This window comes from Rhamphochromis longiceps, linkage group LG2 (genome assembly GCF_057381845.1).
Source record: "Rhamphochromis longiceps isolate RC_006_pf linkage group LG2, R_longiceps_female_GT1.1, whole genome shotgun sequence".
Classification (NCBI taxonomy): domain Eukaryota; kingdom Metazoa; phylum Chordata; class Actinopteri; order Cichliformes; family Cichlidae; genus Rhamphochromis; species Rhamphochromis longiceps.
The window spans coordinates 2,917,117-2,989,205 of record NC_140558.1 but is presented as its reverse complement, the minus strand read 5'-3'; the positions used below and the strand labels follow the sequence as shown (position 1 = coordinate 2,989,205).

General features: G+C 43.2%; 1 protein-coding gene across 3 annotated transcripts; it reads right to left on the bottom strand.

Annotated features, from left to right (window-relative positions):
- Positions 1-20,867: 20,867 nt before the first annotated feature.
- LOC146676745 (uncharacterized) lies at positions 20,868-46,510 on the bottom strand. 3 transcript variants are annotated; one of them, XM_085414650.1, is made up of 8 exons: positions 46,268-46,510; positions 45,605-45,780; positions 45,157-45,267; positions 41,478-41,545; positions 41,214-41,318; positions 38,517-38,621; positions 28,161-31,681; positions 20,868-27,701 (listed from the first exon to the last, which is right to left on the bottom strand). In XM_085414650.1, the coding sequence occupies exons 1-7, from the start codon at positions 46,385-46,387 to the stop codon at positions 31,611-31,613; spliced, it is 756 nt and encodes a 251-aa protein (XP_085270776.1). In that variant the 5' UTR covers positions 46,388-46,510; the 3' UTR covers positions 20,868-27,701; positions 28,161-31,610. The 3 variants fall into 3 exon arrangements, with proteins under 3 accessions (XP_085270776.1, XP_085270784.1, XP_085270792.1); XM_085414658.1 differs by lacking the exons at positions 20,868-27,701; positions 28,161-31,681 and adding an exon at positions 35,128-35,439; XM_085414666.1 differs by lacking the exons at positions 20,868-27,701; positions 28,161-31,681; positions 38,517-38,621 and adding an exon at positions 35,128-35,439.
- Between the last annotated feature and the right edge of the window lie 25,579 nt (positions 46,511-72,089).

The window sequence follows — 72,089 nt, the reverse complement described above, 5'->3', positions numbered from 1 at the left end:
TCGTTGATATTAGTTGGTATCAGATCGGAAAGGAAATCAGTGGTATCGCACATCACTACTGAGCAGGACTCTCACACCCAGACACATACTACCTCTCTCCCTGTCTGTTATCAGATTATTCTGTTATTATATGTTACCTTATATATGTAATCAAAGTAGTTGAATTAGAATACTGCTGTAGATCATATTATACCCTTTAATATAGAGTGTGTGATCTGTATATAGTTTAGTTCTCATTATACTTTTGAGTTAACAGAACATATTCACTTATTAGTTTATTAGATAAATGTGCATCACTCTGTATCCTTGATCTGCTGTGAATGTATTACACTGTTTTCTTGACATGCTTAATTGTTGAATCATAAAAAGAAGGTTGTAAGCAGGAGACTCTGTGTCTAAGATAGGGGAGATAGACCACATTCCATACCCCCACCTTACAGAGAGCAGAGAAACAACTGCCGAGGTCATAACTTAGGCGCCGTAAGAGAGAAAGAATGTTAATGTTTGGGCTTGCATTTTGAGATTGCTGTGACCCTCTTCAGGCATGTCTCCCCATCATGATGGTTCTAAATGCTCTTTGTGTTGAATTGTATGGAAATAAATGATTGTTGATTGAGCATATATACACCGAGTATTGTCCTTCCTTCAGCCCAAAGATTCAAAGAATTGGGAGATTTCAACACTGTCTCTCTCCCCATCCCCAACAACATAAATGTTCATGTTTATCTTTCTAAAATAAATGTTTTTCTAGTTCAAACTGAGCTTGTATTTTTATTTACGTTAGCAAGGTAATAAACATTTAGTGTGGAAAAAGTGAAAAACATCATATACCATTATAGGTTATGATTATTACATTTACTGTGCCCCTGCAAAAAAACATAATGATGAATCAAAATCAACCTTGGTGCCAATCTAAAGGCCTAATTATAATAGCAATGAAATCTTTCTTGAAATGTATTTTATGGAAAATTTTTTAGTTTTTGGGGTGTTTTCCAGTTAAAAAACAGTGCAGCTATGTAAACATACTGGCCTTCAAAGGGTTAAACCCCCCAAAATATAATTATACTTGATACGAATATCTTAGGCAGAAGTAGTTTTAAAAGACTGACTCATTTAAAGTGCAAAACAATATTAATATATAACAGTATTACTGCATTTTTTTGGGAAGCTGCCAGTTTTTGTCATTAGGAACAATTACTTTAGGATATTTAAGGATCTCCTTTGGGTTAAAGGGGACATGCAATGCTACACATAACTGACATAGACGTAACACCGTGTGTGGAGCTGGATTTAAGAAATAAGTGCTTAAAGTTTTAAAAACATGTTTACTGCCATTTTCTGTCAGTGGCGACCGTATCGATAACGTATTGATCCAATATCAGCACTTCATGTTGCAGGATCAATTCCCATATGAAAATATCAATATCTAATTTGATTACATTTGTTTTTAATCATAAATACGACGTACAGACAAAATTAAACTCAGTATGTTTTGTCTGTCCACATTCACTCCGACCCACATACTGAATACATAAAAGTTGTGAGCATACTGCATGCCTCGACTGTACATTTAGTTCAGTTAGCTGTAAGGCTCAGATGAGCACAGAGCTTTTAGATATAACATTCCTACTGCTTCAGTACTATATTCGGCCACAGCGTTCACCTGGGTAGCCTGCATGTCTGTTTTCTATAGTTCTATAATATGACAACCTGCCCAAGTATCTTTATCTCTAGTTTGCTGGCATATTTTTTTTATTCATTAAATCAGGAAAAAAAAGGTTTTCATTACATTACAACAGCATTCTCATCCTTCTGGCGGACAAGGCTAGGTGCACAGTTTTGCTAAACCAAAAAGACTATGATAAGAAAATTTTGTCACTGCTCAGTGACAAAATTATTTATGAGGCCCTGAAACAAGACCCAGGAAGTGGCTACAGGAAGAGGGTGATAGATGTCTGAAGCAGTTATAACAGGACAATGCTATTAACCAGACCTCATACCACAGGATATTCTCATTACTCTGGACGTCCTAAGTTCACACGGGAGTCCAGGCTTCCCGAGAACGCAGCACGATCGTTCTACAATTGCAATGGCAGTGTACTTGATGACATCACAGCTCTATCCCCTCTTAATTTAACTGTGATTACTATTTGCAATGAAAATTACACATGACATAAAAAGTACACATGATGTAGTAGATTTATTTAAGAAAAAAGTAGTTGTAAAAAGCATGACAATATACAAGTAATCCAAAGTATTCAGAAAACGTTACTCTCATTGAGTAACTAACGGAATACGTTATAAAATATACTTTTAAAATGTATTCCACTACAGATCACAGAATACATGGCCCAAAGTAACCTTCCCAACACTGTAGCGTTGTCCTGTTAAAAAAAATCCAGTCGTTACCACACAGATGAGGAGCCTCAGTCATAACAGATGCTCTCTGCAACATCTGGACACAGCCAGCAGCTGTTTGACGCCCCTGCAACTCCTTAAGCTCCATTGCTCCACTGAAGGAAAAAGCACCCCAGACCATTATGGCGCCCCCTCCACTGTGGAGCATAGAAAACATCTACTTGTCATGCCAGTAACGTTGGAAACCATCAGGACCATCAAGGTTACATTTTTTCTCATCAGAGAATAAAACTTTCTTTCTCTCTTGCAAAGTCCAAACGGTCAGTTCTGTGGAGTTCAAGGAGACGAGGCCTTTGAAGACGACAAGGCTTCAGTCGGCACCAGTAACGGCCTTAATTTGGGTGGAGGATCATCCAGTGTCTTGATAAACAGCCAACTGGATCCTCTGGCTCAGTGCTGGTGAAAATTTTTTTGGTCTTTCACTTGACTTGTTCCATAACCCCCAGGATCATTTAAGAAATGCCAAATGACTGTCTTACTGCGTCCCACCTCAGCAGTGATGGCGTGCTGCGAGACACCCCGCTTATGCATTTCAACAACCTGACCACAGTGTGACTACCTGACAGAAAATGACAGCGAATCCACACTTTTGCACAGATTTGGCCTTTTAAAGGCACGTGGTCCTAAACTTTTGCTCAGCTGTGAAACAGCCTGTCTCAGTTTAAGAGTTGTTCTCAATAAATGTTTTGTCTCACTCCCATTTCTTCTTGTTGCATGTTGTTAAGATCCATCCATGGAAAATATGATTTTTCTTTTTGCCATTTTTCAAGTGATCTTAAACTTTTGATCGGGACTGTAGTCAGTTCTGTCTGCCTAAGTTTTTCTGTCAGTATTTCATCTCTGTCTTCATGTGTGTTGTGAGTCTTCTTATGGTCGTGTTTGATATGTTCCTGTAGGCTGTTCCTTCATCGTTCTTTATGTTTCAGTGTTAATGTTTGTATCAGTCCTAAGTTTTACTTTCCATCCTTATTTCCTGATTGCTCTCTGCTGTTTACTCATCTGATTTCTATTAGCTCTTGATATTTTTTAAAACGAAAGGTTAAAAAAAAATGCCACCAGAAGCTGTTTTTGATACGGGCGACACGGCCGTTGCCCGGGGCGGCATCGTGGTGAGGGGCGGCATCACGGGCACCGGCCAAAAAAAAAAAAAAGCTCGTTCTCATGCTGGCCAGCGCATAGCGGGGATGTCACAGGCACCGATCGGTTTTCTATCGCCCATTTGCTGGGAGTAAGGGCGCCCTCCGTTTGCGAGGTGCGCCTGCTGCTTGCGGCTCAGGGAGGAGAGGGCGGGGCGGCGGTGGATTCTCTGAGTGGCTGGGGCAGCGTCTAATAACCAACTCGCAAAATAAAAGAAAATAAATACAAAACAACAAACACGAAAACACCAGACATCATGATACAGACTTATAATTTGCACCGATGTTTTTTTCGAAATTCTATACCCGAAAAGTGAGAAGCGAGCAACAGATGCAGGTAAGCAGATGTGTGATTGGATGATGGCAGGTCATCCTGAAACAATCAGAATCAGAATACTTTATTAATCCCTAAGGAAATAATGTGGGTTACAGTTGCTCCAAGAAGAAATGGTAAAAATAGCAACAGTAACAGACTAAACTCCAAACATTATGTTACAGATTTTAATATTAATTAGTCATTGTCAGTTGTTGATTTATCATGTTTGTCCCGTGTGTAGCAAGTGAAAATAAAATAAACAATAAAGACCAAGGTCAATCAAATGGACCAATACGGTAAGGCCGCGATGACCCATTTGGTAAAGTAAATCCGTTGGGCATCTTTGCCAGGTTGGGCACCTGCGCTCAGACGGTTCAGTGCAAAAAATATATATAATTTTTTACACTGGCTGAAAAGCTGCGATTTGATTTGCTGATTCTATGTTACACCTATATGCGAAGGACCCCGCGGGGACATGATAGATTACAGTCACTGAAGTAATTCAGCAGGAAAAGGACAGACACACAGACTAGATTGCATGACATCACTGATATCCCTCTCAGGCTCAAATTAAACTTTTCGTTGGTAATGCACAACCAAGTCCAGCAGTGGTACTTCTGAGTAAAAAAAACTAATAAAATATGTATGTGGGGTAATCAGGGTGTTCGTTTTTTAACTGTTGCAAATCGGCAACGCCTGCCTGGAGAGGGATATAAACGGTTATATCTACAGAAATTGTAAGTCAGGATATGTGACACTTCACAATCTATGCACTGTGATCCTGAACATGCATCGGCGTAACTTTGTGCTGAACATTGGGGGGGGGGGGGGGTTAAGATCTCTGTCTAAATAAATAAATCTGGGTAAATTCCCAGATGATTAAACATGCAACTATTTTGTTGGTAATAACTGAAATGAGTAAAGAAAATCAACAGCCTATTTATGTAAGATAAGATAATTTTATTGAAGAGGTTATATTGGTTGGGTCTGATTATTTGGAGGAAGACCTCTTACACTTAAGTCAAAGTCAAAGTGCTGTTTTGAACAAAGGATTTGAGCTGCATAATAGCTAATAGAAAACATTTAACATGCCAACAGTTGAGCATACAGATGCAGCCCCAAAAGTTCCCAACATAAGTTATTAATTTCCCAGCATAGGTAATGATGCAGATTATTTCAAATATCATCCTCCAAAAGTGCTTGTGTGAAGAAAAATTGCCCTGCTCCCTGCAAAGGTAGGGGTGGGTAGGGTGTGCTGCTTGGCAGCTCAGTTATGGTACTGTTGGGTGGAAATGAGCCAGGTACAGCGTGTGGTGGTGGTGCACATGCATAGATGTGCCCACCATGGTGTGGTGGCAGGTTGAAAGGTTGTGGTGGTGGATGCATGACTTGTCTTAGCAGTAAAAATCCATCTGCAACTGAACTTGTCTCTCAAGAGTGACTTATAATTTACTGTGATGTTCAGAAGCTCGCCTCTCAGATGTCTCCATCATATCCAGAATTCTTTTCTTCATCTGTATGTCCACCTCTGCAACATTACGCAAATGTGTTTCAGTTGAAAGTCTTCTTTCAAGTCTGTCCTGTCTGTGGCCCTTGAGTTTTGCCTTGACAAAAGGTAGAATAAAACAATGAAAAACTAATTAACCACAATAAATGTTAAAAATAAATCAGTGGTGGAATACCAAGATTAATATTTACTTAAGTGCTACACTTAAATATTTTAGGTTAAGTGTTCTCTTTTCCTATACTTTTAACTCTACAACATTCTTGAGGTAGGGATTCAACACCAACACAGTTACACTGCAGATTCAGATGAATATAAATCTGTCATTATGATGACTTCGTGTAGGTTAAGCTACACAGTAGTTAAAGAAATGAAGCCGAGCTGTATCATTACTAGGTCAAACCTAAAGGTGCTAAAGGCATCTATAATTGGGCTACTGAAATACAGTAGGGCATTCGTTTATACATGTATGGTAGGCTAACCTTATTTCCCCTGACAAGTCTCCCAGTCCACGTTTTCTTGTTTTGTTTTTTTTGCTGTTTCATATTCCAGTGTGATATTGAGGAATAATTCCACCTCACTGTCTGTCACATGTACGACTCAGTTCTGCTTCTATGCGATGTCTTATCGGATTTTGTGCTTTTTTACCAAAATGTGCTATTTGGCTATACTGACTCTAGTAGGAAAGACTCGAATGCTTTTAAGTTCTCAAGTAAGAAGCCAAACTTTTTATATTTGTTGTTATTGTTCTTAAGAAATAAAGTTGGAAGTAAAAAAAAGTTCCACCGTCTTTCTTTATGCTTTCCCGCCCTGGCTTCAAGACTTCCGATTGGCCAACATTTCTGCAAGGTTAGGATTATATCGCCACCTGTTGCTTTGGCGTGCTCATTACAGCGTTTGCCTTTGTTTTTGTTTTGTTGGAGGGGGGGTTACGCGTGGACTGAGATATTTTTCTCAAAACTTCACGTGTGGACGGGATTTTTTTAAAACGGAAACGGAAAATCTCTGTTTTCAAAAATACCCGTGTACGTGTGGACGTAGCCTAAACAGTAGAGATGTTTGTAGCTTTACATTAGCTGGACTGACCGGAAGCAGGGTCCATGCGTCACGACTAACCGGATAGAGTTTTGAATCGGTTTAGTCCTGCACGTGCTGGCAAAAGGGAAGGCAAGAGAAACGATCTCCTGGCCGCATAAGGAAATCTATTTAAATATCCGTGATATCCAGTCATCATGAACTCTGAGTACGAGGATAGCTCCGCGTTATCCCCCGTGGAATCTGGGGACGAGGAGGAAGAGGAGGAGGTATCGGAGGCAGAAACAGAGCAGCTGGGGTCCAGTTCCGACTCGGATGAAGATGAAAGCGAAGAGAAAATTGATGAAGCAGCAGCGGCCGGAGATGAAAACGAAGAGAAAATTGATGAAGCAGCATGGACGTCAAAAAATGGAAAAATATCTTGGTCTCCCACAAACGCTGAGACGTTCCGCTACATCCCAGCAGCCACTGGTCTGACCCCGGGACCTACACGCTATGCCACTCTCCGAATCGTTGACCCCATATCCAGCTTCGCGCTGTTTCTAACGGATGAGATCGTGAAGCATATTGTGTCCATGACAAACCTGCATGGGAATCGCAAAATTCCCGGCTGGCGAGATATAGACGCAGAGGAGTTTCGGGCTTATGTGGGGCTGCTCGTTTTGTCCGGTGTTTACAGGTCAAAACACGAATCAACGAAGAGCCTCTGGAGTGAAAAATGGGGACGGAGCATTTTCCGGGCTACGATGTCCGAGAACAGGTTTCACCACATCAGCAGAGCACTGCGGTTCGATGATAAGCTATCCCGCCCCCAACGCCATGTTGACAAGATGGCTCCCTTCCGCAAAGTCTGGAATATGTGGACGCACCGCCTGGAGATGCTGTTCAGCCCAGACAGAGATCTCTGTGTGGATGAACAACTCGTCGCGTTCAAAGGCAGGTGTAGCTTCAGGCAGTACATGCCAAAGAAGCCGGCCAAATATGGTATCAAGATTTGGGCAGCCTGTGATGTCAAAACATCCTACGCATGGAGACTGCAGGTGTACACGGGCAAAGCAGCTCCAGATCGTGTTGAAGTCAACCAGGGGATGAGGGTGGTCCTGGACATGACAGAGGGGCTCCAGGGACACGTCGTCACCTGTGATAATTTTTTCACTTCCTGTGCACTGGCAGATGAGCTACTCAAGAGGAAAATGGCCCTGGTTGGCACAATTCGCCAAAACAAGCCTGAGCTTCCACCTCATTTGCTCCAGGCAAAAAAGAGAGAGATCTTCTCCTCCATCTTCGCTTTTACAAACACCCACACACTTGTGTCTTACATCCCCCGACGGGGCAAGAATGTGCTGCTACTAAGCACAAAACACCGCCGCCCAGACGTGAGCAAAGAAGGGAAGAGAAAGCCTGTAATAATCGAAGATTACAACAAATGCAAAGGAGGTGTCGACAACCTTGATATGGTAGGTGTCATTACGAACCAGTTATGCATATATTTATTCATTCTTGCTCATATTCTTGTCTAATATATATGTATGTTTTATGCTTCTTTTTTTGTTAGGTTGTTGGCACCTACTCCTGCAGGAGGAGAACAAATTACTGGCCACTGGCCCTCTTCCACAACGTCCTTGATGTTTCACTTTACAATGCCTACGTCCTGTGGACATCAATCGAGTCATCCTGGCCGAAGCAGAAAGGACACAGACGGAGGCTCTTCATTGAAGAAGTGGGAGAAATGCTGGTGAACCCACACATAGCAAAGAGAGAGCGCCTTCCTCGCTCATCAGCCGCTGCAGCAGTAGTCACAAATCTGACTGCAGCGGCTTCATGGACCGCTCCCATCATTCAATGTAAGAGCAGGAGGCAGTGCGAACTTTGCAAAGACAAAAGAAGAGTTTTCAACACCTGCTGCAAATGTGAGAAGTATACATGCAAGGACCACAGTGTGTCCATTTGTAACAACTGCGCCATCTGAGCAGGACTCTCACACCCAGACACATACTACCTCTCTCCCTGTCTGTCTCTCTCCCCATCCCCAACAACATAAATGTTCATGTTTATCTTTCTAAAATAAATGTTTTTCTAGTTCAAACTGAGCTTGTAATTTTATTTACGTTAGCAAGGTAATAAACATTTAGTGTGGAAAAAGTGAAAAACATCATATACCATTATAGGTTATGATTATTACATTTACTGTGCCCCTGCAAAAAAAATAATGATGAATCAAAATCAACCTTGGTGCCAATCTAAAGGCCTAATTATAATAGCAGTGAAATCTTTCTCGAAATGTATTTTATGGAAAAAATTTTATTTTTTAAAAATAAAGGTTAAAAAATGCCAAACACGCTACGGAGAAGCAAGACAGTCATAAGAGTTAGTTGTCAATACCGGCCACCAGAAGCTGTTTTTGATACGGGCGGTTGCCCGGGGCGGCATCGTGGTGAGGGGCGGCATCACCGGCACCGGCAAAAAAAAATGCTCGCACTCATGCTGCCCCGACGTCATGCCAGCGCATAGCGGGGATGTCACAGGCACCGATCGGTTTTCTATCGCCCATTTGCTGGGAGTAAGGGCGCCCTCCGTTTGCGAGGTGCGCCTGCTGCTTGCGGCTCAGGGAGGAGAGGGCGGGGCGGCGGGGGATTCTCTGAGTGGCTGGGGCAGCGTCTAATAACCAACTCGCAAAATAAAATAAAATAAAAACAAAACAACAAACACGAAAACACCAGACATCATGATACAGACTTATAATTTGCACCGATGTTTTTTTCGAAATTCTATACGCGAAAAGTGAGAAGCGAGCAACAGATGGAGGTAAGCAGATGTGTGATTGGATGATGGCAGGTCATCCTGAAACAATCAGAATCAGAATACTTTATTAATCCCTAAGGAAATAATGTGGGTTACAGTTGCTCCAAGAAGAAATGGTAAAAATAGCAACAGTAACAGACTAAACTCCAAACATTATGTTACAGATGTTAATATTAATTAGTCATTGTCAGTTGTTGATTTATCATGTTTGTCCCGTGTGTAGCAAGTGAAAATAAAATAAACAATAAAGACCAAGGTCAATCAAATGGACCAATACGGTAAGGCCGCGATGACCCATTTGGTAAAGTAAATCCGTTGGGCATCTTTGCCAGGTTGGGCACCTGCGCTCAGACGGTTCAGTGCAAAAAATATATATAATTTTTTACACTGGCTGAAAAGCTGCGATTTGATTGGCTGATTCTATGTTACACCTATATGCGAAGGACCCCGCGGGGACATGATAGATTACAGTCACTGAAGTAATTCAGCAGGAAAAGGACAGACACACAGACTAGATTGCATGACATCACTGATATCCCTCTCAGGCTCAAATTAAACTTTTCGTTGGTAATGCACAACCAAGTCCAGCAGTGGTACTTCTGAGTAAAAAAAACTAATAAAATATGTATGTGGGGTAATCAGGGTGTTCGTTTTTTAACTGTTGCAAATCGGCAACGCCTGCCTGGAGAGGGATATAAACGGTTATATCTACAGAAATTGTAAGTCAGGATATGTGACACTTCACAGTCTATGCACTGTGATCCTGAACATGCATCGGCGTAACTTTGTGCTGAACATTGGGGGGGGGGTTAAGATCTCTGTCTAAATAAATAAATCTGGGTAAATTCCCAGATGATTAAACATGCAACTATTTTGTTGGTAATAACTGAAATGAGTAAAGAAAATCAACAGCCTATTTATGTAAGATAAGATAATTTTATTGAAGAGGTTATATTGGTTGGGTCTGATTATTTGGAGGAAGACCTCTTACACTTAAGTCAAAGTCAAAGTGCTGTTTTGAACAAAGGATTTGAGCTGCATAATAGCTAATAGAAAACATTTAACATGCCAACAGTTGAGCATACAGATGCAGCCCCAAAAGTTCCCAACATAAGTTATTAATTTCCCAGCATAGGTAACGATGCAGATTATTTCAAATATCATCCTCCAAAAGTGCTTGTGTGAAGAAAAATTGCCCTGCTCCCTGCAAAGGTAGGGGTGGGTAGGGTGTGCTGCTTGGCAGCTCAGTTATGGTACTGTTGGGTGGAAATGAGCCAGGTACAGCGTGTGGTGGTGGTGCACATGCATAGATGTGCCCACCATGGTGTGGTGGCAGGTTGAAAGGTTGTGGTGGTGGATGCATGACTTGTCTTAGCAGTAAAAATCCATCTGCAACTGAACTTGTCTCTCAAGAGTGACTTATAATTTACTGTGATGTTCAGAAGCTCGCCTCTCAGATGTCTCCATCATATCCAGAATTCTTTTCTTCATCTGTATGTCCACCTCTGCAACATTACGCAAATGTGTTTCAGTTGAAAGTCTTCTTTCAAGTCTGTCCTGTCTGTGGCCCTTGAGTTTTGCCTTGACAAAAGGTAGAATAAAACAATGAAAAACTAATTAACCACAATAAATGTTAAAAATAAATCAGTGGTGGAATACCAAGATTAATATTTACTTAAGTGCTACACTTAAATATTTTAGGTTAAGTGTTCTCTTTTCCTATACTTTTAACTCTACAACATTCTTGAGGTAGGGATTCAACACCAACACAGTTACACTGCAGATTCAGATGAATATAAATCTGTCATTATGATGACTTCGTGTAGGTTAAGCTACACAGTAGTTAAAGAAATGAAGCCGAGCTGTATCATTACTAGGTCAAACCTAAAGGTGCTAAAGGCATCTATAATTGGGCTACTGAAATACAGTAGGGCATTCGTTTATACATGTATGGTAGGCTAACCTTATTTCCCCTGACAAGTCTCCCAGTCCACGTTTTCTTGTTTTGTTTTTTTTGCTGTTTCATATTCCAGTGTGATATTGAGGAATAATTCCACCTCACTGTCTGTCACATGTACGACTCAGTTCTGCTTCTATGCGATGTCTTATCGGATTTTGTGCTTTTTTACCTAAATGTGCTATTTGGCTATACTGACTCTAGTAGGAAAGACTCGAATGCTTTTAAGTTCTCAAGTAAGAAGCCTAACTTTTTCACCTTCAGGAAAGAAGTTGAACTCTATGTGAATACAATCCTTTCTTCTCACACCAAAAAACCTTTAAAAACCATCTATTTGTAATATGTTTAATGTCTTTGTTTGATTATTCAATGTCTCGCACCCCTCTCTTTTCTTTGCAGTACCGCTGCACATTCTCTGTTTGATGTTTTATATTTGTTATTATTGTTCTGACTCACTACTAATTTTTATAAATTCTTCTGGAAGGACCTAAGAACTTTATTGTTTGATGCATTAAAGGAATGGATAGAGAAAAAAGATCTGATGCCAAGCATGAAACAAGGGTTGATAACCCTGATCCCTAAATCGGGTAAGGATAAAAGAATTTTAGACAATTTAAGACCCATCACCTTACTAAACACTGACTATAAGATCCTGTCTGGAGCTGTAGCTGAGAGGCTAAAGAAAGGCATCTCAAACATTATCAGTGAAACACAATCAGGTTTTTTGAAAGGAAGACTAATGCATAACAATATTAGGCTGGTTTTGGACCTCCTTGAGTACAGTGAAATAATCCAAGAGAGAGGATACATCTTGTTCTTGGATTTTTACAAAGCATTTGACTCAGTTGAACATACGTTCATATTTAAAACTCTGCAGTCTTTTGGTTTTGGAGAGGAATTTATCAATGTTATAGAGATGCTATATAATGACATTAACAGCTCTGTTTTGCTATAACATGGTACATGTTCAAGGTTTGAGGTTAATAGAGGGATAAGGCAGGGATGTAGCAGCTCACCACTTCTGTTCCTCATGGTTGCTGAGCTGTTGTCTATTTTGATTAAAAACAGTCACATTGACGGGTTAACTGTGATGGGTGAACAGATAATAATCAGTCAGCTGGCAGATGATACCACCCTGTTTTTAAAAAATGAGGACCAGATTCCTTTAGCCTTAGAGGTGATCAACCACTTCTCCAAAGCTTCTGGCCTACAGCTGAATATTAATAAATGCGAAATTCTAGCTCTGCACGAGTGTCCCCTGCAAGCAATAAATAATATACAGATCAAAAAAGAGGTGAAGTATCTGGGCATTGTAATTTGCAAGGATAAGACATCAACAGAAAATAAGAATATCTGTGCCAATATAGAAAAGTGTAAGTCAATTTTAAACAGGTGGCTGCAAAGGGACATAACTCTGTTTGGGAGAATCTTGCTAACCAAAATGGACAGTCTGTCCAGACTAATCTATCCAGCCTTTTCTCTGCCCATATCTCCAAAACTAATTAAATCTATATATAATCTTGGGTGGAATAGACTTTTTGTTACGTTGTGACTTTGCAGTTCGTTACATGTTAAACTCTCAGGTTTCCATCAGCAGGTCCTTCTCTACTGGAAATTAATCTATAAACATAACTTTATTCCTCACAATACCCCTATATGGAACAACAGGTATATCCGTTTGTGTAGGAAATCTGTGTACATGGATGAATGGAGATCTAAAGGGATTTGGGCTGTAGCTCATTTTATGGATGATAATGGGGTCTTATTAATACATGAGACGTTTTGTGAGAAATTTGATGTAAGATGTACTGCTAAGAGATATAAATCCCTAGTGAAAGCCATCCCAGTCCCTTTGAGATCAATGATAAAAGAAGATATTGTGCACTCTAAAATTTCTCCTGGACTGAGACAGCTCTGCATAGCTGGAGTTGAATTTGGTGACAGCAGGTTTACAAACAAAGTGATCAGGAATATTTTGATAAATGAAATTTGCCCTAATCCGGTTAAAAGAAATTATATCCTTAAAGAATTTGAGACCATGGAGGTTAAGGCGATAAGAAAAAAGTATATTTCACTTCCTCTTTCTCCTAAAGTAAAAGAGGTTCACTTTAAAATCATAAATGAGGTTTATCCAACCAATGAATTCTTAAGACGGAAATTTAACGTAGATGTGAACGCATGCATATTTTGTGAAAATGATATTGAAAGTCTGGATCACTTGTTTTTCTACTGTGAATCAGTGCACTCCTTCTGGACTGACATGTGGAGCTGGCTACAGTCCAGGAGAATTCAGTTACCGCATTTGACGGTGACAGTAATAAAATTTGGAATACTTGCTGAGAATGCAGATTTTGACCTGTTGATTAGGACGTTTTTGTTAATGGGAAAATTTTTTATTCACAAATGCAGATACTTAAAAGCTAAACCATGTATAAACAGATGGCTGAATGACTTTAAACTCTGGGCTAAATTGCTGAAACTTGTGAATAACATGAAAGCCCATAAACTTGTTGTCAAAAGAGCTTGCAAAGAAAAGCGTCTGGACTTCTTTAAGTTACTTGAAGACGTTTCAGCTCTCATCCGAGAAGCTTCTTCAGTTCTAAGATCAAATGGTGGAGAGTCCCAGATTGACCTTAGAACTGAAGAAGCTTCTCGGATGAGAGGTGAAACGTCTTCAAGTAACTTAAAGAAGTCCAGACGCTTTTCTTTGCAAGCTCCTTTGACTACGATGACCTGGATGACTGAGAACCTTCACAGACATAAACTTGTTGTTTTATTTAACGAGTTTAATCTATGTTAAAAAAAAAAGAAACCTCCCTATTTTGTAATCATGACTGCCCTTTTTTGCTCATGTTATTGTAACGTTCGCAAGAACCAGATGGTTGGATCTCAGTTTGTCCGTTTATTCGGTAACACAGGCCGTTAACTCTGGGGAGAGTGCCCTCGTACAACCCCTCACTTCAGCCCCGCACAGTCACACAACAACAAGGACCCCCTCCCCTTCCTGCACACATTAACTCCCTTTTTCCTGCAGCACAACCAAACATGTATCTTAAAGAAATAACAACAGTGTGCAGAGATAACCAACATGTCACTGTAAAATAACATTTAACCATCGTTACACTGCCCCCCCAGCAATAAGTTCCTCGTCCCCGAGGGAACAACACAGTCTCTGAGGCGGGGTAGTTGCCTACGTTCCCTCCTTGACCTCCTGAGCCCCTGGGGTGTACACGGAGCTTCGGGGCTTTGAGGTGAAGAGTCCGAGGGAGGGGAACGCAGCTCCGGCCGGGGGTCCCTCTGTGCAGGGTCATGGGAGCTCTGTACACGTCCCTCAGGGAAGGAGGGGAGGGACTGCCCTCTGTAGGGGGCCATCCGGTCTCTGTGCAGCGCCACTTTCCTCCCTCTAGGAGGCAACTGCACCCTGTAAACAACTTCCCCCACTCGCTCCAGGACGCTGCAGGGCCCCACCCAGCTGCTATCCAGTTTAGGACACCGTCCTTTCTTCTTTTTGCTGTAGACCCACACCAGCTCCCCAGCACGGAAGTGCCTCCCCTTAGTGGTGATGTCATAATTCCTCTTTTGGCGCAGGCCTGCCTTCGCCAGCTGCTCCCGGGCGTAGGAATGTGCAGAATCCAGCCGGTCCTGCAGATTCCTTGCGTAGTCCCGGCCTGGTGGTGCCTCTGGCGCATCCGGGGGCTTCCCAAAAGCCAACTCTGCAGGAGTTCTCAGCTCTCTCCCTAACATGAGCAGGGCAGGCGTACATTGGGTGGAGTCTTGCACTGCCGACCTGTAGGCCATGAGGATAAGGGGAAGATGGTAGTCCCAGTCCCGTTGGTGTTCTGAGGTAAGGATGGCTAGCTGCTGGGCCAGCGTCCTGTTAAACCTTTCCACCAGTCCATTGCTTTGGGGGTGAAGTGGGGTGGTGCGGGTTTTCTTAGTCCCAAGGCGTTCACACATGGCAGCAAATGCCTTGGACTCAAAGTTACGCCCCTGGTCACTGTGGAGGGTCTCTGCTGTTCCAAAGCGGCTGAACATCCCCTCCACTAATACATCAGCGACAGTCTCAGCCTCCTGATCTGGGATGGCATATGCTTCCGGCCACTTGGTAAAATAGTCCATGGCCACAAGGACATAGCGGTTTCCTCTGTCTGTGCGAGGAAATGGGCCCATGACGTCCACAGCTACTCGCTCCATTGGGGCTCCTGCTGGTTGCTGCTGAAGCTGCGCCCGGGACTGGTCCTGTGGCCCTTTGTGCGAGGAACATGCATCACAGCTGCGGCAAAAGTCCTCCACATCCCTCCACTGCTGACCCCAGTAGTAGCCCTGGCGGAGGCGGCGGAGGGTCTTGGAGACCCCAAAGTGGCCGGAGCCAGCGCTCCCATGGCAGGCTTCCAGCACAGCTGACCTCAGCGACCTTGGCACCACAACCTGCCACCTCTCCTCCCCTGTGGCAGGATCCTTCCAAGCACGCTCCTACACCCCCTCCTTCAGCCTGAGAGCTGCAAACTTGGCCCACAGCCCCCTGGTACAGATGGAAAACCCAGTGACCACTCCCAAAGGGGTTGCTCCTCCCTCTCCAGCCACTGCAGGACTGGCAGCAGGTCAGTGTCTTGTTCGTGCCGTGCCCTCCACTCCACTGCATCCACCACCAGAAGAGCCCTGCAGGCGAGCTGTGTTGCTCCGTCTATTGTTGTAAGTTCCCGCTCTATCTCATCTCGCTTCTCACAGTAACGGCAGCCAGCTGCAGCACATGGGCGGCGAGAGAGGGCGTCTGCGTTAGAATGGTGCGTCCCTGCTCTGTGTTCCACAGTGAAATTGAAGGCTTGGAGCTCCTCCAGCCAGCGAGCCACCTGTCCCTCTGGCTCCCTGAAAGACATCAGCCACTGGAGGGCAGCATGATCAGTTCTGATAACAAATGATGTGCCACACAGGTAGTACTTAAAGTGTCTCACCCCTGCCACCACGGCCAGCAGCTCTCGTCGTGTGAGACAGTAGCGCCGCTCACTCCTGTTCAGGACCCGGCTGAAGTACGCCACCACCTTCTCACCTTCCGGCCCAACCTGCGACAACACCGCTCCCAGCCCCACATTACTTGCGTCAGTGTCCAGGACAAAAGGCAGGGTGGGGTCAGGGGGGGCAAGGACTGGGGACTCTGTCAGCGATCTGCGGAGGGTGTTGAATGCCTGCTGACAGTCCAGATGAAGTTGTGGTCCTTCTGCAGCAGGCGGAAGAGGGGTGCAGCTATAGAGGAAAAGCCCTTCACAAACCTCCTGTAATAAGACGCCAGTCCTAGGAAGCTTTTGAGCTGTTTCTGGTCTGCTGGTGTGGGCCACTCAGTAATGGTGTGAATTTTTTCCTCCAAAGTGCTGATTGCCTCATGACCCAGCTTGTGGCCCAGAAACTCCACCTCCCTCCTCATGAAGTGGCACTTGTCGGGATGCAGCTTCAGGCCTGCAGCCGCTACCCTCCCCAACACTTGTCTCAGGGCATCCAGGGCAGCATCAAAGGAGCTCCCGTGTACTAGAAGATCATCCAGGTAAACCAGACACCGTTGCTGTGGGACGCCAGCCAGCACACTGTCCATAAGCCTCTCGAAGGTAGCAGGAGCGTTGCAAAGACCAAAGCTCAGGACTTTGAACTGCCATAGTCCCTTGTTAGTGCAGAAGGCTGTCTTCGGTCTGGATTCAGGGGCCAGTGGCATCTGCCAGTAGCCACTCCGCAGGTCCAGGGTGGAGAACCAGGAGGATCCAGCTACTAAATTGAGAGACTCATCAATCCTGGGAAGGGGGTAAGAGTCCTTTTTCGTCACTTTGTTGAGTGGTCTGTAGTCCACACAGAAACGCATCCTTGGGCTTTTTTTCTTAGGCACCATCACCACAGCGGAGGCCCACGGGCTATCAGATGGCTCTATGATGCCCGCCTTCATCATTTCACACAACTCTCTGTCAGCAGCCTCCTCATGAGCCAGGGGCAGGCGGCGGGGGCGCACTTTAATAGGCTGGGCATCCCCGGTCTCAATGACGTGCTCTACCAAGTGTGTCAAGCCAACATCACTTTCTTTCAGGGCAAAAATGTCACTAAACTCTCTTAGTACCTGCCATAGACTCTCTTGCTGCTGTGGAGTCAGCCCCTCACAGTTCTTTGACCAGATGCTCCTCACTGCTGAGAGCCTCTCCTCCTCCCTCGCTTGCTGTTCTGCTGGCGGGTCTGCGGGGGTCTCCGAGGTGGAGGTGGACGCCGCGGCAGATGCTGGGCAGACCGGGGGAGGAATAAGCTGCACCTTCTTCCCATCAGGGAGTATGAGGAAGCCTTTGCCTAAGTCCAGTACACCACCAATGGCTCGCAAAAAATCCAGCCCAATGGTAAATGGCCTGTATTTATATAGCGCTTTACTAGTCCCTAAGGACCCCAAAGCGCTTTACATATCCAGTCATCCACCCATTCACACACACATTCACACACTGGTGATGGCAAGCTACATTGTAGCCACAGCCACCCTGGGGCGCACTGACAGAGGCGAGGCTGCCGGACACTGGCGCCATCGGGCCCTCTGACCACCACCAGCCCAAGGATGCAGGCATCCTGCACGTCAGCCACCCAGGCAGCATAAGGCACACCGAAGTCCCCAACCTTAAACTGGAACACTCCCCTCCCTCTAATTGGGGCCAGATCACCGGTCACAGTCTTAAGTCGCACATTAGTTGGTTGCACAGCAGCTCTGGTTGGGACGACATCGGGTCGGACCAGCGTTGCATTGGACCCCGTGTCCAGAAGGGCCGTAGAGGACACCCCCGCAATCATCACTGGAACATGGCAAAAGTCGCCAACCTGGGTCCAGCCCACAGCGATGACCGCACCAGGTGGAAATGGCGGTGGTGTGGGGATGTCGATCTCCCTGGCCCGTGTACTCCCACCTACACGGGCCCTTGAGCGTTTCCCTGAACCGCTGCAAGCTTGGGGCACTGCCTGATGAGGTGTCCGACTTGTCCACATCCCCAGCAGCTCTGTGGTCGGCGGCGTGGTCCAGCCCGAGGGGAAGGCGAATGCCGAGAAGCCGTCTGAACCAAACTGCTCAGGCCCGCTGGCATCTCCATCTGCTCCACAGGTGCTGACATAGCCCTCACCACATGTGTCATCAGCGCCCCCAGAGGATCCTGCAAGCATCTCCCTCTCCAACGCTAGCTCCAGGGCTGCACTTAGTGTGGCCGGTCGAGCAAGCTGAGTTTGCATACGGAGCTCTTTAGGGCTCAGGGCCTGCAGGAACTGGTCCCGAGCTAACTCCGCCTGCACTGATGGTGGCATGCTGTCATACGCCCTCCGGCAAAGACACTCGACTTCATGGGCCAAAATGCGAAGGGGCTCTCCTGGCAATCTGCGTCTGTTGTGGAACTCTGACCTCAGCAGCACTGGTTGGTTATACTGCCCGAAACGTCTCTGAAGTGCCCCAACCAGAGCATCATAATCTCCCCTTTGTTCCTCGGTCAGCAGCAGCAGGCATGCAGCTGCATCCTCACACAGGCACAAAGCCAATTGGAAAGCTTTATGTTCCTCAGACCAGCCAGCTGCAACAGCTAACAGCTCAAACTGTGCAATAAACACTTCCCATGGCGTCTTGCCGCTGAACTTAGGCGTTTTTATATTCGCCGCAGCTTGCTGGGCGCCGCCATGCTTGTTTACATCACGTGACGGTGCGCCAAGCGAGGTCGACTCCCTCCCACCGGAATCGCGGCGACTGTGCGAAAAGTTCCCGAAAAAATCCAGGCTCAGCAGACAGCCGCATCGCTGTTTCCCTCACTCTATGGGCAGGCGAGCGCGGGCGAACCTCCCTCTCCTCCGTCTCCTTCTTAATCTTGTCCGGCAACATCCTCGTGTCTCATGACGGTCAGCGTCGCCAGCAACAGGGTGTCGGGCGTTTTCTGCGTTTTTTTTTTTTTCTTCACTTCTGACACCAGTGTAACGTTCGCAAGAACCAGACGGTTGGATCTCATTTTGTCCGTTTATTCGGTAACACAGGCAAACGGGCCGTTAACTCCGGGAAGAGTGCCCTCGTACAACCCCTCACTTCAGCCCCGCACAGTCACACAACAACAAGGACCCCCCTCCCCTTCCTGCACACATTAACTCCCTTTTTCCTGCAGCACAACCAAACATGTATCTTAAAGAAATAACAACAGTGTGCAGAGATAACCAACATGTCACTGTAAAATAACATTTAACCATTGTTACACTATTTTTTGCCTTTGGTTCAAATCCTTCAATGACTGTTCTTTCTTTTTGTACTAACTCTTTCAGTTCCACCGTCTTTGTTTATGCTTTCCCGCCCTGGCTTCAAGACTTCGGATTGGCCAACATTTCTGCAAGGTTAGGATTATATCGCCACCTGTTGCTTTGGCATGCTCCTTACAGCATTTGCCTTTGTTTTTGTTTGTTTGAAGGGGGGGTTACACGTGGACTGAGATATTTTTCTCAAAACTGCACGTGTGGACGGGATTTTTTTTTAAAAAAAACGAAAACGGAAAATCTCTGTTTTCAAAAATACCAGTCTAAGGCTACGTCCACATGTACCCGGGTAATTTTTAAAACGCAGATTTTTCTATTTTCTTTACACCCTCGCCCACACGTAAATGCCGTTTTTGGTCACTGAAAACTGAGATTTTTAAAAACTCTGGCCAGGGTGGATATTTTTGAAAGGTGTGCGCCTTTTTTGACGTCACACAGTGCGCCACGTTATTGTTTCGGTGAAATGAATTTCGACAATACTGTTACTGTTACTTGTACTCTCTGCAGTGTTTATATGCTTACATATAACCAAAATCAAATCAAATCAAATCACTTTTATTGTCACATCACATGTGCAGGTACATTGGTACAGCACATGTGAGTGAAATTCTTGTGTGCGAGCTTCACAAGCAACAGAGTTGTGCAAAATACAATAATGTAAACAAGCAAAATACAAGAATGGCTACATCTGAAACTAATAAATATATGTACAATATATGATAGTATATGCATTTCTGGATGTGTATACTAAATATTTTTCTGTGTGTGTGTGTGTGTGTGTGTGTGTGTGTGTGTGTGTGTGTGTGTGTGTGTGTGTGTGTGTGTGTGTGTATACACATATTTTACAAATTAAATAGAGTAAACAATAAATAAAATATATAAAATATACAGAGTTGAGACATGTGCAAAACAGTGGCATTACTGTACAGTATGGAGTGCATAATGTTAAAGTTCCAGTAGTGAAGCTGAGGTGTCTATAACGTGTTCAGCAGTCTGATGGCCTGGTGGAAGAAGCTGTCTCTCAGTCTGCTGGTACGGGACCGGATGCTGCAGAACCTCCTTCCTGATGGAAGCAGTCTGAACAGTTTATGGCTGGGGTGACTGGAGTCCTTGATGATCCTCCCTGCTTTCCACAGGCAGCGCTTCCTGTAGATGTCTTGGAGGGAGGGAAGCTCACCTCCAATTATCCGTTCAGAGCACCGCACTACTCGCTGGAGAGCTTTGCAGTTGTAGGCGGTGCTGTTGCCATACCAGGTGGTGATGCATCCAGTGAGGATGCTCTCAATGGCACAGTGATAGAAGGTCCTGAGGATGCGGGGGCTCATGCCGAATCTTTTCAGTCTCCTGAGAAAGAAGAGGCGCTGCTGCGCCTTCTTCACTGTTTTGTTTGTGTGTACTGACCACGTAAGATCCTCAGCCAGATGTACACCAAGGAACCGGAAGCTGCTCACTCTCTCCACAGCAGCGCCGTTGATGGTGATGGGGGTGTGTACTTCTCTGCACCTCCGGAAGTCCACTATCAACTCCTTTGTCTTTGCGACGTTGAGGGTGAGATGGTTGTCTTGACACCAGTGGGTCAGGGCGCTGACCTCCTCCCTGTAAGCTGTCTCATCACCGTTGGTGATAAGACCCACCACTGTAGTGTCGTCCGCAAACTTCACAATGATGTTGGAGCTGTTAGTGGCTGTGCAGTCATAGGTGTAGAGTGAGTATAGGAGAGGGCTCAGTACACACCCCTGTGGAGCACCAGTGTTCAGTGTGATGGGGGATGAGGTGATGCTGCCCAGTCTGACCACCTGGCGTCTGTCAGACAGGAAGCTAAGGATCCAGCTGCAGAGGGAGCTGCTCAGTCCTAGATCCTGCAGTTTCCTGTCCAGCTTCGAGGGAACGATGGTATTGAATGCTGAGCTGTAATCTACAAACAGCATTCTCACATACGTGTCTCTCTTCTCCAGGTGTGACAGGGCAGTGTGTAGTGTCAGGGCTATGGCATCATCAGTGGTCCTGTTGTGGCGGTATGCAAACTGTAGAGGGTCCAGTCAGTCGGGTAGTGCAGAGCAGATGAAGTCCCTGACCAGCTTCTCGAAGCATTTGCTTACGATGGGGGTCAGGGCTACAGGTCGCCAGTCGTTCAATGAGGAGATGGTGGAGGATTTGGGTACAGAGACGATGGTGGCCATTTTGAAGCAGGCTGGGACTACAGACAGAGAGAGGGAAAGGTTGAAGACACATATACACACACAGTTACTGTCCCTTAACACAGCGGTCTCCAACCTTTTTTGCGCCACAGACCGGTTTATGCCCGACAATATTTTCACGGACCGGCCTTTAAGGTGTCGCGGATAAACACAACAAAATAAAACTAGTACCGGTACCAAAAAAAAGAAGATTTATTCATAACACACGTGAAAAGACCCAGGAAAACAGAGTAAACGATAAGAATGATAACAAAATAACGCTGAAGACCAATTAAAAACCCTGAAAACTATACATTTCACACCTGAGCCTCGACTCTCGCGGCCCGGTACCAAACGACTCACGGACCGGTACCGGTCCGAGGCCCGGGGGTTGGGGACGCTGCCTTAACACATATGACTGGGTTCTGCTTCTATGCCCCAGCTTTGTTTACTTTTTCCCGCCGAGGCTTCTAGACTTCTGATTGGCCAACATTTCTACACGGTTAGGACTACATCGCCACCTGTTGGTTTGGCATGTTCCTAGCAGCGTTTTCCTTCATTTCTGCCTTTACGTGTGGACGGGATTATTTTTTAAAACGAAAACGGAAAATCTCTGTTTTCAAAAATACCCGTGTACGTGTGGACGTAGCCTAAACAGTAGAGATGTTTGTAGCTTTACGTTAGCTGGACTGACCGGAAGCAGGGTCCATGCGTGACGACTAACCGGATAGAGTTTTGAATCGGTTTAGTCCTGCACGTGCTGGCAAAAGGGAAGGCAAGAGAAACGATCTCCTGGCCGCATAAGCAAATCTATTTAAATATCCGTGATATCCAGTGAAGAGAAAATCTCCGTCCCGGTTTCCCTCCAAGGCGTGAGCACCGATAAGCAGAGTTTTGCCCTTTCCTTATAAGATTCCTAATTATTCAAAGTAACGCTCAAGTATGCCGTTCAGCTGGGTTAGTTACAGCGCCGGGAGTAGCTTGGGAGAACAAGGAAACACAGACTGCTTCAGGTTGCCTTCCCAAACCAACTCAAAGGTTTATTCAGTACAAAACAGCTTATATAGAGGAAAAAAAGGTTCGTGTGTCAGCAGGTTCTCAGTTCAAACCGGTACAGACCAAATAAGGAAACGTCTTCCTGCCTTGTGAGCAGAGAAGTATCCTTTGTGTAGTTCAGCTTCAGTTACAATTTATGGTCATCCCAGCAAAATACACTCCTAGACATAGAATACAGAGTTCTTTCATTAGTGAATTCTGAAACAAACCACCTGGCTTTTTAACAAGCTCTTTTCTAAAAGATAAGGAAGGGAGGATGGGAGTAAGGAAGTGGTCTCGTCTCTGTGGTATTTTCGACCTTGGGGTACCAGCCTGTGATTCTTACACATCAATTCTTGGGTCAGAGAGAAAGAGAAAAACAACTAGTAAATGGGCCTTATTGAGTAACAGTTTTCCTGTATAATATCACAATAAAACAATATCCTGTAAATGCTACCATGGTATCAAAATATCACAACAGTTCCCCCCTTTTATCATGAAATGATAACATAGTATAAAGACAGAATGTAATAACATAATATAAAGACAAATCATAAACATAAAACAAATCATAAATGTAACTGGTCCTTCGAGCAAGCTTAATATCAAAAATTCTGAGAGCGTATACATGGTATCACACAACAGACAATAATTATCGAAAACATGCGGCAACGGTTACAAAGGCTACAATTAGTTCCTTCCATTTTCCAAACGTGTCCTGTAGCAACTTATCTAGCCACTGACCGTGGCCTGTATTGGCAATTAGTTCTATCTGCAATGCTTCAAGTCTATTCATAGCTTGTGTGAATGAACCGTTAGGGGCGGTGTTATTGGGAATGAAAGTACAGCATACATCAACGGTTACTAGACCACAGGTACCGGTCCAATTAACAGGTAAAGCTAATCTAAGAGTATTATTGCACAACCAATAAGCATGTGGGATTGCTCTAGTTAGGCGCGTGACCATGTGTGATTTAACTAACTCCCCCCAGTCAGTATCATTTAATACACCCTCTGGGGGAACAATAATCGATTCTCCGCTCGAACTTGAACTGTGTGTGTGTTCCTCCAGATATGATACAACTTCAGCCACAGAGACAGCTAGCCATGTCTCATTACAGCGTGCACCTGGGGAGTCAGAGAAGAATGTATAGTTATCCTTTGTATAATCTATGTGTGTGTCTGGGCCAGTTAACTTTAGTCTGCGCAGACATATCATACTAGTATTAAAATGGAAAGGGATCTGTCCTAAGGGTAGTGAGGGTTTTAACCTATTCTTAGGGCGTTTCATTGGGGCGCAGGTCCCTGCCGTGTCATTAGATAACTTCAATAATTCGCCTAATGGAGTCTCAGGGTTAGTTGGTGTGTGTGTGTGTCTAAGTAAGCAGTCGAGAGGGCTCAGAGTCAACTGTAAAGTGTCTTTAAGGAGAGCATTATCTCCGCCGATTTTCTCTAGTCCCTCAGTGAGGGGGAAACCGGATATGGGGTATCCTACTATTACCTGTTCTGGGTTACCTTTTGAACAGACATAACAGTTACTGTTTCCTAAATCACGAGCGGCTGTTCTGGCATTTTCGTACCAGGCGTTAGCTCCTGCTCTAGGGGGTGCATAAAATGGTTTATTAGTGGCGTCTATGTTGTCATTTACTGATTTTAGGGAGCGTGAGGAGTGCATTAAGTAGGTGTCTTGCAAAATAGAGCATGAGGTATAGTCAGCAAAATATGACCTGCAGAAATGTGAACATGGTTGCAGTTTACAATACAAAATAGCAAAGAAAAATCCTAAAGTTAATGCGATAGATATGATAAATAACCTAAATATATAAGACAATATATAAGAAAAACAGTTCTTCAGTCGTCTCCTGGCCTGGTCCCAGGTTCGAGAGACATAGAATAAGCGTCGTATGATGACAATGGGCATTTCATTTCCTCCATGATCAGGATGAAATGAGTCTGGCTCTATCAGATTAGACATCATGTGGTACTCTCGGCTTTCTGTTCCTGCTGGATGTTGAGTACCTTGTTTTTGTTGAGGTGAAGCATCAAAGAGCTCTGAGCCTTGGCTCTTTCAGGTGTTGTGTGTTAATCAGTGATTGCGTGTGTGTAGGTGAATTGGATCCTGGCGCTGGCCCGCCGGAGATGTCATCTACCCGTTGTGTGTTTATTTGTTTTGGTTCCGGGCGTTGGCTCGCCGGAGACGTCGTCTGCTTGATCCGACGCCTGAGATGGTCTGGTTGGGCTGGTCTTAACCCTGCTGGCATGAATCCACTGAGGTTGTCCGTCTGTGAGGATGCTGGTTCTTCGTCACTGCCAGTACAGTCTGGGGGCTGGAAAACGCGCGGCCTCCCAGAGTGTCCTTGGTTTTAGCGGCTTCACCAACACCGCATCTCCTTGTCTCCACTTGTGGGTTGGATCTGTGGAGGGGAGAGGCTGGGAGAGACAAACTTTCTGATAGTTATTATTCAGTGTTTCTACCAGATTGTGAACATAGTCGGACAATGCAATATACATCACCTTCTACTAGCGGTGCCCCTCTGGAAGCTGACCATGGTGTTGGAAATAGTCTTATTTCAAATGGAGATAATTTGGTTACTGCAGATGGAGTCATTCTAATCTCACAGAGGACTTGAGGAAGTAATTTGACCCAGGTCATTAAAGTTTTAGCACACTTTTGAATTACTTCTGATGTGAATGAAGGTCCTCTATCACTGTTAATTTGGTGAGGTATTCCGAATCTGGGTATTATTTCATTGCTCAACTTTTGATAGACTACTTCTGCAGTTTCTTTTGAGGTTGGATAAGCTTCTACTCATTTACTAAATTGATCCTGGTAGTACTTGATGCTTCCTTGTACTGGCATGTGTGTAAAATCAATTTGTAATGTATGAAATGGAAAATCTGGTTGTGGTAAATGCTGATGTTTTGCTTTTAGTTTTCCTACATTAGTTCGTGCACATGTTAGACAGGTTGCTAATATGCTTTTTACTGCATGTGATGTTTTCTCAATTACAAATCTTGATTTTATTGCCTCTAATACCCCTCTTTGTCCGACATGACTCACCACGTGAAAATGTCGGACAACGACTGGCAGTAGGGAAGATGGGAGGGCAATCAAACCCTTAAAATTTTTGTATAGGCCATCCTTGTCATCTAAGGTACAGTCATTATACTCCCAATAGGTGTAATCAGATGCAGAGGCTTGCTCTTGTATGAATTTTAAATCAACATTTGTGTCTAAATAGTCTGGGAGTTTAACAAGTGGCAGCTGTAGGGGCACAGATAATACTTCCTGTGGAGGTGGGAGCTGTGACGCAGCTGCAGCCTTGGCTGTCACGTCTGCTAGGGCATTACCTGTTGCTTCGTCTGTGTCAGCTGTACTGTGTCCTTTCGTTTTCACAACTGCAATGGCCGATGGCAGCTGTATAGCCTGCAAAAGTCTTTGCACAAGATCAGAATTAGCAATCGGTTTTCCATCAGCAGATCTAAATCCTCTCTGTCTCCACAATGTGCCAAAGTCATGTACAACGCCAAACGCATAGCGGCTGTCTGTGTAAATTGTCACACGCTTATCCACATGTAGCTCACAGGCGCGTATTAAAGCCATGAGCTCTGCTTTTTGTGCTGAGTGAAATGGTAATGAGTGAGCCTCTAGTATGATGTCAGGCAATGTGACCACTGAATAGCCACAAAGAAATGAGTTGTCATTCGGCCTTGAACAGGACCCGTCCACATAAACCGTGGCTGAGTCTGAGATAGGTGTTTGCTCTAAATCTGGACGTGGTGCTGTGGATTCCTGTATACGTGTCATGCAGTCATGATCATCAAGCCTGTCTGAGCCATCCTGTCGGTCAGAAGAACACAGCATAGGATCAATAAATGTGCTGGCGAATCAGGTGTGCTGCTCGCTTTTATAGTGAGATTTGCATATGTTGTGTAGTTATGTTTGCTAGAATGGTCGTGACCTGGTGATTGGTGTGTAGAATAGTGTCATGTGAGAGTGTGAGCTTCTCGCAGTCCCCTATCATGATAGAGCAAGCTGCTACTGCCCTCAGGCAGGCCGGCATTCCTGAACAACCACGGACAGCACCTTGAATAGAAGGCTACTGGACGGTAGCCACTGCCATGCTCTTGGGCCAGTACACCTGTGCAGGTTCACAACAGTCACGCAGAATGTGGTCATGAAAAGAACAGTCTGGTATCCACTGTCTGCAATAGTTCACCATGCCTAAGAAGGACAACATTTCCTTCTGTGTAGTGGGCTGAGGGACGGCGGTCACAGCTTTGACCCTGTCTGTAGTCATGGAACGTTTTCCGTGAGACAGTGTGAATCCCAAATATTGAACAGAAGTCTGACAGTACTGCATTTTCTTTGCCGATGCTTTGTGGCCAGTCTGTTGGAGGTGCTGTAGAAGCATGTGTGTAGCAGTTTGACATAGTTCCTCACTCGGAGCACAGAGGAGGAGGTCATCCACATACTGGATCAGGGTGCAGCCCTGGAGGAGTGAAGCTGTCCAGGGTAGTACGGACCACCATTGAGAAAGCAGCAGAGCTGTCTATCATGCCTTGGGGCAAACGGGTCCAAGTGTACTGCTTATTTCTATGTGTGAATGCAAATAACGGCTGTGTGTCTTCATGCACAGGCACTACTCCTGTAGTCAATAAATCTCCTATGATGACATCTAGAGCTGCGGCTTTTTCGGTGGAAATGGGACATTGCTTGACATATACTGGCTTGTTGTTTTTCATGAGCTGTGCGTGATTAGGTATAAAGCCCATATAAGGTATAAGGTAGATCTATGTGTCGACATGGTTTAGTTATCGTAACCTATGTCTGAGTTATGTGACAAAATCACTGTTTGACCTTCACTTGTGTGAGCAGTTATCATGTTGTTGAACAGTGTGAGAGAAACAAAAGTGTGGCTTGTTGTATTTGTACACGTTTTTTTTTTTTTTTTTGGCACAGTGTGTGACGTGGAATACCAGAAAAAACGATGTTGAGTTCATTCTCTGCTGAGGCGTCCAGCTGACACAGAGTCTGTTCCTTCTCCATCATGTCGATGCAAAGGGCAGAGAAAACATAAGCTGTTATCAGTGTCAGCAAACATTTCACACTTTGTGTTAAATTAAATACACAAATTCATTTTTGCTCCGGGTGTCTGCGGCTGCTGGAAAACTGAGCTTGCCAGTTACCTTGACTGGAAGAGCTCCGCTGACGCCTAGTGGCCGGAACTTGTACTGCGTTCTGTGGTCGAGGCGCGCGTGCTTTGCCGGAGACTGCAAATCGATACTCACGAAACCAGTGTCCTATTTTTCCACAATAAAAACACACATCTCTACTCTTATCTTTCCTTCTGAAATCTCCCTGCTGCGCTGGAGCAGGTGATCCTGCATACATCATTTTTTCTCACTTTCCTCTGAGCCTTCAACATCAAAATTCAACATTATCTTAACACTTTTAGCTTTCGTGGTAGTATCTGCACTGGCCTTCGGTTTTACTGACCTGTTTTCTGGCGATAATCGTTCGGGATAGGGCTCCGGAAATAAATTAGAATGCATTGAACTTACAGTTCTTAAGTTGTAAACAAAGTCAGTCACGTAAGTACTTCCACATGTTCTGGTTACGTAATCATGGAAGTCTTCACCGATTCGCGGACACGTCACCGGAAGTGGGAGGCGTCCTTAGCCGTTATTTGAAACTTTATTTTTTTTTGGTTTTACAGTTAATTTCGATTTTTTTCTCGGACCTGTCTGTGGTCTTTGAATTATTCTGACCCATGTTCAGTGATTTCCAGAGGGGTTTACACGCTTTGAAGGATTTATGTTAGTATTTTGCTGTGGCACAGCTGAGGTTACTTTAAATTTATTTTGCTAGCAATTTTTGTTTGGGTGAGCAACTTCTCACTTAACGAGCAACTTCTCGCAATACAACAGGCAACTTCCTGTGTCTTTCTGCTTTTAATTTACCTTATTCGGGGACTAAAGAAGTCGTCAGTGTATATCTCTGGATCACTAAGTGAAACTTGCATCAGCATATCCCGTTTCTTTTATGGATCACTGAGAAAGGCATAACACAGTCTTATAAAATAAAAGACGAGTGCCTACCTTCGTCAGTATCCCACTTCTGACACCAAATTGAAGAGAAAATCTCCGTCCCGGTTTCCCTCCAAGGCGTGAGCACCGATAAGCAGAGTTTTGCCCTTTCCTTATAAGATTCCTAATTATTCAAAGTAACGCTCAAGTATGCCGTTCAGCTGGGTTAGTTACAGCGCCGGGAGTAGCTTGGGAGAACAAGGAAACACAGACTGCTTCAGGTTGCCTTCCCAAACCAACTCAAAGGTTTATTCAGTACAAAACAGCTTATATAGAGGAAAAAAAGGTTCGTGTGTCAGCAGGTTCTCAGTTCAAACCGGTACAGACCAAATAAGGAAACGTCATCCTGCCTTGTGAGCAGAGAAGTATCCTTTGTATAGTTCAGCTTCAGTTACAATTTATGGTCATCCCAGCAAAATACACTCCTAGACATAGAATACAGAGTTCTTTCATTAGTGAATTCTGAAACAAACCACCTGGCTTTTTAACAAGCTCTTTTCTAAAAGATAAGGAAGGGAGGATGGGAGTAAGGAAGTGGTCTCGTCTCTGTGGTATTTTCGACCTTGGGGTACCAGCCTGTGATTCTTACACATCAATTCTTGGGTCAGAGAGAAAGAGAAAAACAACTAGTAAATGGGCCTTATTGAGTAACAGTTTTCCTGGATAATATCACAATAAAACAATATCCTGTAAATGCTACCATGGTATCAAAATATCACAACAGTCAGTCATCATGAACTCTGAGTACGAGGATAGCTCCGCGGGGACGAGGAGGAAGAGGAGGAGGTATCGGAGGCAGAAACAGAGCAGCTGGGGTCCAGTTCCGACTCGGATGAAGATGAAAGCGAAGAGAAAATTGATGAAACAGCAGCGGCTGGAGATGAAAACGGAGAGAAAATTGATGAAACAGCAGCGGCCGGAGATGAAAACGGAGAGAAAATTGATGAAGCAGCATGGACGTCAAAAAATGGAAAAATATCTTGGTCTCCCACAAACGCTGAGACGTTCCGCTACATCCCAGCAGCCACTGGTCTGACCCCGGGACCTACACGCTATGCCACTCTCCGAATCGTTGACCCCATATCCAGCTTCGCGCTGTTTCTAACGGATGAGATCGTGAAGCATATTGTGTCCATGACAAACCTGCATGGGAATCGCAAAATTCCCGGCTGGCGAGATATAGACGCAGAGGAGTTTCGGGCTTATGTGGGGCTGCTCGTTTTGTCCGGTGTTTACAGGTCAAAACACGAATCCACGTTGAGCCTCTGGAGTGAAAAATGGGGACGGAGCATTTTCCGGGCTACGATGTCCGAGAAAAGGTTTAAGAACATCAGCAGAGCACTGCGGTTCGATGATAAGCTATCCCGCCCCCCACGCCGTGTTGACAAGATGGCTCCCTTCCGCAAAGTCTGGAATATGTGGACGCACCGCCTGGAGATGCTGTTCAGCCCAGACAGAGATCTCTGTGTGGATGAACAACTCGTCGCGTTCAAAGGCAGGTGTAGCTTCAGGCAGTACATGCCAAAGAAGCCGGCCAAATATGGTATCAAGATTTGGGCAGCCTGTGATGTCAAAACATCCTACGCATGGAGACTGCAGGTGTACACGGGCAAAGCAGCTCCAGATCGTGTTGAAGTCAACCAGGGGATGAGGGTGGTCCTGGACATGACAGAGGGGCTCCAGGGACACGTCGTCACCTGTGATAATTTTTTCACTTCCTGTGCACTGGCAGATGAGCTACTCAAGAGGAAAATGGCCCTGGTTGGCACAATTCGCCAAAACAAGCCTGAGCTTCCACCTCATTTGCTCCAGGCAAAAAAGAGAGAGATCTTCTCCTCCATCTTCGCTTTTACAAACACCCACACACTTGTGTCTTACATCCCCCGACGGGGCAAGAATGTGCTGCTACTAAGCACAAAACACCGCCGCCCAGACGTGAGCAAAGAAGGGAAGAGAAAGCCTGTAATAATCGAAGATTACAACAAATGCAAAGGAGGTGTCGACAACCTTGATAAGGTAGGTGTCATTACGAACCACAGGGCTTGCGATATCGCTAGCCCGACGTCCCGGGGCTAGCGATTTTTCCAGTCAGGGTACCAAAATCTATCTCTGCCCTGCCCGTCGGGCTGTCAGAGGAAGGAAAAATATATGTCAGTGCTTTTGCATTCTTTCGGAAATGTAGCTGGGTAATTATGTCATTGGGTGAGCCACTGTCAATATGTGACATATTGAAATCGCGTTTGAATTTGCGCTTGTTTTTTGCTTTCACTTTGCAATCGCGCGAACTGTGTATAGAGAGCGACAGCACTGATTGGTGAGTGACGATAATTTGCGCACCAATTCCTCTGACATCGTCTTATTAATCGTTAGCTTACTATGCAAACATGACAAGTGAAATCTCCCCCAGCTTAAAACCCTCAGAGGTCCTTAGGGACATTTATGGTATTTTGCATTTTTAATTTTAAACCATTTTCACTGTGTTGAGTGGAATATAGCCAAATTTGTCAAAGAATTTTCTTTTTAATTATATTTTATAATTGTGGTGTAAATTTAGTTTTAGTTTGAACTAGGGGCCTTAGAATTGTAATTTTCTTATTTGTCCACCGGGTGGCGCCCTTGCTTCACATTTGACCCCTGCTGGAAAACAGCGGGCTGCTTAGACAGACCTGCGGGAAAGGAAGCCTGATTCCCGGCGTGCAGCAGCGGCTTCGCCCGCTGATCGGGCGGGACCATTTTCGGTCCCTAGGGCCGTGAGACGGTGCATTTTTTTTTAATCAACAGGAAATGACGTATTTGTTGTCACGTGGTGTGTGCTGTAGAAAGGAGTCCCCAGTGATCGTGTCCTGGTGATCGTCGCGACTTACCCCGGGAAGATGCACTTCTTTCGGCCTAGAGCAGCAGCATTGGCCGCCTGGGGACCATTTTCTGGTCCTGAAAAAAAAAAAAAAAAAGGCGATCGAAATGAATGTTGGTGCCAATCTTTAGTCCATCTAAAGGCCTAATTATAATAACAATTGAATATTACCTCAAATGTTTTTTTTGGAAAATATTCAAGTTTTTTGTTTTTTGGGGCAAAAAAAGCAGTGCGCTCATGTGACGAAACCGGGATATAAAGGGTTAAAATCCGCGAAATGTAATTAAAACTTTATATGAATATTTCAGGGAGAAGTAGTTTTAAAAGACTGACCAATTTAAAGTGGAAAAAATATGAATATATAAAGTTTTTATAGCACTTTTTGGGGAATGGACATTTATGTCCATTAAAAGCAAAGGTGGATGTCTTTTTTAAGGATCTCCAAGGGTTAAACATGTAAGAGGTTGATGGCGCAGAGAATCGCTGACCGTTATGTGAGTCCGTGTGTAAATGCAGCAGGATATGTATTTCAGTTCTGCTGAGCCAAATAAGACAGGTCAGGGTGAAGAAGTGACAGCCAAAGAAAAGCTTACCACAAAACGGAAAAGTTATGACAAATCAGACTATAAGGCAAAAAGAAAGTGCAGCTTTATGGTTTCATGGACAAAAGAATTTCTGTGGCTGCGATATGATGAGCTAAATAACCAGGGCTGCACATAAGTGGTCCGCAGGTGCGCATTCACTGTCAAAATAAAAAACGCGCACAAGATAAGAAGTTGCAACGCGTGTTTGCGTACATAAGATTTTCTGGAGGAGGACAGACATTTGTTTAGAACTTTTCAAGATGTCGAAGAAGCTCCTTTAAGCAATTGCTTTGGCGTTCCTCCACCTCCAAAGAAATGTCAGAAGGAGTCCGAACCACAAAAGAAGCACGTATTCTCGGAAAAGTGGTTGCAGGAGGTGAGCTGGCTTCAAACAAATGATGAACGCACAGAGATGTGGTGCAGAATGTGCCGTGAAAATCCCACTCTAGCCGACAAAAACTGCTTTTTATATGGACACAAACGCGCGTTGCAACTTCTTATCTGGTGCGTCTTTTATTTTGACAGCGAATGCGGCACCTGCAGACCACTTATGTGCACCCGTGTAAATAACATAATGTTCTGCCGGCTGTGTTGTTGGTTTTCCCTGGATTTCTGAGTCAACAAGCGCCTTTGTTACTGGAACCAGTCATTTTAAGAAAGGCCCCCATTAGAACCCATGAGAAATGCAAGAAATGCATTATTGCTCAGTCTGCAATATCTTTCCCAGAACAAACACCAATTGCAAATAGAACAGCGTACTATGTTGCAAAGAGTGAACTACCACTGGCACAATTTAGCAGTCTTTGCAAGCTTCAAAAAGCAAATGGCCTCGATCTTGGTTCCACTTGTCTCTTACCCGTGACTTCAGTGGAAATTTCAAATTCTGATCTGACACAGACGGATTCATGTCCTACACAGTTCTTACAAGTTCATAGAAATTTCTGTTCAATTAGAACCAAGTATTTGAGTTGATGATTGTAATTTTTATACAATGTTGTAATTTGTGTTTCAACAATTTTTTGTTTAATGTTTTGTTTCCGTTACAATATTATACTTTAATGTATAATATTGTAAAGGAAACTAAACAGGAAACAAAACATCAATCAAAAAATTGCTCTCTTCTTTATTCGGGCTACTTAAATTTATTTTGGGCTACCAAAAACTGAAGAGTCCCTGCCCGAAGGGCAACCGGGGATTTTGAAATTTTGCTAGCCCTGAACCAGTTATGCATATATTTATTCATTCTTGCTCATATTCATGTCTAATATATATGTATGTTTTATGCTTCTTTTTTTGTTAGGTTGTTGGCACCTACTCCTGCAGGAGGAGAACAAATTACTGGCCACTGGCCCTCTTCCACAACGTCCTTGATGTTTCACTTTACAATGCCTACATCCTGTGGACATCAATCGAGTCATCCTGGCAGAAGCAGAAAGGACACAGACGGAGGGTCTTCATTGAAGAAGTGGGAGAAATGCTGGTGAACCCACACATAGCAAAGAGAGAGCGCCTTCCTCGCTCATCAGCCGCTGCAGCAGTAGTCACAAATCTGACTGCAGCGGCTTCATGGACCGCTCCCATCATTCAATGTAAGAGCAGGAGGCAGTGCGAACTTTGCAAAGACAAAAGGAGAAGAGTTTTCAACACCTGCTGCAAATGTGAGAAGTATAAATGCAAGGACCACAGTCTGTCCATTTGTAACGACTGCGCCGTCTGAGCAGGACTCTCACACCCAGACACATACTAGGGCAGGGATAGCTCAGTAGGTAGAGTGGTGGCCCCATGATTGGAAGGTCGAGGGTTCGACTCCACTGAACGGCTACCCTGAGGTACCCCTGAGCAAGGTACCGTCCCTACACACTGCTCCCCGGGCGCTGCACTGGTGGCTGCCCGCTGCTTCACTGGGTGAATGGGTTAAATGCAAAGGAACTATTTCCCTATGGGGACTAACACGCACAATTTACTTTACTACTTCTCTCCCTGTCTGTCTCTCTCCCCATCCCCAACAACATAAATGTTCATGTTTATCTTTCTAAAATAAATGTTTTTCTAGTTCAAACTGAGCTTGTATTTTTATTTACGTTAGCAAGGTAATAAACATTTAGTGTGGAAAAAGTGAAAAACATCATATACCATTATAGGTTATGATTATTACATTTACTGTGCCCCTGCAAAAAAACATAATGATGAATCAAAATCAACCTTGGTGCCAATCTAAAGGCCTAATTATAATAGCAATGAAATCTTTCTCGAAATGTATTTTATGGAAAATATTTTAGTTTATTGGGTTTTTTTCCAGTTAAAAAACAGTGCAGCTATGTAAACATACTGGCCTTCAAAGGGTTAAACCCCCAAAATATAATTATACTTGATACGAATATCTTAGGCAGAAGTAGTTTTAAAAGACTGACTCATTTAAAGTGCAAAACAATATTAATATATAACAATATTATTGCACTTTTTGGGAAGCTGCCAGTTTTTGTCATTAGGAACAATTCGGGATATTTAAGGATCTCCTTTGGGTTAAAGGGGACATGCAATGCTACACATAACTGACATAGACGTAACACCGTGTGTGGAGCTGGATTTAAGAAATAAGTGCTTAAAGTTTTAAAAACATGTTTACTGCCATTTTCTGTCAGTGGCGAACGTGACATGTGGTTTTTGTGGCTTACTGACTAGTGATGGGAAGTTCAGGTCTTTTCAGAGAGTCAGCTCTTTTGGCTCCAAAATGGCTCCTAATTTATTATCATCCGTAGCCTCATATTTTAGCTTTACTAGGTTAATATGAATGCTTTGTGTTTTGATAAACCCTTTTGCATTTAGTGTTTTTTATGAGAAGTCTTATAATTGCCTAATTTTGTTTATTTGTTCTGTTACAAAAGCAGGCATTCTTACTTTTGTTTAGTATTTTAATCAAACTTTTAATTTCAGTTCAACAGACAAACAAAACACTGCAAACAAATCCACAGAACAGAAACAGAACCAAACTCAGCAGCCAGACAGTCTGTCCTCAGTGCAGGTCTACATTCAGAAAGATCAAATGCCTTAGCTGATTACTACTAGTAAAAATTACTTAATTAACAGTTTGGACATTCAAACTTGTCAAATTTCTTTCAACTAAATCATGAGTAAAAACCAATCAACAGCGTAAGTTTGACAATAGCAGTGGCAGTGTTATTAAGAACTCTGTTAGTGGAGGTTTTGTTGAGGTGTGGATTCTGACTTCTTTTCCTCCACAGGACACAGTTCTGTAAAGGGAATAAAGATTCACAGACAAACAGGAATAGATCGTTCTGGAGAAGTGACATCAAATGCAAATCCTTAGGTCCTCCCCACCTCCAAGTGTCCTTTACCCTCCATTAAATGCTAAATATACAGATTACCTTTCTCTCCAAGGGGTCATGTTCTTACACAATAGATGGCAGTGGCTGTAAATTCTATTGTTTCTCATCCTGTCTTACTTTAACTACAATGGCACAGATTCTTGTGATGAGATGAACTTTGGAGTCATTAACATTGTGAAACATGCAAAGATAAGTTTGCTGTAGTCTTTCTTACTTCATGTTTATATATGTTTTTTCTTTAACTTTCATCTTGTATTACCAGATACTGCTATAACATGGAAATCATCCAGCAACTAAACTGCAACCAACAGCAACCAGCAACTGCATGACAATCTTCTTGAGAAGCTTTGCAATCTTAGCTTGGATTGGGGACAAGCAGGGTCCAGAGTGGTATTTGAGAAAGCTGAAGTGCATTAAGAAATGTGGGAGTAAAACAAATCTTAGCTAGTCGGCCATTAATTCTGCTACCCAGAGAGCTCCATCTCCATTCACTGTGTTTTTCACTGCCTGTCCTTCAACATGATTCCCAAGATGTGTGACTGACCAGAGGGCCGACTGGATGTTACAGTGACTCACTGTAACTATCAGATTTGCATTGTGTTTGCAGTGGAGGTCGGTATAAGGATCAACATGCATTTGTGTGCACATTTCAAGTGAAAGATCAAATAATTGGGATGTTATGTTTTTCATGTGCAAGCAATTTATTTGGTAAGTCTTTCACTAGCTGGGCCCACGTCCTCATTATAAGTTGGACAGCGTTTTAGTAGTGAATGCTTTGACATGAATTGAGCTGCGGTTTGGGGAAGGCCTCGAAGGGGACTGGCAATGGCTCCCGGGCCTGGCAGATCCCCATGTACTAAATAGGAGTGAAGAAGTTGAAGAATGGAGTAGAAGGAGAGAGTGAGGGTGGGACACGTAAACGAGAATGATCAGATTGCAGAACTAGGGGAACCTATATAGATGGCAGCCGGAAGGAGCGTGTTTGGAGGTGTGGTCCTCCTCCTGAAATTCTGATACATAATCTCCAATTCTCGCTGGCCATGAACTCTAACTCTGGTTGGAGTTGTTGGAGTGCAGACTATTGTCATTAGCTACAATTAAAGGTGGTGGAGTTGGTCCCTCTGTCTGGTTGCTCCCTTGAAACCACCACAACTGCTTGGCAAGTACATGTTTTTGTATATAGCGCTTTTCTACTATACCTGAGCGCTCAAAGCACTTTATAGAACTTGTCTCATTTGCTTTCTTTCTGTTTTTTCTGTATAATTACTTTATAACACCAACGGATCCATCAGAGAGTTATCACCTTGTCCAAGGATGCAGACTGGAGCAGGCATGGCTCAAGCCACCATTCTTGTGAAAAGTAGATAACCTGCTCTACTGCCTGAGCTAAACCAACCCATTGAACCTTAAGCCTATGTGCTAACTGGCTAGCATGTTATTTTCATCTGCAAAACAATAAATCATCCATCAATTCACTTCCGCTTATCCTTATGAGGGTCACAGGGAGCCTATTCCAGCTGTCACAGAGGTGGGGTAGACCCTGGACAGATCACTAGCCTGAAGCAGGGCTAACGCTTAGAGAAAGACAACCATTTAGACCTATGGGCGATTTAGAATCACCAATTAACCTAACCCCAATGACAGCATGTCTTTGGACTGTTAGAGGAATCTGGAATTTGCTGCCCATCACAATAAATCAACAATAAATCTTTAGAATTATTTTATTTATTATCCTAATGCATGGACAGATTCTTATATATAATCTCTACTCAAGCACTATATACAATATCCCTCACTGGATGCATCCCTCATGTATTGGAGAGCATTTAGTTTCTTCACCAAGGATACATTGCATAGGCTACTGATTAGAGCAAAAAAAAAAAAAAACCCTCCCAACTATTAGATGACATGCTGTACTTCCTGAGTTACAGCTACCAAATAATCTAACAAAGCTTACATTGTATTGTGCCTTTTCTTTATAGACCTCCTTATGTTAAGTTTTACTTCCTCACACTCAACCTGCCTACCCAAGAAGATAGATTACATCACAAACTGAGAAATTGTCCATGATGTATGAGATGATTTCTTTCAGCCAAAAAATGATTAGACTCCCATCTTCCAGCACCTCTGAAGCTTTATTGTACTCATGAACCGAAATGCTAAAACAAGTTCAGGGATAACCTGTTCTACAACACCATTTTCAGTGTGTGGTAACTGTCAGGTTTATATTATTAGGTTGTCATTTATGCTTAGAAATATTTACTCATATATGCTTAGAGTTTTATAATCAATTGCATATTGATAGAGGTTTGATCCTTAGCAGTCTGTAAAGACTCTGTGTGCCTTCCAGAGTGTTCTGGCAAACACACTCACATCCTGGGGTCACGAGAAGAGGTCGTACCTTCTTTTTTTGTTTCATGGTATAGCAAACACAAGTATATCTGTTTTAGTCTAACTGCCTTTTGTTTAGATGAACGGCTGGACTTCCAGACCAGCAGGATTAGGGAATTCATTTATGGGGTCACATCTTGACCACACAACACACACACACACACACACACACACACACACACACACACACACACACACACACACACACACACACACACACACACACACACACACACACACACGGTACTCTTTGTCTACATGTAAACATGTATACCTATGTAAGACTCATATGTTCATTCATGTAACCTCAATAAAAGAGCAGTGTTACGAGGGGGCAGACGAGAGCAACTGAGGTCAAGCGAAGGAACGGCGCTCATCCAGTCCTCTCCCTCATGCATGAGTAACACAAAGAACTTTGACTACTTGTGTCTTGCTTTTGCTGTGTAGTAGAATTGTCTTGAACGTTCCAGCCAATAGGTTTATGCTACGAACCTATCAGTAACTTGCTCACTGGGCAATCTACTGCATTTAAGTTATGTAGCAGATTGATTTCATATTCTATTTCAATGTAGACGATATGTGGTGCTTACCATTGTTAGGGTTGTAGTTAAACTTGGGTGTCGTGGGAAACCTGAGGCATTCACCTTGTTTTCTGAAGGTCTCTAAATCAGAAGCTGTCACAGTCTTGTTCCTCGCTGCAGAGAACAACAGCAGGAAAAGCACCATTAGAATGTATTGTGCTCACACTAGTGTTCGAGGATGTTTGAATCCTAAAGCGTATTTTGTTTGTTTCGTGTGATCGGGCAGCTGCCTCCTTAAAGAACTACCTCCACTACTTAAAAGAGTTTACTCTATGTTGCACTTATTTGACAGCTTCAGTTAGCCTGCTGGTTACTTAAATGTTACAATATCTGTTACAATATAAACCTGCTACAATTAACACAGATGTGTTGTTTAACAATTTTATGAAATAACAACAAACAGAAGTCAGACATGTTAGCTAGATGTATTGGCCAGTACTCAGTCTGTATAGCACATGGAGGGCAGTCTGCACAGCCAGGTGTAAAAACAACCTTTTGTTTGTCCTTTTCTCACTCTTTTTTAAGTGCGTTGAGACAACTATTGTTGCAATTTGGCACTATATAAATAAAAGTGAATTGAATTTTGCTAAATAAAAAAAAAAATGACAGGGAACTTTTTAAACCCAGAAATGGAATGTAATTGTGTTTTTGAAGTACTGTGACTGAGTATCGGGCACAAAGGGCGATGGTGACTTTTAGTTTTTATGTTTTTTTGTAACGGTATAAACAATGACAGGTGGTCGATTGGCCAATTGGTCATGATCGACTCTGGGCTGGAACAATTACAGCCGAGGAGGTCGGATACACTCTCCTCCTTGTTTGGGCAACGGCTCTGAAAGCAGTCTCATCACATTCAAACAGAAGAAAATCGTATTGAGGCGAAAAGGAACGCAGTTTGTCCCGTGCTTCAGCTAGAATAAAAAAACAGACACAAAACTGGAGTTAATCTGTGTCCTCCGCTGCACAGCTTCTTCTTCTCTCACTCTCTCCCCCTCCCTCTCCTGTTGCTACTTCAGTTATGAAACTGATCAATGATCAATGATTGGCTTTTCTGTCTCAGGTCCCATCTCTCTTGTTTGTTTATCGCCCACTTTGCGCCAGAAAGAGGAAACCAGCGGATGTTGCGCTAAACATACATGCAGCATGTTAAAGCCTGATAAGTTGTTTATTTAATTTATTTATTAAATCATTTACTTAATTGATTTAATATTACTTTCTAGGATCTGCTGATGTTTGTTGGAGCCACAGCCGTAAAGCTGCTGGTCATGATGTCAGGTTGGTTATCTGGTGAGAGGGAAACATGAAGATGAAACCAGGAGATGTCCTTACTGGATCATCAGAGCTGAACAGGTGATGGAGAAACATGATAGGTGACATGAGTGAAGGGAAGTTATGAATTGTTTCTGAGAGACCAATAACACCAGCATCCTTTTTTTTAATGTAGCTGACAGCTGGTAACTGTGCAGGGGCGGGTCTAGCAAAGTTTTGCCAGGGGGCCAAGTAGAGCATTAACAGGGAGAGGAGGGGGGCACAAAGAAATACTTTTCTTTCTTATTCTCATTTAAAATGTCTGAATCTTACAACTGTGGGAGACAACGCCGCTCTCTCCGATCCTTTCGTGTTGGTAGAGATCATGCAGAGATGTTTCCAAGTTTCACACAATCCTTTTGTTACCCATTTTTCCTTACAGATACATCTGGAGATCAGCACACTGCAGTCCTTTGCAGTCCTATTCTAAAGGCTGATCTCAAGAATTCAACACAACAGCTACAGTTTTAGTCTCTGGTATCCTCCCCCTATAGTAAACACCCCCACAATGGAAAAACACTGGTACAGTAGCCAGGGGTGCTGACACCCTGACCCCCATCTCCTTTTAAGGTAGTGTCCTTTTGTTATTTGTCTGCCCCTCACCCTCAGTAACTCTTGCAGTAACTCTTGCTTCTGTCCTGGGGGTGGGGGTTAATTCTTCTCCTGCCCTGCACCCCAGTTCATTGTTCACATTCCAGGCCTTTTCTGTTTGTATTCTTACACACTAGCAAACTCCATATTATAATTTTGCAAGCCACCCTAAAATACAGTCTCTTTAGCTCTAATGTATATTCAGCAATCTATTATTCTCAAAACAACCAAAGTGGTCATCTGATGCAAAATGTATAGAAATCATACATATATACCAACAAGACAGTGTACATCACTGTCACAACAGCATTTGTTTTCATTCAAAGGTTTTATGTCTTTGTGGTTCTCTAGTCAAAATGCCCAGGACGATTTTTTGTCCCAGTCCAGCCCTGATTGAATTCAAGCTACTTTGTATTCAGACATGGCTACAATTTAGATGGAAGACAATTATAGTCTAGTTGATGAATATTAAAATGATTAATCACTTGATCAGTTAACTTGTTGAAGAAAAATCCATTTGCGAAAATCCATACTGGGCTCTACAACTAGTTTCTCATTGGTTTGGGGATTTTTATATTCTTTTCTTACTTCTTCACAAATAGGAAAGTGAGATACCAAAAGAAATGATGAGTTGAATGCCAAAGTGGTCCACCCTTCCACCCTTATTTGAAATAGCCAAAGAATTGTCAGTTGACTACAACTCATTAATTACAGTTAAAATATACAATGAATAGTCCATCAAGTAAATATTTTACTGTTTTACTTGTCAGTTCTTTTAGTAAATGCTCCATCACTGCTCATACTTACCAAACAAGTAGAACAATTGGTGATTGGCTACTTTATCGTAGGTGTGCATGAGCAGACAGTCAGGGCAGGTCTGCAGGAACCTGTGATAGGAACTGGCAATTTTCACTGTGCAACAAAACACAAGCATTCATGATGGGAGGATAACAATTCTGATCAACTGAGCATGCAAATTGTACTGTGACAAACATCACACACCTGAGTGACAGATGTAACTGATGTGATTACATGTGTACATGCTGTATGTTGTTCACTGAAGCAACTTACTGTAGAACTCTAAGTCTTTGCCATCAACTAGGGACATGTTCTGAACATTCCTGAGGCAGCGATCCTCCCTAAAACAATGATCAAGCAGAATGGAAGTGGAAAATGGCAACATTAAAATTTCATCTGGATAGATAATGAGACACCAAAAGAAATATTGACTTGCACACCATGACGTTTTTCTCATCTGAATGCATCCTTGACCGACACTTTCAAACCTGATTTGACTTTAATAATAGAAGACTGAGTTCTAAACAGAGTAATCTGTGGCATTTTTTAATCAACACAAATGAGGGCGGCATGGTGGCTCAGTAATGACCACCGTTGCTGTTGCTGTTCCTGGGTTACCCCAGAGTGGACCTCTTTGTGTAGAGTTTGCTTACGTGGGTGTTCACTGGGAGTTCTGGTTTCTTCTGCCACTGCTCTTACTATAGATACTCTTAATCTGAAGAGTTTCACTTTCTGATTAAACTAATATTTTGAAGAATATAAAAATTGCATGATGCAACCACACTAGTTTTTATATAAAGTTGCAATCAGTTCATTTCAGTATCAACCAGCTTTCTGCCAACAGTATAGCAAATTGGAAGTATTGGAATTTCAGGAGTGGGACCACACCTCCAAACATGCTCCTTCCGGTTCTGATCAATGTCCGGTCGTTAAGCGATGACGTGACGAATCCTACTTCCGGGCCTAAAGTAGTCTGCGTTTAATATGGCTTTTGTGTTGTTAACATGTTTAATGTTTTGTATTTTCTTCTATTTAATCTCAAAAAGCTCCTAAAACAGTCAGTGATCACCGTTGACCTCCCTCGGCTTTTATTACCGCTAATCATTTATTTAAGCTCAGTTTTTAAAACCTTAGGATGTAACTACAGCAGACTGAACGACCGGATATGTTCCCCCAGTTCACACCCTCCCTCGCCTTTTCAACTTCTTCTCTTCTATTTTGTACATCGGGAGCCGTCACCAGTCCCCTTCGAGGCCTCCCCCAAACCACAGCTCAATTAATGTCCAAGCCATTCACCTTTATCTACTGAAACACTATCAAACGTTAAATGAGGATGTGAAATTTGAGGTTAAAAAACCAGCAGACCTGTTGACGCAGCGCGAGGTAGGGAGTAACATGCTAGCCAGAATAAAACAGTGTAAATGCAGATCTCTGAGTGAGAGTTGAGAAACAGGTGGAGAATAGGATATATCCAGAGAACAGCTTTGCTATCAAAAACTATTCCACCATTATCTCCGCCATTATGATTTGTAGAACAGCACAATACATCTCAGTTAATCTGATCACCTCTCAGATGAATGAGCTCCTCACCCTACAGTTAGGTCCATGATTGAAGGCTGCTTCTAACAGCTTGGACGAGTTTATGGACACTGTCACCTCCTATATCCACTTCTGTGAGGACAGCATTGTGCCATTACGCACCAGGGTGAGTTATAACAATGACAAACCCTGGTTTACTCCTAAACTCAAAAAGCTGTGGCTGGAAAAGAGAAAGGCGTTCAGAAGCGGAGACAGGGACTGCTACAGAGAGGCCAAGTACAGGTTCACTAAAGAAGTGGACATTGCTAAACATCAGCACTCTGAGAAGATGCAGCAGCAGATCTCAGAGAATGACTCGGCCTCTGTGTGGAAAGGTTTTAGGAATATCACCAACTACAAGCCTAAAACCCCCCACTCCACTGATGACTTGCTCTTGGCCAACACCCTCAACGACTTTTACTGCCGTTTTGACGAGCCATCAGGCAGCCTTCACACCTCCAACGGCCCCAACAATAGAGACACTTTGGACACTCATTCCCCCACCTCTCCCCCCTCCATAGAGCCATCACCCCCATCAAACTGTTCACCTACAACACCTCCCTCCAAACCCCACACCAAGGAGGATTTCACACCACCTCCTCCCACCACAACTCTTCATATTCATGAAGCAGATGTGAGGAAGCAGTTTAGGAGTCTGAATGCTCGGAAAGCTCCCGGCCCAGACGATGTGTCTCCTGCCACCCTCAGACACTGTGCAAACGAGCTGGCCCCAGTGTTTTCTGGCATTTTCAACTCCTCACTGCAGGCATGTCATGTGCCTGCCTGCTTCAAGTCCTCTACCATAATCCCTGTCCCCAAGAAACCTAGGATCACTGGACTAAATGACTACAGACCCATGGCTCTGACATCTGTGGTCATTTGAGCGCCTGGTTCTCTCCTATCTCAAGACCCTCACGGCCCCCCTCCTGGACCCCCTGCAGTTTGCATACAGAGCCAACAGGTCTGTATCTCGGACGGGGATGAGTCTGCCTACAGGAGGGAGGTTGAACGTCTGGTGTCCTGGTGCAGCCACAACAACCTGGTGCTGAATGCCCAGAAGACAGTGGAGATTATTGTGGACGACTTCAGGAAGCACACAGCCCCACTCCTTCCTGGACTCATTCCGCTTCCTGGGTACCACCATCACCCAGGACTTGAAGTGGGAGCCCACCATCACCTCCGTCATCAAGAAAGCCCAGCAGAGGATGTACTTCCTGAGGCAGCTGAAGAAATTCAACCTGCCAACACGGACGATGATACAGTTCTACACTGCAATCATCGAGTCCATCCTCACCTCCTCCATCACCGTGTGGTACGCTGGAGCCACTATCAGGGACAAATAGAGACTGCAGTGTGTTGTGCGCTCTGCTGAGAAGGTGATTGGCTGCAGACTCCCATCTCTGCAGGACCTGTACACCTCCAGGACACTGGGGCGTGCAGCTCGGATCTCAGCTGACCCTTCTCACCCTGGACACAGTCTGTTTGACCTGCTCCCCTCAGGCAGGAGGCTCCGGTCCATTCGCACCAGAACCTCTCGCCATAAGAACAGTTTCTTCCCCTCTGCTGTTGGACACATGAACAATAAACGTACGACTGTTCCCACCACTAACACATGACCCTACACTGTGTTCACTGCATCATTCCATGTTTGGCACTGATCACCACCTGCACTCATGTATATATCATGCATATATCTTTCTACGTAGCACTTTTAATTCTTATTTTTATTTTTTATGTCTATTTAAGCGTAATTTATGACAGTATTTATAACAGTATGTTTGCACTGAAGCACCGCAGCAATTTTCTAATGTTGTAAACCTGCTCAACATTTGGCAATAAAACCCTTTCTGATTCTGATTCTGATTGGTTGGACAAAGACACAGTTTTCTTAGTTTTGCCTCTGTGCACACAGTGGGTTTTTAATTAAACAATCTACTGTTCAGCTACCTGCGTCTACTATGAGAACAGCTGTCTTACCTCAATTTTCTCCTGACTTGTGGTGGCTATGCTAGCTATGATGAAGCTATGCACAAACAACAACAACTCACCTGTGTATAACACATATCACCTACCTGCCTCATAACACCCTTAAAAAATCCCTCCAGAAATGTGACATTGATGAAAAACTCTGGGAATTCAGTTCTGAACAGAGGTTAGCGATTTACAAAGGAACAGATGTATGTAAATGAAAGACAAAGGCCAGAGCCAACATTGCAGAGAGTTGCTTGGAGCGTGGTTGCCTGTGTGCAGCAGACTTTGGCCTTAGATCCCACACCAGAGTACACAAATAAAAAGTGGTTGTTGTTTACTTTGACTAGTAAGTGATGAAGGTAGGGTTTAATTCTCTCTTAATAATATTAGAAGCATGGCTTACTTCATGACCAGATGGGGTGTGGAACTGCTGACAGGGTGGGAGCTAGGGTTTGAAGAAAGCTCAGGTCCCTGGGAATTGGTTGGGATGGAGGCATCCTCCATCTTTGGAACTCTAACGTCAAAATGTAAAGAATTAGCTCAATATGCAAAAAACATGTAATTTTAGTCTCTGTAAATTACAAATATAGGTAAGTTAAATGTATTGGTATTGGCACTGATATAAGAGATATATCACTTTTTTAACAGAAGCCCATGTAGGTTTGGATTTTCTTCTCCAGTGTCTCGTGTTTCCGTTGAAACAGTGTCATCATCTAGTTGTCTGCCTCAAGCAGTTTTTGACTTATGGCCATTTGCTTTTGCCAGGATCACCACTGCTATCTGAATATTTACTGCCCCCCCCCCTCCCCCTCCAGATTAGAGAACAGGGAAAAATACTTAAAAATACTTACTGTGGCTGAACAGACTGGTCCAGCTGTTGAACCACTCGGCCAGCTATCTCTGCCTGCAGGGTCCGACTGTCTGATGTTGTATTCAGCACCATCCATGTACTTTCCAGAAACCTCAAAGTGTCGCCCAAGCTACCGTTACCGGCAAGCCCCTGAATAAAGATCCACCTACCCAGGATCTATTCAGAGTGAAAGAACATACAGTTAGGTTCAGAAAGGTTTGAATATGGATACAATTTTTGGTATTTTACCTCTGTATGTCACTGCAACTGCTTTCTTATGAAACTGCAAACAATAGCTGCTTTTAATGAACTTCAAAAATTAAAAAAGAGGAAAAGATATTGCATTAGCTGTTGTGAAATAACAGCCACTTTTCTACATTGTCTCACTTTTCGGGTCTCAAATGTATATAACATTACAATATCATCATGAATAAAATGCTGCCTGTCAGTATCTTGCAGACTGGAGCAGCCTGGGATCAAACCACCAACCTTCTGGTTAGTGGCTGACCTGCTCTGCCAACTGAGCTACCGCCACCCCAATCAGCCCACTACATGGCAAGGTGTGAAGAGCCAAAGCTGGGAAAACTGACAAAACAACTCTGGGCCTAATTGTCATATTGTGAGGGAGAAAGACAGCTGAGGTTAGAGGTCAAGGGACCTGTACCTGGTGAAGCTCGTTAGCTTGCAGAGGCTGGGTCAGCTGATTGCAGTCGTCTACTGTTGGTGCTGCTGCGCTGAAGGACAGCAGAGAGATGAGAGCAAAAGCCCGGTGTGTTGCAGGCATGGTGGATAGCTGTCAGCTGCTGTTTTCCCTCACATCTGAAATACCTGGCATTTAGAGGCTATTACAAAACCTACTATGTTGTGCTGTACTTTGCTCTGTATAGCAGCTAAAAACTCCACTGGATTGAAGAATTCTGGAAAGCTGAATTGTGCAAACATGGTGGAGGCACATAAGCAAACATGTCACTTATCAGCTGTTTGAGTAATGTCTGCATGTTGTTTTGCCAACATGTATTGGCCTGCAACAAACTGCCGAGCATAACTAAGTCCTCCCGGGTTTCCCTGCTACAGCTGTTTTCACATAGTGAGCTTGTGCTCATACTTCACATTCTTTTAAACATTTCAGCACAAAGTTGGGCATGCATAAACCGAAAATACATGCCTGTTCATAGTGAACGGAAGGCAGAAAACAGCTTTGGTGTGTACAAAGTTTATAGGTCTATAGAATTATTTTGGCATTTGAATTTTATTTATTCATTTATTTAGGACAGTGCATGTTAATGAACATAAATGTAAAAAAAGAATTACATGAATGTAAACATACCAGATTATAGCCAAGGGCTAATTTTCATCTGTTGTCCTTAAGCATAAAAATAGACATAATAATTCATAAAAATTCATCATTCATTCATAATAAAAACTCCATCACCAAACTTACACATACACACCATTCTGTTCCCAAATAAAACATTAAAACTATGCAACTCATACATGATCACACACTTGATTTGTCCATAACCAGTTTTTAACCTTTGCCTTAAACAAATTGAATGTCGAGCATTCTCTAATGGGTTGAGGAAGACTGTTCCACAGATGGCCACCCTGGACAGAAAGGACGTTCTGCCCAAATGCTGTCCGTCTGTGGGGTATAAACAAGTCTCCTCGGATTGTAGCTCGAGTGGTCCTGTCTGAGCTTTCTTTATGCCTAATGAACTGCTTTAGTGGTGGTGGAGCAAGGGAGTGTAAGACTTTATATATTAAACTCACTCTTTTAAGTTTCACTAAGTTATTGAAGTTCATATGAGAGATGATCATTGAGTAAAAATACGTTTTTGCTACATTCATATTTAAATTATTACGTATATGATTAAAATTTCGATTATTAAATTTAAGTACCTGGGACACTTTATTTATGTGACTCTTGAAGGATAATGTTGGGTCTAGAATGACCCCAAGATATTTAACACTGGGATTTCCAGGCTTCTACCGTTCTACCTTTAAAAGCCGGAGAGCAGTCAAATGCTGGAAGTGGAAGCTAAATTGGCTAGTCATTCATATGTATATTAGGTCGTTACCTAGGAATTCTGGAGGGAGGGGAGTGGGGGTGAGTGATTGAGGGGGTGAGGGAGTGGAGTGTTTCAGTTTGCCATCTTAGGGAGAAATCAACACATGTCCTTTGTATGTCCTTTGTTGCTGACATTTATTGATGAAAACAGTACAAAAAACCAACCATTTGTACACATATTTACAAATAATGATAAAAAGTGAGTGAGTACATTTCAACATTTTCAGCAATCACTCACAATCCTGGCACTGCCACGGTATCTGTCGTCTGCATTTACCACATGTGTACCTGTAGCAGTGAACACATCGCACAGTGGCCTGATTTTTTTTGCATCTGTGTTTGACCTGACACGTGGCCCTTTTTCCAGGGCTCGGTGTGGAGGGTTGTGTCCGAAGCAACTGATCTTTTCTTGCCTTCTTCGCAGCTACATGAGAGCGAGCCAACTCCCTTGCAAACTCCACCAGGAAGTCCACCCGTCTTTCCTTCGTCCCGGTGCATGCTTGATACAGCACATGTGCATTCAGTGCTGCCATGTCAATCATGTTATAAAACACGGCGACTGGCCAGCGCCGTGTTCCTTTGCGGACAGTGTACTCCCGAACCATCTGGTCCATCACATCCACGCCACACTTTGTTTTGTTGTAAAGGGTGACAGTGTTTGGCTTCCTTTTGGTAGTGTTATCAGTCTGAACCACGCCGTGCATGCTGCTAAGAATATAGACTGTCCTCTTCCGTTTGGCCGCATACGCTGTCAGCGTGGCAGCAGAGGTTGAAAACACCTAAGAAATAAGATAAATTGTTATTTTCATAGCCCTTTTACACACAATGAAACACATAAACATAGAACCACAAATGACCTGCAACATACCTGAGTGGTGAATTCATTGCGATCTGTCTGTCTAGTGGATTGAGGAATTTCCCTGCGAATCTTGTGGACTGTGCCGAGGATGGTGGTTTTCCGTCCAAGAAGTTTTTGCGCAAGTGAAAGTGATGTGAAGAAATTGTCCGTGGTAACATTTCTGCCCTTGTCTAGGAATGGTTCCATCAGCCTCATTACTACATTTTCAGAAAGTCTCTCCCCAGTGGGACGATTGGGGTCCTTGCCAAGATATGGGAAGACATTGCAAATGTACTTGGATTTTAGGTCGCAGGCCACCCAAAACTTGATCCCAAACTTGTCAGGTTTACTTGCAATATACTGCAGGAAACAGCACCGAGTCTTTGATGGGAAAAGCTGCTCATCAACGGTGATATGTAGACCAGGGTTGTAGCACGTGATGCAGTTGGTGACAAATGATCCCCACACACTGGAAATTGCAGCGAACTTATCAGTCTTTACTCGATCACTGCGGGTGGACTTGTCATCAAAGCGTAGGTGTTGCATGATGTCTTGGAAGCGGTTTCGTGCCATAATTCCAATTATCTGTGGGTTTCCCAGGTTTGCTGACCAGCAGTCACGTAGAGATGGAACCCTGTTAACTCCCCGCAAGATGACAATTGCAATAAATGCCATTAGTTCAGGGAGGTCCATGAACCAATGAACATGCTCCGTTTCCTGTGCATGTTGAATAGTCCATTCTTGAATGCTACGAAGCATGTCAAGAGTGATGAAACACAGGAAGCTCTGAAGGCGACTCGAGATACTTTTCCTGGCCTCAGCCGTTGGCTCTCCATCTGCAGCGTACGCTTCTATCGGGGTGAAAGGGAGACGGGTCCCCACCTGTTCTTCACGCCACACTGTGCCATCTTTCGCTGTCTCAGTCCCCAAACAAGCTCTCTTTTTAGGTGGAGAAGCAGTCTCCTCATCTGCAGTGTGAACAAATTCAAATTGTGAGCAATGGGAAGGTCAAACGAAATCACAAATGCATGCATAGATACTAATTATAATTCCAGTATCTCCTCATCTGTATCAGAATAATGTCTGAAATATCTTACTTACTACATCCACTTACTTGTTTGAAATGAAATAGGAAATGATATGAAATGTCTTCCTAAATAAAAAGATACAACTAGAGTTAGGTCTGTGAAGGTTCTCAGTCATCCAGGTCATCGTAGTCAAAGGAGCTTGCAAAGAAAAGCGTCTGGACTTCTTTAAGTTGCTTGAAGACGTTTCACCTCTCATCCGAGAAGCTTCTTCAGTTCTAAGGTCAAATGGTGGAGAGTCCCAGATATAAACCTAGTGGGAGTGACCCCCCACAGAGGGACAAAGGACCCCCTGATGATCCTCTAATCGCCTGAGCCAAGGTGGGAAACTGGGTGTGGGTCCCAATCAACCAGAGTTTCGGGTGGGTTCATTGTGAAACCTGGCCCCACCTTATCATGCGAATTCCTGAGATCAGATGGCCCAGGATGTGAGTGGGCGTTAAGGCGTCTGGGAAGGGATCTCAAAACTGGATTATAGATGGCAGACAGTTGGTGTCGTAAACCCCCGCCTCTGTTCAAAGATGGTCGCTCACAGTGGACATAGATGGCTTCTTTCACTCCTCTTTCAAAGGTTTGAAAGAGGAGATCATCAGGGGGTCCTTTTGTCCCTCTGTGGGGGGTCACTCCCACTAGGTTTATATCTGGGACTCTCCACCATTTGACCTTAGAACTGAAGAAGCTTCTCGGATGAGAGGTGAAACGTCTTCAAGCAACTTAAAGAAGTCCAGACGCTTTTCTTTGCAAGCTCCTTTGACTACGATGACCTGGATGACTGAGAACCTTCACAGACCTAACTCTAGTTGTATCTTTTTATTTAGGAAGACATTTCATATCATTTCCTATTTCATTTCAAACAAGTAAGTGGATGTAGTAAGTAAGATATTTCAGACATTATTCTGATACAGATGAGGAGATACTGGAATTATAATTAGTATCTATGCATGCATTTGTGATTTCGTTTGACCTTCCCATTGCTCACAATTTGAATTTGTTCACACTGCAGATGAGGAGACTGCTTCTCCACCTAAAAAGAGAGCTTGTTTGGGGACTGAGACAGCGAAAGATGGCACAGTGTGGCGTGAAGAACAGGTGGGGACCTGTCTCCCTTTCACCCCCGATAGAAGCATACGCTGCAGATGGAGAGCCAACGGCTAAGGCCAGGAAAAGTATCTCGAGTCGCCTTCAGAGCTTCCTGTGTTTCATCACTCTTGACATGCTTCGTAGCATTCAAGAATGGACTATTCAACATGCACAGCAAATGGAGCATGTTCATTGGTTCATGGACCTCCCTGAACTAATGGCATTTATTGCAATTGTCATCTTGCGGGGAGTTAACAGGGTTCCATCTCTACGTGACTGCTGGTCAGCAAACCTGGGAAACCCACAGATAATTGGAACTATGGCACGAAACCGCTTCCAAGACATCATGCAACACCTACGCTTTGATGACAAGTCCACCCGCAGTGATCGAGTAAAGACTGATAAGTTCGCTGCAATTTCCAGTGTGTGGGGATCATTTGTCACCAACTGCATCAAGTGCTACAACCCTGGTCTACATATCACCGTTGATGAGCAGCTTTTCCCATCAAAGACTCGGTGCTGTTTCCTGCAGTATATTGCAAGTAAACCTGACAAGTTTGGGATCAAGTTTTGGGTGGCTTGCGACCTAAAATCCAAGTACATTTGCAATGTCTTCCCATATCTTGGCAAGGACCCCAATCGTCCCAGTGGGGAGAGACTGTCTGAAGATGTAGTGATGAGGCTGATGGAACCATTCCTAGACAAGGGCAGAAATGTTACCACGGACAATTTCTTCACATCGCTTTCACTTGCGCGAAAACTTCTTAGACGGAAAACCACCATCCTCGGCACAGTCAACAAGATTCGCAGGGAAATTCCTCAATCCACTAGACAGACAGATCGCAATGAATTCACCACTCAGGTATGTTGCAGGTCTTTTGTGGTTCTATGTTTATGTGTTTCATTGTGTGTAAAAGGGCTATGGAAATAACAATTTATCTTATTTCTTAGGTGTTTTCAACCTCTGCTGCCACGCTGACAGCGTATGCGGCCAAACGGAAGAAGACAGTCTATATTCTTAGCAGCATGCACAGCGTGGTTCAGACTGATAACACTACCAAAAGGAAGCCAAACACTGTCACCCTTTACAACAAAACAAAGTGTGGCGTGGATGTGATGGACCAGATGGTTCGGGAGTACACTGTCCGCAGAGGAACACGGCGCTGGCCAGTCGCCGTGTTTTATAACATGATTGACATGGCAGCACTGAATGCACATGTGCTGTATCAAGCATGCACCGGGACGAAGGAAAGACGGGTGGACTTCCTGGTGGAGCTTGCAAGAGAGTTGGCTCACTCTCATGTAGCTGGGAAGAAGGCAAGAAATGAACAGTTGCTTTGGACACAACCCTCCACACCTAGCCCTGGAAAAAGAGCCATGTGTCAGGTCAAACACAGATGCAAGAACAATCATGCCACTGTGCGATGTGTTCGCTGCTACAGATACACATGTGGTAAATGCAGACTACAGATACCATGGCAGTGCCAGGATTGTGAGTGATTGCTGAAAATGTTGAAGTGTACTCACTCACTTTTTATTATTATTTGTAAATATGTGTACAAATGGTTGGTTTTTTGTACTGTTTTTATCAATAAATGTCAGCAACAAAGGAAATACACCCATATGTGTTGATTTCTCCCTAAGATGGCAAACTGAAACACAAGTTTCCTTGTGGCTCAGGAAACTAACCACTCCAAGTGGCTCAGCATGGCCCCACCTTATTTACATAACAAAATCAGCTGTTCACAGGTGATTAAGGATATTAGCTAAAAGCCTACCAGCCATTTGGCTGGAAGGCGGGTTTTAGAGGTAGAAAAGCCAAATGGCTGCTCTCTGAGATAAAGTGCTTGAGTAGAGATTATATATAAGAATCTGTCCATGCATTAGGATAATAAATAAAATAATTCTAAAGATTTATTGTTGATTTAAGATAAGATAAGATAAGATAAGATAAGATAACCTTTATTAGTCCCACACGTGGGAAATTTGTTTTGTCACAGCAGGAAGTGGACAGTGCAAAAGTTATGAGGCAAAAATTAGAATACAATAAGAATAAATACAGTACACAGCTGTACAGAATAGAATAAAATACTATATACAGTAGAATAAAATAAAATAAATATACAATAAGATAAAAATAGAATACAAATACAAATACTATATACAACTGAGTAAAAATACAACGATGACAGAAAGGATTATTGCACTTAGTATTATTGCACATGTATGGATGTGTGTGCTTGATCAGTTAAAGTCTTTGTTGTGGAGTCTGACAGCAGTGGGGAGGAAAGACCTGCGAAATCTCTCCGTCCCACACCGTGGGTGCCGCAGTCTCCCACTGAAGGAGCTGCTCAGTGCTGTCACAGTCTGCTGCATGGGGTGGGAGATGTTGTCCATCAGGGATGACAGCTTAGCCGCCGTTCTCCTGTCACTCACCACCTCCACTGGGTCCAGAGGGCATCCTAGAACAGAGCTGGCCCTTCGGATCACCCTGTTCAGTCTCTTCCTGTCCCCAGCAGAGATGCTGCCGCCCCAGCAGACCACACCATAAAAGATAGCAGAAGCCACAACAGAGTCATAGAAGGTCTTCAGGAGTGGGCCCTCCACTCCAAACGACCTGAGTCTCCACAGCAGGTACAGCCTGCTCAGCCCTTTCCTGTAGAGGGCGTCTGAGTTATGAGTCCAGTCCAGTCTATTGTTCAGATAAACACCAAGGTACCTGTAGCTGTCCACAGCCTCAATGTCCATACCCTGGATGTTCAGTGGTTGCAGTGGAGAATGCTTGTGCCTGCGGAAGTCTACCACCAGTTCCTTGGTTTTACTGGCGTTGATCTGGAGGTAGTTCAGCTGGCACCAGTCCACAAAGTCTTGGGTCAGACCTCTGTACTCCTTGTCGTCCCCATCAGTGATGAGGCCGACTATTGCAGAGTCATCAGAGAACTTCTGCAGGAAGCACTGGGTGGAATTGTGGGAGAAGTCTGCAGTGTAGATGGTGAAGAGGAACGGAGCCAGAACCGTTCCCTGTGGGGCCCCCGTACTGCAGACGACCCTGTCCGACACACAGCCCTGAGTCCTCACATACTGTGGTCGGTCGGTGAGGTAGTCCAGGATCCAGGTAGTGAGGTGATGGTCCACTCCAGAGTTCACCAGCTTGTCCTTTAGAACCGAGGGAAGAATGGTGTTGAAGGCACTGGAGAAATCAAAGAACATGATTCTCACAGTGCTTCCAGCGGTCTCCAGGTGAGCGAGGGAACGATGTAGGAGGTGAATGACGGCATCATCCGCTCCAATGCCAGGCTGGTAGGCAAACTGAAGTGGGTCCAGTGATGAGCTTATTAGGCGCCGAAGCTGAGCCAGGACCAACCGCTCCAGGGTCTTCATCAGGTGGGATGTCAGAGCCACCGGCCTGTAGCTGTTGAGGTCCTTGGGGCGTGAAGTCTTTGGCACTGGTACAACACAGGAGGTTGTCCAGAGCTGTGGGACTCTTCCCAACCTCAGGCTCAGGTTGAAGAGGTGCTCCATCACCCCACACAGTTGGTCTGCGCAGGACCTGACGACCCTCGAGCTGATGCCATCTGGGCCCGCTGCCTTCTTGCCATTAATCCTCCTCAGTTCCCTCCTAACCTGGGTGGTTGAGAGAGACAGGCTGGAGCCTTGTGTTGAGTGTGTATTGGATGCTGTTGTTGGGGGTGGGGGGGAGTGAGCAGGGTGAATAGAGGAGGTGTGAAGTGTCTGAGGTGGAACAGCAGCAGTGGGGGTGGGTGAGTCTGCAGCCGATGTTGCAGACTGCCTCATGGCTGAGTCAAATCTGTTGAAGAAATGATTCAGTTCATTTGCCCATCTCACATCCCTCCCAGGCAGAGAGTTCTGCTGTTTGTGGCCCGAGATGGTTCTGAGGCCTCTCCAGACTTCACCAATGTTGTTTTGTTGAAGCTGGTTCTCCATCTTTATTGTGATGGGCAGCAGATTCCAGATTCCTCTAACAGTCCAAAGACATGCTGTCATTGGGGTTAGGTTAATTGGTGATTCTAAATCGCCCATAGGTCTAAATGGTTGTCTTTCTCTAAGCGTTAGCCCTGCTTCAGGCTAGTGATCTGTCCAGGGTCTACCCCACCTCTGTGACAGCTGGAATAGGCTCCCTGTGACCCTCATAAGGATAAGCGGAAGTGAATCGATGGATGATTTATTGTTTTGCAGCTGAAAATAACATGCTAGCCAGTTAGCACATAGGCTTAAGGTTCAATGGGTTGGTTTAGCTCAGGCAGTAGAGCAGGTTATCTACTTTTCACAAGAATGGTGGCTTGAGCCATGCCTGCTCCAGTCTGCATCCTTGGACAAGGTGATAACTCTCTGATGGATCCGTTGGTGTTATAAAGTAATTATACAGAAAAAACAGAAAGAAAGCAAATGAGACAAGTTCTATAAAGTGCTTTGAGCGCTCAGGTATAGTAGAAAAGCGCTATATACAAAAACATGTACTTGCCAAGCAGTTGTGGTGGTTTCAAGGGAGCAACCAGACAGAGGGACCAACTCCACCACCTTTAATTGTAGCTAATGACAATAGTCTGCACTCCAACAACTCCAACCAGAGTTAGAGTTCACGGCCAGCGAGAATTGGAGATTATGTATCAGAATTTCAGGAGGAGGACCACACCTCCAAACACGCTCCTTCCGGCTGCCATCTATATAGGTTCCCCTAGTTCTGCAATCTGATCATTCTCGTTTACGTGTCCCACCCTCACTCTCTCCTTCTACTCCATTCTTCAACTTCTTCACTCCTATTTAGTACATGGGGATCTGCCAGGCCCGGGAGCCATTGCCAGTCCCCTTCGAGGCCTTCCCCAAACCGCAGCTCAAGTCATGTCAAAGCATTCACTACTAAAACGCTGTCCAACTTATAATGAGGACGTGGGCCCAGCTAGTGAAAGACTTACCAAATAAATTGCTTGCACATGAAAAACATAACATCCCAATTATTTGATCTTTCACTTGAAATGTGCACACAAATGCATGTTGATCCTTATACCGACCTCCACTGCAAACACAATGCAAATCTGATAGTTACAGTGAGTCACTGTAACATCCAGTCGGCCCTCTGGTCAGTCACACATCTTGGGAATCATGTTGAAGGACAGGCAGTGAAAAACACAGTGAATGGAGATGGAGCTCTCTGGGTAGCAGAATTAATGGCCGACTAGCTAAGATTTGTTTTACTCCCACATTTCTTAATGCACTTCAGCTTTCTCAAATACCACTCTGGACCCTGCTTGTCCCCAATCCAAGCTAAGATTGCAAAGCTTCTCAAGAAGATTGTCATGCAGTTGCTGGTTGCTGTTGGTTGCAGTTTAGTTGCTGGATGATTTCCATGTTATAGCAGTATCTGGTAATACAAGATGAAAGTTAAAGAAAAAACATATATAAACATGAAGTAAGAAAGACTACAGCAAACTTATCTTTGCATGTTTCACAATGTTAATGACTCCAAAGTTCATCTCATCACAAGAATCTGTGCCATTGTAGTTAAAGTAAGACAGGATGAGAAACAATAGAATTTACAGCCACTGTCATCTATTGTGTAAGAACATGACCCCTTGGAGAGAAAGGTAATCTGTATATTTAGCATTTAATGGAGGGTAAAGGACACTTGGAGGTGGGGAGGACCTAAGGATTTGCATTTGATGTCACTTCTCCAGAACGATCTATTCCTGTTTGTCTGTGAATCTTTATTCCCTTTACAGAACTGTGTCCTGTGGAGGAAAAGAAGTCAGAATCCACACCTCAACAAAACCTCCACTAACAGAGTTCTTAATAACACTGCCACTGCTATTGTCAAACTTACGCTGTTGATTGGTTTTTACTCATGATTTAGTTGAAAGAAAGTTGACAAGTTTGAATGTCCAAACTGTTACGTAATAAGTAATTTTTGGTTCAGGTTTTGACTCGCCTACTAGACTCTATGTGACTCCTGATAGCTTAGCCAACATGAATGGGACAGGAAAGTTATGTTTACGTATCTTCAGTGTCATATCCATCCATCAACCCATCCGAAGCTTGGATGGTCAGCTTGATATCTAAAAAAACTGAGTTAATTATAAACAACAACAAAAAGGCATTTAATGCCATTTTAACCCAAATTGACACCATTAATCAACTGCATAAACCACTTTGAGGGAGGAATGGTTTGCACACTTGATCAATACTCACCCATTGGCTGTGAGCCAGAGAGGGATCTTCCTGAGAAATTGATCAAGTGATTGTATGACTTGCTACAGTTATATAGCAGCAACCTGAAGATCAAGCTGAAAGCATACGCTGCTTTACTGTCCATCTAGACTGTAATGGGTTATTTTGTCATACATCACAAAATAACCATGATGTATACTGTCTTCACTAATACCTGAAACCAGAAAATCAAATAACAAACTCTAAATAAATGATACAATTTGAAAAGTTTCTGACATCAGTGGTCATGGAAACCAAAGGCAAGACAACTGGCCTTTTTTTGGAACCACAGCAGTTGCACCACATTGGTCATTACAAATACTTCCAGTTTATACAGGGCATGAGTTGTTCCTGATATGTTAACCATGTGTTTGGGCAAAATAATTTGAGACAAGAATCTGTCAGAACTTTTGTAATTATATTTCTCTGTTATTGTGTTTTGTTTCACCAGTGCATGTGTGTGATTTATTTCCCCCCTGTGCATTTCCAAACCGATGATTAAAGTGGCCGGTATTGTCAACTAACTCTTCTGGCTCTCTTGCTTCTCCGTAGCGTGTTTGGCATTTTTTTTAACCTTTCGTTCTAAAAAATATCAAGAGCTAATAGAAATCAGATGAGTAAACAGCAGAGAGCAATCAGGAAATCAGGATGGAAAGTAAAACTTAGGACTGATACAAACATTAACACTGAAACATAAAGAACGATGAAGGAACAGCCTACAGGAACCATCAGCACCGGCTCCCCTCAGGGCTGTGTTCTTTCTCCTCTGCTCTTCTCCCTGTACACCAACTGCTGCACCTCCACCCACCAGTCTGTCAAGCTAATCAAGTTTGCAGATGACACCACCGTTATTGGGCTCATCTCGGACGGAGATGAGTCTGCCTACAGGAGGGAGGTTGAACGTCTGGTATCTTGGTGCAGCCACAACAACCTGGTGCTGAATGCCCAGAAGACAGTGGAGATTATTGTGGACTTCAGGAAGCACACAGCCCCACTCCCCCCCATCATCCTGACTGACACCCCCATCACGTCTGTGGACTCATTCCGCTTCCTGGGTACCACCATCACCCAGGACCTGAAGTGGAAGCCCACCATCACCTCCGTCATCAAGAAAGCCCAGCAGAGGATGTACTTCCTGAGGCAGCTGAAGAAATTCAACCTGCCAACACGGACGATGATGCAATTCTACACCGCAATCATCGAGTCCATCCTCACCTCCTCCATCACCGTGTGGTATGCTGGAGCCACTATCAGGGACAAACAGAGACTGCAGCGTGTTGTGCGCTCTGCTGAGAAGGTGATTGGCTGCAGACTCCCATCTCTGCAGGACCTGTACACCTCCAGGACACTGCGGCGTGCAGCTCGGATCTCAGCTGACCCTTCTCACCCTGGACACAGTCTGTTTGACCTGCTCCCCTCAGGCAGGAGGCTCCGGTCCATTCGCACCAGAACCTCTCGCCATAAGAACAGTTTCTTCCCCTCTGCTGTTGGACACATGAACAATAACCATATGACTGTACCCGCCACTAACACATGACCCTACGCTGTGTCACTGCATCATTCCATGTTTGGCACTGATCACCACCTGCACTCATGCATATATCTTTCTACGTAGCACTTTTAATTCTTATTCTTACTTTTATTTTTTCATGTCTATTTAAGCGCAATTTATGACAGTATGTTTGCACTGAAGCACCGCAGCAATTTCCTAATGTTGTAAACCTGCTCAACATTTGGCAATAAAACCCTTTCTGATTCTGATTCTAAATGACGCTCCGCAACGTGGTGACGTCATTCGGGGCGACTGGAATCGATAAGGGAATCGTTTGCAAAAATGGCAAAAGATTCCAAGGAATTGAAACAGTGGGAACCGGTTCTCAACAAGAACCGGGTTTCGATACCCATCCCTACTGCCAGTATTAACCTGCAGGGCTGGACTGGGACAGAAAATTGGGCATTTTGACTAGAGACCGGCCCACCAGGTATTAAAGCCATAAAGACTTTGAATGAAAACATGCTGTTGTGACAGTGATGTACAGTCTTGTTGGTATATGTATGATTTATATACATTTTATGTCAGATAAAAACTTTGGTTGTAAGATTTAGATAATTATTTAATAAAAGCGAGACATTTTGAATGAGAATAAGAAAGAAAAGTATTTCTTTGTGCCCCCCTTTCCCTGTTAATGCCCTACCTGGCCCCCTGGCAAAACTTTCCTAGACCCGCCCCTGCACAGTTACCAGCTGTCAGCTACGTAGAAAAGGATCCTGGTGTTATTTGTCTCTCAGAAACAGTTCATAACTTCATAACTTCAACTCATTCATGTCACCTAAAAGGTAAACCTGTTTCTCCATCACATGTTCAGCTCTGATGATTCAGTAAGGACATCTCCTGGTTTCATCCTCATGTTTCCCTCTGACCAGATATCCAAACCATATCATGACCAGCAGGTTTACAGCTGTGGCTCCAGCAAACATCAGCTGATACTAGAAATTAATATTAAATAAATTCTAGCAACAGCTGATCAAGCTTAAACGTGCTGCTGTTGTTTAGCGCGACATCCGCTGGTTTCCTCTTCCTGGCGCAAAGTGGGCAATAAATAAACAAGAGAGAAAAGCCGATCAGCTGATCATTGATCAGTTTCATGATTGAAGTAGCAACAGGAGAGGAGAGAATGAGAGAAGAAGAGGCAGCTGTGCAGCGTAACGACAGAATAACTCCAGCTTTGTGTCTTTTTTTCATTATAGCGAAAGTCCGGGACAAACTGCGTCTCTTCTCAGCTCAATACGAAACGTGTAATATTTTCTCTGAATGAGGGACCATTCCATTTTTTTAAGGAGCCGTTGGCAACTCTACTAACTAACCTTATGAATAAAATAAAGTTCACTATCAGTAACATGTTTTGCCTTTGGGGTGGCACCTGGGGTGGCCAGTCTGGTTGGGGGGGTGGCCTGTGCCCCCCCAGGCCACCCCGCTGGACACGCCACTGATCAGGGATAGGCACGATTGTGGCACTGATTCAGTCTTTAGCACTACGGTTACCCCGGTGTGTCGGCCAGAACACCACCTAAGGCCAAAATGTCCCAGAGTATGGAAAAAGGAGCTTGAGGTTCGGTTTGAGGCACTTTATTGTCACAACTCAGTTCCTGTGGCTGTAAAAACAGCCAACAGCGTGTGTGTGGTTTTTCTACAAAGGAAATACACAATACAAATAAATGATAAATAAGATGAATAGATAAGTGACATATTCAGATATAGACATAATACAATATAGTATAACCATACAAAGATCAGAGCAATGTAGCAAAACTTCTACCTAAACTGTGCAAGTGAACGGCATTGCTGCGAGGTTAAGTTATCGACAGTACTCCCGATAGTTGCATAAAATAAAAGCTTCCCTATTATAACTCCGCCATAATGCTCTTATTGTGAAGAGCAAGCGGGAACGTGATACTTCCGGTCGAACTACGATCGTCATTTAACGATCCTCATAACAAATTGTCCGCTACAAACTCCGTATTATAAAGCAAACAATCACAAGCACCAGATACAACATACAGAGAGGCTCTGATAATACAGAAATGACATACGAGCGACCGTACATGTGTCAACTAGAGCTAAACCAGGATAAGCTAAAGCATAAATTAGCATATGAAATGAAGGTGAACTCACGCGTTGCATCCTATACCGCTCCAACTACGAACTACATTAGCTTCTAAATGGTAAACATAGTACAGTATCAGCATAAACAAAGGCAAAATGCAACACAGGTTAATACTCGTGTGTGATAATATTAAAATACAGAAAAAAATTAAAAGTAATGTAAAATTAAACATCATGGCTCTCGTCACTGAGTATTTAAGTCAGTGCCTTATATAATATCAAAATATGCAATTGAAAATTAATTTTTACACATTTGTTAAGTGAGGCTTGTGGCCATCATCAGGGTCATCTGACCATCATGACCCTGATGAAGGCCACAAGCTGAAACACATCGGTCAATTATTAAAGTTGTTCATCTTCCCTCAAGTGTTGCTGGAGTTCCTGCTTTGTGAATTATTTCATCCTCTCCATGCACCTTGGAAGCACGTGAAGTTGTGCCAGAAATATCTTTTTGCTGCAATAACAGATATTGTTTCCAGGTGGAGGAGATGACCATGGGACAAAGAAATGCTCTGTCTTATGCAGGTGCTCTTTGAGATTTTTGGATGAAAATACATGGGCTTGGGGTAATGGTGAGGATCGGTTTAGAGAGTTTATGAACTCTCATGATGTTTCGATTAAGCTGAAATCTGAAACTAGACATTTGGAGGTCATTTATTTGGATACCACAGTGTTTTTGAAAAGGGATCAGAAGGCAAAATGATGTTAACAAAAGTTTAAGCCAGTCTGATGTCTGATTGCACGGATCGAGCTATCATTTGGCCCATACTTTTTGAAATGTGTAATCATTGTTGTGGACCTGGAGACCAATCTGGGCTGGTCCACAGGGCAGCAGATGTTGTGGGAGAATTTGGATCGGAAAGCTTGGCACATATGAACACAATGGTTTGAACAGATTGTGTAACGGTTGATTGTTCTTAAATTGATAGGTATATCTTAATATACCTATCGATTTAAAGTAAATGTTAATATGATGATATATTAATATATTAATATATGAAAATGTGTGTGTGCTGAATTTGCTTATATAAAGGAAAGAATTTAATTTAAAAATGCAAAACATCCAACACCTAAAACAAAACATCTGTTATAAATAAATGCACCTTGAGAATGATTCTTAAATTTGCATTATTTTATAGTTATTATGATTTCAGATTTAAGCAAGTTTATTTTGTTTTTTTTTAATATAATTTCAGCTTCATTGTCAAAGTTTTAGATCTTTTTTTTTTTTATTGATTGGTTTGGTGGGAGATGTTTATGAAAAAGGAATAGAACACAATTTTCCCCCTTAGTCCTGGGAAAGTGCACCTGAATTCATTCGAAATAAACTAAATAACACTTTCTAACATACCTAACCCTAACCCTTCCCCCTCCCCTAATCCCTGAAACCCTGACCTCAGGGTAAAAGGAGAGATCAAAGGGGATCAGGTGACTAAGTCAGGTGACTTCTTGCCGACACCAGGTGGGAAATAGAGGTGCAAAAGATGGGAGCAGGAATGGCCTGTGCATTGCATCCCTGTCGTCTTCTTCCATTCCTCCAGGAGATGGCAGTAAAAGCCTGCATATGATGAATGATGCTGTAGTGCCAGGGCTGCTGTTGTTTCGTTAAAAGCTAAAACTTGTCATTTAAAATGCATGGATATTTAAACAGCAGTGGAGCAGGACAAGACCTCACTACACTGCCAAAACACACGAGTTCAAGCCTGAAAAAGGCAAATGTATCCCGAAACGTCGCGGCGAGCTCAGTGGATGCAAACGGCCATTCTAAACCCAAGTTAGACAAGATTTAGAAGATTTGGTGCCCCCACAATCGTCAACAGATTGTTATCTGTTGGCAAGGCTCTACAGCAGGGTGGGAGGTGCTGCAACCCAACCCTACCCCTTTCCCTCCCCTAACCCCACAAAGCCTAATCTCAGGGTGAGTGATTAAATTTAAAGGGGGATGAATAAACCAGATAGAAGTGCCAGAGCCTGGAGCAGGATCCTCGATGATAAATAGTTTTTGACATCATGCAGATAGTGTTCTTGTTAACCCTCTGACCTCCACCCTTCCCTTTTTCTCCCTCTTTCTTTACCTCTCCCTGGACATTATGATGTCATGTCTCTCCCCTGCAGCCTCCCCTCCCCCCAAATCCCATGGGAATATAACCAATTAGCCAAAGTGCTGTCCTCCCACTGAACCTCTTAACTCTCCAAACCTCCTTCAAACTTCTGATCTGTCATCTCACTATCATCTGCTTGGCAACATTCATCTGACCCCTCCAGAGGGTTCAGAGAGAAAGAGTCAGAGAGCTACACTACATAGGTGGAAAGAGTATCTTTGTGGTGGCTTAAGTGGAATTTATATTCCAGCAGAGGTAACACGTTTGCTATCTGCTGCCTGTATTCCTGCAGAGAACTGTTGCTAGATGGAGCCAGTGTACAAAGAATGTGGTACAACTGATATGTGGGACCTTTTTGCCTGTGCTGTTGGTAGTCCATGGAGAAGAGCAAAATTATAATATACAAAAAGCTGGAATTCAAAATATGTATTAAAAACAATGAAAAGTTCCCACTGGAGCAAATGTCTGTGCTTTCTGCAACATGAATTGTATAAAAAGCATAAAAGATGTAACAAAGCACAGACATTTGCTGTCTAAAATTTGCTGTTTGGCGGTTCTCCCGTTTCCAGTGAATTTGGCTTTTACTCTCCTTCCTTAATTCGACCATCTTATCAGCCAGTCAGCATTCGGTATACGTACATCTGCTTCCAGTAATGCTCAGTTAGGATCTTGGAGGACTGCACAGGAGCATTTTTGGGTGAAAACCCCTCTCGCCACAGTGTCAGAACAGACTATGTGCACGCAGATTGACCATATATTATACTTTATTTATTCTGGGAAATGAGTGAGTGAATCCAAGCATTGTTGTGGGTCACACCCAAGAGCTTTCTCACTTATATATAAGTATATTTTGAATGAGTACCAACAGTTTAGTCCTATAATCACCAATAGTTGAGCCAACACTGTGGCTAATAATTCGATTATAAAAATAAATTATTTGCTTTTGTCACCCTTTCTAATTGAGTAGTCAGAAATAATCAAATCCACAGTAATCTGTCATCTAAGGTCAAATAAAAGTATCTGAAATCTACTCTGTTTGGTTCAATTAGGATCATAAGGAGACAGGCAGTGGAAACTCAGCTTCAGGAAAAACCTCCACTCAAAATGAGACACTGACGACTTAAAGGGGAAAAAAAAGTAAAATGAGTGTATTAAAATTTGAAACATTTAAATTGCCCCAAAAATGTAGGCATGAACCAAAAACATTTAAATCCTTTCAAACATTTAGTTCGACTCAATAATTCGCCCTTCAAAATGTTCAATACCGTCCCTTTAAGTGTCCACAAATGTACCAGGTACGCTGTCCATATCAGTGGAGTGCACTTATTGTTCTCTATTTGGTAAGTATTTCAACATTATTTGGATTGTCGTTAGTTCACAGTTTTTCCCTCTGATGTGTCAGTTTATGTTAGGTGGTATCAAGCCTGACCCAAAAAATAAGGTAGCAACATAAGGCGCTCTGAGAGCCCAGTAAAAACGTGAATCCTGTTCCTTCGGATTGGGAGCGTCCTTTGTAGACATCTCGAGTGGCGTCCAGTCCTTAGATGACACCGCTCAGTCCTTCGCAGCAGATTTCTTCCATCTAGAAAAAAAAAAAAAACAGCTCACACACAAATGCTCAGTGCAATCACTTGTAAAATAAAGCACATATTTCTACCAACTCATTGTTCCTGTATCCCATTTGTACAAAATCTAATTTCTCTAAGTGTTATCTTTTGTCTTCACATATCACTCATCTATACAGTTCTTATTGGTCAATAAAAATATTTCAATAACAAAAATACATTTCAGTGCAAATAAAATGAAGCATGAAAAGTGTCTCATATCGTGTATTAGCTAAAACCTCACATACAGGTGCATTAGCCCAGGGAGCGCATGCTTTCTACAGGGCTAACACAGCTAAGAAATCATTAGCAGCTTCTACAATCACATTTCTAACAAAATATCATATCCTGACTGGTTTTATACTCAGCCAGACTGTGAATCACAATCCGATTTGCAAACATACGAGACTCACCAGGTTCTCTGTCATATCGAGGCTATCTCTACACTCCGTTACATATTTTTATGTACGGATTACGGGGTATGACCCCACCCCACAGGTAGTGGTGTGTGGATACTTCTTTAAGACGCTCAGCTAGCCCGGCCACACCCCATAGCTTACGCATAAAACTACTGTGCAAATGTGAAACCAGTGATTGTTTGATCTCCACAGGTTTGTGTTTGTGGTTGACTGGTGGTACCTACGTGTGTGTGTGGCAGTGGTGTCCGCTCGTGGGAGCCTGTCTCGGCAGCCTCCCTGGACGCTGCCTATCCCCGAGCCCCTATCCCTTTAAAAACTAAGGCAATCAAAGCTGCTGTGCTCGAGTGGCTCCTGTAGGCTGTGTTCCCCTGGCGTATTGCCCGTGTCTGCCGGCTTACATGCCAGTCGGACCTCACTGTGGTGAGTGAGAGTTCTCCATCCTACTTAACTGGGTTCTTGTCTGGCATATTGCCCGTGGTTCGCAGGTTTACACAGCCAGTGGGGCCCCACTCATTCGCTCAGCAGTTAAGTTGCCTAACTTTCTAAGCACTCCACACACCAGTAAAAAAGAAACAAAGACCTAACACACTGTGTTAGCTTACCTGAGAGTCAGTGTTTTCCACTGAAGTGAAGGCAGAGCATGCAGGCCCGTGGACGGGCTTTCCTCCCCTGCCTGCTGATTTGCTAGGCCCTCCCCACAGTGTTTCCTGGAGTACTGGAGCTGGCCCTCCCTGAGGTCCCTGCCACAGCAACCTCAACGTTTAATGATGTCACTCTGCTGCAGCCACTGCTTCCAGATTTTCAGGACCTGTATGCAGGGAGTTTGAGGCCAATGGTGCTCTGCATCGATGGTCCCCTGCCTGCATACAGTTTGCTGCCATGCATGGCTTCTCAAACCACATACTCCTGCTAGAACACTCAGATCTGCCACTCAACTACTTCTGACCCAACCCAGATCTCGACTGAAGTCCCGGGGTGACCGTGCGTTTGCTCTGGCTGCCCCGGTACTGGAATACCCTTCCTCTCGACCTCCGCGCATCTGATTCCATTGCACTGTTCAAATCACGATTAAAAACCCACTTATTCAATCTTGCCTTTCCCTCTAGTTAATATTTCTTTTATGATTTTATATCATGCACTTTTATGCTCATTTAAATTCTTGTTTGCTCTGTACCTGTTGCTTTCCTATGTATTAGTGACAGTTATCTGCTTGTATATTTAGTACTTGCTTTGGTCCTATTTCTATTATCCTCCTCCTATACTCTATCTTACTTGTTAAGCACCTTGGCACACCCTTGGTTTTTAAGTGTGCTTTATAAATAAAGTTTTTTATTATTATTATTATGGCCAGGAGCAGATTGCCCGCTGGTCGCACCTCGGGCACCTCGGGCTCCTTCCTGGAGAGGGCTGCATGTCTTAACAAGGACCTGAGGGTGATGGACTATCTGTTGGCCAAGCTGCACAGAGCCAGGGCCACTCAGTCTTGTCTATCCAACTCGACGGCCATTTTGTTGCTCCACTTGCAACAACTGGCTTGTCAGTTCCAGGCGAGCTCTGGGGACCCAGTGGAGCTTCTGGCTGCTTCCTTGCCAGAGGCGGAGCCAGACATTTGAAACACCCGGGGCTTAGCCCTAAAGGGTACACAGCAAATCCAGCATGTCCAAATTAACACTGTCGGATTTGATTTCAACACTATTAAAGTGTCTATATGGGTCCACACCAGAGAGTGTTAATTTAACTCTTTTTGGAGAGTTGGTACGTTAACTCTGATTTAGTGTTAAACACCAAATCTGTCTGGAGTTGATAATTTAACACTTGGTGTTAAGAGTTTATATATTAACTCTCAAAGAGTATTTTAGTTTAACTACATAAGAGTTATCTTCTAATTCATTCTAAAAAGCGGGAATTTTACTGTTCTGAACTTCTAGACATTTCTTTTGGAAATAAACATTTACTAAAAAGATGCAATGGTTTTTGAAAAACATTTATTCTGAACTGTGCACCACAATTTCAAAACATTTTCTGAAAGATGTAACAGTATACATGTTCTCACTTTCATTAGAATTTTGTTTATCAAAAGGTCTGACATGGTAAATGCAAATAACAGCATTCTCATCACTTATTTCTTCAATACAATATGCATGTCCTTCATTCATCCCTTTGTGGAACTTCAACGCACTTCTGCTCTCCCCCATATTCCATCTTCACAAGCATATCCTGTGCTGAGATTGAATAAAAATTAGTTGACACTAATTAATGGCACAAATAATCCAGTAAACAATTGCAGCACAGTAAAAAAAAAAAAAAGGAATCCTCTTTGAGCCATTACTTGTGTAAAGTATTTTCCCAAAAGACAAAGACACAGGCAACAGGTAATACTGAACTAAATGTAAAACCTCAACCTTTTTAATTTTTACCTAAACCGTGTGCACAAAACTCTGGAGGGATCTATGCTAACGTAGAATCCAGTCAGGACGCCTGCTACTGCTGTTTGCTCGCTTTTTTTTATGGGCGATCGTTTTCAGGCTTCAAGTAGCACCATTATACCAACATTTCACATTCTAGACATTGTTTTAGGTGTATTTGACCAAAAGTTTGACTGAAAATTCACATGCAAGCTTTTTTTCAAGGCTGTGGTATTTGCCCGCAAACAATACCTTTCAGCTAGCTAAAACAGAATATTATGCTATCACCGAGCAACATGGCTAATGCCTTTCACACAGCTTTGTCTCAACTCCAAAGAGCCACAGAAGTAAAAGTTAATAATAATAATTGAAACAATCTTTGGAAAAAGTGACTTACCAAGCATGGCAAACAACTCAAATATGTAGAGCAAAATGTTCTGAAACGGCTTCACTTCAGCTTCGATTGGAGCCGTGCTGGGGGCGGAGTCTGTGAATTTACTCTGTTGGTGTCATAGCCCCTGTAGGAGTTCAGAGTTAAGAAGTCAAGAGTTAATGTTTCCATTGTAACACCTCCAGATTTGACAGAGAAACACTCATTTTTAACACTCGATTTTAACTACTATCATTTTACACCTCAGAGTTACATTAAAAGAATGTGACTCTGCTTAGAGTAAAATTAACTCTACTTTTGCAAGGAGACTATTAACACCAAAACATTTAACACTTTTGAATTTGCTGTGTAGTATGCATGTGGAATACATTTTTTTTTTTGGGGGGGGGGGGGGGGGGGGGGGGGGTAGAAATGACTGAAAGATTAATAGGCTCTGTTTTGAGTTTTGTTCAAAAAAGAATGACTTCATATAGGGAAAAAAAATATATCACATGTGCAGGACACCTTAAACTAGTTTTTTAATTAAGCAGCAAGGCAGAACAAGATCAGGGCTGTATCAAGACATCAGGACTAAACCCCAATTCAACCAGACCCAAAACTGATCCAGAATTAAAACAGGACTACAACAGTTCAAAATCAGGAGGACTGAGGACTTAACCAAGACAGAACCAGAAAGCTAGATGATAGCAGCACTAAAATCATCATAGACCTGCACTACACTTGTTTTTTTTAATTCTACCAAAGTACAATATTTAGATTGAGAAAGGTTTATATAATTATTTAGCCTTGTTGTGCAAACAAGCCTGCAAAACGTAATAAATATAGAATTTGAACAGTAACAAACCTAAAAAGAAACACTAGGTACCAGATACATGAGGACCTATGATACGGTGATACTTCTGGTAAACAACCATTTGACTAACAGGTGTGTCTCACCTGCTCTTGTTCATATCTGTTCTGTCCTCATTCTGCATCTCCCTCTCTGCTCCTCTCTCTCTCCCTCTCTGTTCCTCTCTCTCCCTCTCTGCTCCTCTCTCTCCCTCTTTGTGCTGACAATCATCAAATATACAGTTGAAACCAGATATTTACAAACTCTTCAGATCAAAACACTTTTTTAATTGTAACATCAAATCAGACTAAATGTTTATTTTTTTTGATTGATAAATATAAAAAACACATTTGTTAACTTTAAGAGTAAAGAGATAAACTATCTGTATTTCTTAATTGTAAATGGCACCAAATTGTATTCAAACTTGAGCCACACTTATGGAGCTCCACAGTTCTGTTCCTGGTGTTTTGGTTGACATCTCTTGATTTTCCCATTTCAAAGAAACAGGCTCTGTGTTTTGCCTTATATGCATCCACAGCTGTGCCACCAATTTACTCACATGGACTCTACTAACCTATCAGAAGCTTCTTCAGCTCAGAATGGAATCGTCTGGAGTTTTCTTATTAATTAACAATAAACTTAGTGTACATGTACTCCTAAATTTGATGAAAGTGATAAAAAATAAACAGCTCTGTCTCTCTTTATTCTGACATTTAACTAATTCAAAATATATTTCAATATTTATTTATCCAAAACAAAACAAGTTTACTCTAAATTGATGTTGTACAGTAAAAAAATGTTCTTGTGTTTTCCATAAAGTGTATGTAAATATCTGTTTTAAACTGTGGATATCCTGCTGTGTATTCAAATTCTTCTTGTTTTGCATAGAAATATACTGAACAACATACAAAGCATAATATATAAAATACTACCAGAGTTTTTTCTTTGAAAGAAGCCCCTTATGTCCATTCTTGCATATCAGTGCATTACTGAAACCGATTTATTTAGCTGTGGAGGGAAACAACTGAAAATATGAAATAAACACATGTAAGCTAAGACTCTCTAAAGAAACAGCATTGTTGTTGTTCGGCTTTTCATTTCGCCATTTGTTGATTCACTTGAAGAGCAAGTAACGTAATATTGGTCAAGTGATCAGTTTGATATCAATCTTTCGTGATTCACCGCAGGGGTGGAGCGTGGGGGTGGCTTACTGGGCTTAAGCCCGGGTTGTTTTGTCAGAAGCCCGGGGTCTTTTGGAGTGTAATTTTTTCATAGTTAGATGCCTGGCTGACAACTGTATAAAACAAAAAGTACACACAATATTCGAAGCACATAGTGCACACTGTGGGAATTTACGACTGTGCGTGAATCCCCCCTGATATTGGTATGATCCGAGCTCAGGCACTAAGCGACTGAGCGAGGGGGCGGGGCAGCTGCCACCTGTGAGTGCGCTGTTGGAGAGACGGAGCCAGGCATACTAAGGAGAGCTTAAGTTTGACCAGTATGGGCTCAAAATGTGGTCATAAATATTTTGTACTTGTAAAAAAGATTTGTGTGTGCGTAAAAAAGATTTGTATTTGTAAAAAAGATTTGTGTGTGGACTTAGAAAAAAAACCCTGCAAGTTACAAGTACGGATTTTGACCCTATTTTTCTTCCTTTCATCTGATTGGTCAATGTCATGTCAATCACAAATGTAACAATCCAATCAGAGAACAGATGGGTTTGGCTGTCAGAGGGGCGCTTTTTTGAACTGCAGGTCCTTGAAGGGTGATACAGTTTGAAGCTGGAGGATCTCTATATAAATATCCGATAGCAGCTAGGTCCCCTAACTTTCAGCAGCTGTTGAAAGGAAAAAGTTGTGGTATATCAGTGGTTAGAAATACCATCATTACTTTAGGATTAGTTTAACACAACGTCAGGGCTGACCCAGGACCATTGCTGTGAGTCACAGTGCGCAGCATAAAAGTCCTTTCACATCGGACGCAGGATGTGCTGCTAATGCTAACTGCTAACTAAAAGCAAAGGATCCAGAATTTGTTGCTGGCTGCTGGGCTCTGTGTGCAGCAGCTCTACCTGTACTAGATGCACCTGCTCCTTGTCTTTTCTATCTCTGACTTTATGTCCTCTACAAGAGTTTCTGTTTTTTTTGCTGGTTCTTCAAATGTTCAATAAAAACGTATGCTAATTCATAACGAAGAAAGCTTTGTAATGAAGACTGTCATTTCCAAAACACTGCCCGCCCCCACCCCGCAGCGCTGTTGAAAAGGCTGTGGAAGTCCCTGTATTAAACACGTAGACCTGTGACACAAAAATCACCGAACTCTGACGACCACAGACTGTTTTCCTTCGTGGTGATGAAGGAAACCGCTGGGTTGGCATGTAAAAGGGCATTTATTCCCTTCAAAGACCTGCAGTTCAAAAAAGCGCCCCTCGACAGCCAAACCCATCTGTTCTCTGATTGGATTGTTACATTTGTGATTAACATGACATTGACCAATCAGCTTAAAGGAAGAAAAATAGGGTCAAAATCCGTACTTGTAACTTGCAGGGTTTTTTTTTCTAAGTCCACACACAAATCTTTTTTACAAGTACAAAATATTTATGACCACATTTTGAGCCCATAGACCAGGTAAAAAAGCAAATCATTTGTACCGTACAAATAATGTAAATATGACGGTGAATCACGAAAGATTGATATCAAACTGATCACTTGACCAATATTACGTTACTTGCTCTTCAAGTGAATCAACAAATGGCGAAATGAAAAGCCGAACAAATGCTGTTTCTTTAGAGAGTCTTAGCTTACGTGTGTTTATTTCATATTTTCAGTTCTTACCCTCCCCGACTAAATCGGTTTCAGTTATGCACTGAAATATAAGAATGGACATTAGAGGCTTCTTTCAAAGAAAAAACTCAGGTAAATGTTATTTTATATATTATGCTTTGTATATTGTTCAGTATATTTCTATGCAAAACAAGAGGGATTTCAGTACACAGCAGGATATAACCAGATATTTACACTTTAGGGAGAAAACACAAAACATTTTTACTGTACAACATCAATTTAGAGTAAACTTTTGTTTTAGATAAATATTGAAATATCTTTTGAATTAGTTTAATGTCAGAATAAAGAGAGACAGAGCTTTCTGTTTTTTATCACTTTCATCAAATTTAGGAGTACATGTACACTAAGTTTGTTAATTAATAAGAAAACTCCAGACGATTCCATTCTGAGCTGAAGAAGCTTCTGATAGGTTAGTAGAGTCCATGTGAGTAAACTGGTGGCACACCTGTGGATGCATATAAGGCAAAACACAGAGGCTGTTTCTTTGAAATGGGAACATCAAGAGATGTCAACCAAAACACCAGGAACAGAACTGTGGAGCTCCATAAGTGTGGCTCAATTTTGAATACAATTTGGTGCCATTTACAATTAAGAAATACAGACAGTTTCTGTCTTTACTCTTAAAGTTAACAAATGTGTTTTTTATATTTATCAATCTAAAAAAATAAACATTTAGTCTGATTTGATGTTACAATTAAAAAAGTGTTTTGATCTGAAGAGTTTGTAAATATCTGGTTTCAACTGTATATTTGATGATTGTCAGCACAAAGAGGGAGAGAGAGGAGCAGAGAGGGAGAGAGAGAGGAGCAGAGAGGGAGAGAGAGGAACAGAGAGGGAGAGAGAGAGGAACAGAGAGGGAGAGAGAGAGGAGCAGAGAGGGAGAGAGAGGAACAGAGAGGGAGAGAGAGAGGAGCAGAGAGGGAGATGGAGAAT

Excerpts from the sequence above, each read along its gene's own strand:
- LOC146676745 (XM_085414650.1), bottom strand. The coding sequence starts at position 46,387 with ATGCCTGCAACACACCGGGCTTTTGCTCTCATCTCTCTGCTGTCCTTC. Across the intron at positions 45,268-45,604 it reads GACCAGTCTGTTCAGCCACA|AGTTCCAAAGATGGAGGATG; the intron begins GTAAGTATTTTT and ends TTTTGACGTTAG. Across the intron at positions 41,319-41,477 it reads CAAAGACTTAGAGTTCTACA|TGAAAATTGCCAGTTCCTAT; the intron begins GTAAGTTGCTTC and ends TTTGTTGCACAG.